The 71,761-nt window shown below is 44.4% G+C and overlaps 4 protein-coding genes and 1 non-coding gene across 5 annotated transcripts; 3 read left to right on the top strand and 2 right to left on the bottom strand.

The window, feature by feature from the left end:
- Positions 1 to 30,817: 30,817 nt before the first annotated feature.
- Positions 30,818 to 34,204, top strand: LOC106358498. Its single transcript, XM_022696788.2, has 2 exons — positions 30,818 to 31,621; positions 31,919 to 34,204. Exons 1-2 carry the CDS (start codon positions 30,818 to 30,820, stop codon positions 34,202 to 34,204), a joined length of 3,090 nt encoding a protein of 1,029 aa, XP_022552509.2.
- Positions 34,205 to 40,670: 6,466 nt separating this feature from the next.
- LOC106384712 lies at positions 40,671 to 44,807 on the bottom strand. The gene is made up of 3 exons (XM_048767832.1): positions 43,733 to 44,807; positions 43,348 to 43,670; positions 40,671 to 43,281 (listed from the first exon to the last, which is right to left on the bottom strand). Exons 1-3 carry the CDS (start codon positions 44,805 to 44,807, stop codon positions 40,675 to 40,677), a joined length of 4,005 nt encoding a protein of 1,334 aa, XP_048623789.1. The 3' UTR covers positions 40,671 to 40,674.
- On the top strand, positions 44,170 to 44,276 carry LOC125593654. The gene has a single exon (XR_007329554.1). It is a non-coding gene; the product is annotated as a small nucleolar RNA R71 (small nucleolar RNA).
- A 9,720-nt stretch (positions 44,808 to 54,527) lies between the features above and the next one.
- Positions 54,528 to 55,241, top strand: BNAC09G24290D. Its single transcript, XM_013881443.3, has one exon. It carries the CDS (start codon positions 54,572 to 54,574, stop codon positions 54,998 to 55,000), a length of 429 nt encoding a protein of 142 aa, XP_013736897.1. The 5' UTR covers positions 54,528 to 54,571; the 3' UTR covers positions 55,001 to 55,241.
- On the bottom strand, positions 55,159 to 57,267 carry LOC106439889 (plant UBX domain-containing protein 10). The gene is made up of 4 exons (XM_013881431.3): positions 56,423 to 57,267; positions 55,948 to 56,118; positions 55,661 to 55,864; positions 55,159 to 55,537 (listed from the first exon to the last, which is right to left on the bottom strand). Exons 1-4 carry the CDS (start codon positions 57,209 to 57,211, stop codon positions 55,310 to 55,312), a joined length of 1,392 nt encoding a protein of 463 aa, XP_013736885.1. The 5' UTR covers positions 57,212 to 57,267; the 3' UTR covers positions 55,159 to 55,309.
- Between the last annotated feature and the right edge of the window lie 14,494 nt (positions 57,268 to 71,761).

Genomic DNA, 71,761 nt, shown 5'->3' with positions numbered 1-71,761 from the left:
ACTCATCAAGGAAGCACCTCCATATGCAACATCCTATCCAAAACCGAATAAAAACAGATTTGGACAATTTCTATTACTCTATGATGATTGTTCGTGTGCTAACCTGTTATATGGTGATGTGTATGAACCAGAAATGAGGAATTCATCAGGAGAAAGGATAACCAAACGGAACAGCAACCATGCCTATCAACTGGATATCCGAGGTAAGTATAATGCAAGTTCAAGCTTCAATATTACTGATCTAGTTCCTTATCATGCAGATGAAACAGATTTGAGGTCAAATCCTTTTAAAGTGGGAGAGGATGATGTGATCTTGGCAAGCAAAGGAACTGATGTGATCTTGGCAAGCAAAGGAACTGATGCAACTAAAGAGATAGAGCAGCTTGTACCAGAACTTAAGGAATTTAAAGAATGTGACTCGGTGGGTGCTACATAATGGATGCAATCTAGTGGATACGATTCTGTGGATGCAACCCCATGGATGTCATTCTGACGATTTAAACATACCACTTGGTCTGATGACTAGGTCTAAGCAAGCAAGGTTCCAGCAATCTCTTCACCAACTCCTACACACTATCCAGGGCAGTCTAGAGTGTGCTGATCCAACCACATTGGTTGTGATTCAAGCCACCTAGCTCATTCATCAAGAGAGGTGTTGTGACTTGCACTCTTTTTCTTGGTTTGGTTTTGTCCCACTGGGTTTTCCAAACAAGGTTTTTAATGAGGCTTGGACACAACACTACACATGAGCCTCTTGATGAAACCATGCCCATTTCTTGTCTCATTTCGTCCATGAAGAAGGATCCATAAGTCTATCTTTTAAATTTGAACTTTAGGCTATATTTTCATTAATTATGTTGTGTTTCCAAGAAGCTGTGCATGTACAGTCTTCTTTTCTATATATTATGGACGAAATTCCTCAGTAAAATCATCAAACTCTTTTCTAATAAAAATTCTCTCTGAATCTAGTTTGATCAAAGCTTGTCTAGTGTATCTTGGATTCATCCTTACATTGCAAGCAAAATCCGATAGTCTGAGAGCCAATTCCGCAACTCTTAGAAGTATCATCTCAATCCGCTGCTTATTTCATCATCACAATCGTTGGAGAACATTCAGGGACGTGATCAATCTATCCAGGATCACTTCACATAACTCATCAATCCTCTATCTAGACTCACCTTTGTATCCATGAGATTGGCTAAGGAAGACTAGAATTGAGCTCAACTAAACATGCAGCACTTGCTGATTACTCCCAAAACAGAATGAGGACAAGGCATGATTTGGCTGGTCTGATTACCCTCTTCGACCATATGAACTCAAACCTGATCGGATGGAACACAAAGTTTAATTAGTCTAGTCTAAGGTGTGGTTTTCCTGAATGGTTAAAACATAATTGATCCTGACCATTATGCTAGATAGAACTGATCAAGGCAGGACGTAATGACCAAGGTTCATCTACAAATTTTTTACTGATCTCATGAATCTCCTGGACCATCTAAAAGTTTTGGATTGATCTCATGAATCTCCTGGACCATCGACAATTTTTTTACACACCACAACCACTGATTCAAGGCACAAGAAAGATAGAAAGGGCCGTCCATGATTCAATATCAATCTCTGATTTTTCCTGAATTTTCATGATTTTTCACAGATTTTTCTCTAATTTTTTTTTCTCTCGTTTTCTCTGAATTTTTCTTTGGTTTTGCTTACTGGTTCAGGACGTCCAAATAAGAGGTTAAGGAGTAATTTCAGAAGAAGGTTTCACTCAGAACAAAGCAAGGAAAGGAGTGGACAGATGGAGACCAGCTTCATCGCTCTCAACAGCCCAGCTGCTCTCATTTCCCTCATATGAAGAAAGCTGCAAGCAGCTGGAGCAAATAGCTTGTGACTTTCACATGATTGACTTATCCAACAAGCACACATGCAGCTTATGACATTCACGTGATAATTTAAATGAAGCAAGCATGCAGGTAGCACAAGACATGCACATGACTAGCAAGCATCTGAAAGTATTCCGGACCAGTTCTCGATCAAATGTTTTCCGTCTATCGGTTCTCATCCTTCTTTTTTATAAACTCGTTCAACTTAAATAAATTCGACCAAAAATAACTAACACTGTTGGGGTCGAAAACGGTTGCGACGAAGTTAACGTCCAAATCTCCGAAAAGAAAACGTAGAAACCTTCTTCGACAAATACTTTTTCGAAATAGATTCTTATCTACGAAAAGCTTTACGGAGGAAACGCGAGTCATCCGACAAGAGCTCGAAAAGGATCGTTACGCAGCGACCGAACACGTGCTCCGCTCGGTCGCTACGTAGCGACCGAGTTCGAACAAAGGCTCGGTCGCTACGTAGCGACCGAACGTCCATTCCGCTCGGTCGCTACGTAGCGACCGAGCTCGAGTCGAAACTCGGTCGCTACGCTCGGTCGCTACGTAGCCGGAGCTCGGTCGCTACGTAGCGACCGAGCTCGAACCAAATTTCGGTCGCTCTTCTGAAACGTCGATACGACATTAGTCCATGCGTTCTCGTCTACCCTTCGATGCTATCTCCCGAAGACCGTAGCGAACCCATTTCACGATTCCCCGCCATTCTAAGTTATCGATCAAACTTTACCGTAAAAACCGTGGAAAGTTCGTTCTTTATCGAAAGAAGCCGTAATAAACGCTTCGAGTCGGAAGACGGCCCAAAGGGACCTAAGACATGACTCGAGGCCCAACTTACGATTTCTTAACCAACAGCCCGTAAGCCGCATGACGGTTTACGCTTGGTTCGTAAGGAAAGATAAATGTCAAGTTTCCGCGGATAAATACGAAATTTTGAAGATAATTACGAAGATCGGAAAAAATGGAATATCTCCATTTTTATGCTATGGCGGCTTAAGAGCAGAAAGGGAAAAACGTAAACCGGCCTTGGAGCCAGTATATAAAGAGTCCTAGGCGAGAGGCATGGAGGAGAACTTTTACACAGCAAACTTAGCAATTAGAGCGATTTTAGGCAATTTTCCGTTTTTGTTATTCGAGCTGCGACTCAATTAGGTTTTTGCCGTCTTAGGGTTTTAGAACTAGGAATCTCGCCGACAGCTCTCGTAGCCCAGGCACTTACCTTGTTGTAAACGCTCAAACGCAGATTCAGAATAAGAACTATCTTGCTCTCTTTTTCGATTTCTTATTTTATTAATGTTCTCGTTTCGTGTTCTGATTGCTTGGCGTGTGGTATTAGCAGATATCCGGGACCTCTGGGAAATTAGGGTTCTCCTACTTTCCAAATTTAAACGGAAATCGACAGTGCGAATTTCGGTTCCCACAGTTTGGCGCTAGAAGGAGGGGGGGGGGTACAGATCAATCTAACTCTCAACCACATCACGCTCAGCCAGACATGTCAACTGACGACACGGATAACGTGCAGACTCCTCTAAACGGAGGCAGCGACACTGATCTCCACACTCCCGCAGCGGACGTATCCGCGGCCAACGCACCATCCAACGCCACGGTGCTCGAGGAGTTTAAAAAGATGTTCGCCACCTACGAAAAAAGGTCGGAAGAACAGGATAAGCTTGTGACCACCTTGACCAAACAAGTTGAAACTTTAACGGCAAGAACTCGAGCAATCTGCCCCCACGGAACCACTAAAGTCCGCGGGAAAAGACTCGACTTTGCAACCCCACTCAACAGGCCTGGAGCCGCGCAGGAACGACCTTCGGGTTAAAACCCTAGCGAGAAATCTCCCATCGAAAAGGGAAACTCTGAAAGCCCTCCGCCTCCCGCGAAGGCTTCAGAGGACAACGGAGTCGAGCAAGTCGACCTGGATCCTAGCGATGTCTCCAACAATACTGATGAGGACGTCGATAGGCATCTAAGGAGGACCAGAAGCCTATTCACTCGGGAAAGCTCTCCGTTCGACAAACCAATGACAGAAGAGGAGGAAATCCTCTATTGGAACGAACAAGAAGAGCTGGCTGAAAAACAGACCGAGCTCACTAGCAGTGAACGCCGACAAGCGCGGAAAAATCTGCTGACGAGACGTCGGATATACGCGATCTTCGTGACTATATCACCAAGACTGCGGCAGAAGTAAGAGCTGTAAAATCCCAAATCCATCACGCTACCAGCGCAGCCCCCGAGATCGACAGACTGCTGGAATGGGCTCGGAAGACCCCTTTCACCGCTCGCATCTCAGATACGAGGGTATCCGATCCAGGAAAAATCAAAGTACCGAAGTATGATGGTACGACCGATCCGAGAGCGCACCTTCAGGCTTTCAACATCATAATGGGAAGAGCGAGGCTGAAGGACGGCAAAAGAGACGCCGGCAACTGCCGCCTGTTCGTCGAGAATCTTGAAGGAGCAGCCCTCGAATGGTTCGCGCGCCTTAAGCGAAACCCTATCGGAAGTTTCCGACAGCTCGCATCGGAATTTCTCAAGCAATACTCTATGTTCATAAATAGAGAAACTTCCGATGTCGATCTCTGGAGTCTGTCCCAGAGGGAAGACGAACCCCTCCGCGAGTTCATCAGCCGATTCAAGTTGGTAATGTCTAGGGTCAGCAGGATAAGCGACAAGGTGGCCATCGATGTGCTCAGTAAGGCGCTCTAGTACAAGTCGAAATTCAGAAAATGGATATCCCTCGAAAAACCACAAACAATCCAAGACGCCCTCCACAAGGCGACAGACTACATCAGGATCGAGGAAGAAACGAAAATCTTATCGCAAAAACATAAGTCGGCGAGATCATCCTCGAAAGATGTAGACCCAAAAACAAGGAAGAAGGACCCTCATAACGACAAGTATGTCCATCACGAGGGGGAAGAACTCCAAGGAGCACACAATTACGCGATCGGCTCAGACCAGGGCTGAACCACGGGTAATACGTGGACTCGCAATCAAGGATATGATAAAAACACCTTCTGCGAGTTCCACCAGTCCCGAGGACACTCCACGACTAACTGCAAGGTCTTGGGAGCAAGGCTGGCCGCGAAGCTACTAGCCGGAGAACTCTCGGAAGTAACCAGCGTGAAAGATCTCATCCTCGAGATCGATCGCCCCCCGAAGCCGGACAGAAATCTTTCCGCGGAGAGATCTCCTCAAAGAAACCAATCTGGGGATAAACGCGGCAGGAGGCCAGACGACAAAGGGAACGATAACAATCGTCGTAGAGTCAACATGATTATCGGAGGATCACAATTCTGCAACGATACGGTTTTGGCCATCAAGGCTTACCAGCGGAAGGCGGAGTCAAGCGAAAACTGGCCTACATGGTCTCTTACCCGAGATGATCAGAACTGCTCAATCACCTTCACAAAGGAGGAAGCCGGCGGGATCGATCAACCTCACTGCGATCCGCTCGTCATAGACCTCGTCATACGAGATCTGGAAGTCGAAAGAGTACTCATTGACATGGAAAGCACGGTCAATGTAATCTTCCGTGAAACTTTCAATCGGATGAGCATCGAACTCGGACAAGTAACTCTAACTCCGAAACCGCTCACAGGGTTTTCAGGTGAAGTATCGATGACCCTCGGATCGATTCAGCTACCAGTCATGGCCAAGGAGATCACAAAAATAGTCGAGTTCGCGGTAGTCGATCATCCTGCCATCTACAACGTGATCATGGGAACCCCATGGCTCAACACTATGCAAGCCATTCCATCGACGTACCACCTGGGCGTCAAATTCCCGACCCCAAATGGAGTCGCAGCTATCTGGGGATGTCAGAAACAGTCGCAACTGTGCTTCTTTGCGGAATACAAGTTAAGACAGATGACGACCTCTGCAACGGCAAATCGTAAACGCACGAAGATTGATAAATCTTCGACCGACAAGGTTTCAAAAAAAGACGATTTAACATCGTCTGCTGACGCAGGCGCTTCGGGTGTCGAAACTCAACATGAGTCCGAAGCCGACACTACAACTAAACCGGAACATCCAGAAGAGAACACTGACCCAGCCACGATAATCACGATCAAGGCGGTTAGCGCGGCAACAACCGCCGACTGAAAATGCTCGCGGCATAAAACAGAACTACGAGATGGCTTGATCCTCGAAAGGGGTACGTAGGCAGCTCGTCGAAAGAAGAGTTCAGCTATCCCCGCTCTCTAAAAAGGGGGGGGGGAGTGGGTGCGTATACTCGTATACTCCCACATAAGAAAATATGCGTTATTGTAATCGAATTCTATAGAGATTTCAAAAATTGTTACGATCAATATGCGTCGCTCCTTTTTAAGACACTTGCAAAAGTCTCAGAACACGCCTAGAAATTATACGAACGTTAATACTCTTGCCAGCAGCCTCGTGCGGCCCAAAATCGTAAAACAATCTCACTTCAGCACCGAAAATATACGTATAGTCTTCAAAATAACTGCGAGACGTCGCCAAGTTAAAAATAGAGATGATATGAACAAATTGTCCGAACGCGATCACTACAATTCTTACACTCCGTTTATCGATTGGCCCCGACGAACACATCAGCCGTCTTAAACAAACGCAACTTGATCACTCTTTTGATCTTCAAACGTCCAACACAAGGACGAAAGCGCGCTACAAAAAAATCCAAAATTTTGGTCTAGCACTTCCAGTTGGCTTAAAAATTGTCTCTGGAAAGATGCTCGATTCATACCATACAAGTCGTATAAGCCGAGAACCTATCGCGGACTTTAAATTGGTACGAATCAGGTAGAAATCGCAACAGGAAAACCGATAGCCGGCTAGTCACCGTACAAACCTTAAAACCGAGAGTAAACCTAGGTCTTGCCCTAAACCCATCGCATTGGTCTCAGACATCTCAAAGACATGATATCTAAACGATACGAGATCCTAAAACATGTCTCTTCGTTCGTATCTCAACGTTCCCGAAAGATCGTAAATAATTTTTACGAAAACTCACGTCTCGAATAAACTAACAGATTGAACGCCTCAACGAAGTTAAATATGAGACGACAACTCATGCTTACTTCAAACCCACTCTAAACAAAGTAACTAAAACAAACATCCATTATATAAATCGCATAGCGGTAGGGGTTCAAAGCCACCAATGGTCAGTTCCGACAAAAACGGCCAAAATAGGCCCATACAAAGTTCGAAGGCCACACTCAGCCAGACATATATGAACAAAGGCCACACTCGACCGCTAAATACTAGATAAAGGGAAAAACTCCTTCCCGTCAAAACGCTCACAGATCAAAGTTAAAATTCTCGGACAAGGAAGCTCTGAATGCATCCGCGGGAAAGTTCACTTCCTCATCGTCACCAGCAAAATCAGTCGCGGTTTCTACGGTATCAGGAGAAACCGGGATGGGATCCCAGAATCCTTGAATCTTCCCATCGATCGGAGGAATGATCGCCTCAGCGTGAGCATGATCCTTCATGCCACCCTTCATTAACTCCATCTCCCTCTCGAAAACGTAGTCATCCGCCTACGTCTTCCAATGGCTCCCGACGGAGCCGCGACACTCACGGAAGTCGGCCAGCGAGTTGAAAGCGCCCTTAAGATTCCCGTACTCTGAAATTGAGAAGCGCGAGTCTTCATCACCTCGACAATTTCCCTCTTGCCCTTCCGTTCCGCCCTACGAACAGCCCTGGCATGATCACAAACGAGTTGAGCGTCTCGTGCCAACATCTCTTCTCGCATGCGAGCAAGATCCTTTTCCGCCTTCTCCGCTTTAAAGTGATAGATCATGGCCTCTCTATGGCTCGCCTCAATGGCCGATCCAAGCAAGTTCAAACCCTATAAAACCGATTGACACGTTATAAGCAAAAAATAATAATAACGTTCGTCAAAATTCTTATACCCCGTTAATGATACGAGATTCTTCCGCGACGACTTTCGGCCTCCCCGACTCGCTCGTGGCCGGAGGAGAATCAAAGCCCGACGGAAGACCAGCGAAGAAATTATCAAAGTCCAGAATAGGGACCTCGCTCGTACCGGTTCCATCGCCGAAAGCAAGGTTCGGATCCCATCCTGGAAGCATGCAATCATCCACCAAAAACTCCAGGTCACCGAGATCAATATCTTTCCCCTTCGAAGAGTTCAGCCCCGTCACAATCGTGGGAGCGGCGTTGGGACCTTGGTCTTTCAGGTTCGGAATCACTCCTTGTTTCTCCGCCCAAAGCAGGACTAGGATGCACAAACCTCAGCGCCTTTCGAACTCTCTTCGGCGTAAAGGAAGTCCAGAAAAAAGGACCATTCCTGAGCAGATCCCTCATCGCAATAATGTCTTCAGGAAACGAATCAAGAGGGTTGATAAAGGGACGATCGTTCGGCAACCTCCGAAACAGTGGGATACAACTCTCCTCAACGGACGCTGCGTCTACACGAACGAAGAAGAAAAAATTCTTCCACGAGTTGAAGTTAGAAGAAAACCCTTTACCATTGACATGAAGTTCCGAGGAACCAGCCTGTACGTGTCCGTATCCCTGATGATCTATAATCGAAAAAGCGCTTCGAAGTGATCGACGGTGAGAGAGAGACCATGCTCGTAGCTCAGGACCAGGATTCCTATGAGGTGATGGACGCCAAGAGGATTCAGTTGGCTTATCGCCACCCCGAAACGACCCAACACACGGACGATAATCTCGGGGATCGGGAACCACAAACGACAACACACTACGAATGCCTCGTAACAAGTAAAGAAGCCCTCCGGGGGACTACTAGCGCATTCTCCTTGACGAGGAACCCTGAATTCCACCGCGTCCGAAATATGGTAGAACGACCTCATGACCTCGAGAAATTCAGTAGTACTCCTACTTGGTGCACCTGCCTTCACCGGGCGATGGTTCATGACCGGGAACGATTTTTCTTTGGGAGGCGTGATCGAACCGTAACTCGCCACCCACCATGCCTCGTTCTCGGCTGGGTCTACCGAATGAGAAACGAATTCCAACTTCGGCACTCGAAGCTCTTCAGAAACGTTCGTGGGCAAAGACCCTTTCTTCAAACTCCTCTTCTTACTCGACATCTCGTGTTTTTCTTTTTGATCAAGGAGGAAATGATAGAGAGAAAGAAAAAGAATAAAGAACTTTTCAAGAAAACCTCTCTATGAGAATGAGTAAGTGTAAAGATTGTGAAGAAATTACCTCCCTTCTTATAGGCATGAGAAATTACTATTTACTTGCGGATTTTTGGACACGAACTTTGCCCAAATACACCAATCTCGTCCGAACTCGCCATACCGCGCATTGGGATCTCACTAGAAATCCACGCTCCCAACGAGCTGGGGGGCTAACTGTTGGGGTCGAAAACGGTTGCGACGATGTTAACGTCCAAATCTCCGAAAAGAAAACGTAGAAACCTTCTTCGACAAATACTTTTTCGAAATAGATTCTTCTTTACGAAAAGCTTTGCGGAGGAAACGCGAGTCATCCGACAAGAGCTCGAAAAGGATCGCTACATAGTGACTGAACGTCCATTCCGCTCGGTCGCTACGTAGCGACCGAACGTCTATTCCGCTCGGTCGCTACGTAGCGACCGAGCTCGAACCGAAGTTCGGTCGTTACGTAGCGACCGAGCTCTTTTGAAATGTCGATACGACATTAGTCCATGCGTTCTTGTCTACCCTTCGATGCTATCTCCCGAAGACCGTAGCGAACCCATTTCACGATTCCCCGCCATTCTAAGTTATCGATCAAACTAAAAACCGTGGAAAGTTCGTTCTTTATCGAAAGAAGCCGTAATAAACGCTTCGAGTCGGAAGACGGCCCAAAGGGACCTAAGATATGACTCGAGGCCCAACTTACGATTTCTTAACCAACAGCCCGTAAGCCGCATGACGGTTTACGCTTGGTTCGCAAGGAAAGATAAATGTCAAGTTTCCGCGGATAAATACGAAATTTTGAAGATAATTACGAAGACCGGAAAAAATGGAATATCTCCATTTTTATGCTATGGCGGCTTCAGGGCAGAAGGGGAAAAACGTAAACCGACCTTGGAGCCAGTATATAAGGAGTCCTAGGCGAGAGGCATTGAGGAGAACTTTTACACAGCAAACTTAGCACTTAGAGCGATTTTAGGCAATTTTCCGTTTTTGTTATTCGAGCTGCGACTCAATTAGGTTTTTGCCGTCTTAGGGTTTTAGAACTAGGAATCTCGCCGACAGCTCTCGTAGCCCAGGCACTTACCTTGTTGTAAACGCTCAAACGTAGATTCGGAATAAGAACTATCTTGCTCTCTTTTTCGATTTCTTATTTTATTATTGTTCTCGTTTCGTGTTCTGATTGCTTGGCGTTTGGTATTAGCAGATATCCGGAACTTCTGGGAAATTAGGGTTCTCATACTTTCCTAATTTAAACGGAAATCGACAGTGCAAAATTCGGTTCCCACAAACACTTGATCAGAACTATCAAGAGAAAGTCTTTCAAACACAAGACAGTCCCGTCGAGATATTAATTTACTCATTCATTTTAATTTTTGATTCTGGTCGAACCAACTCCAATCTGATCGAGCGGGATTTTTCTCGACCAAATCCTATCCACTTGTGAGGGTCTTTACAACGAATGCAGGCGGTGGTGGCATGTAGGTCGTTTTTTTGAGGTCTTGTCCACTTCATAAGATATATAAAATGTCAGGTGTAAAATCATCTATATAATAACACAATTAATCAGAGTTAAAAATATATATGTTTAGATTTCAACTGTTTCGTTATTTATAGCATTTCCTTATATAAACCAAATTCTTATTTCTTGATTTTTACCCAAAATATGTATATTATGAATTATATATATTTTATAAATTTTATTCTATTTTTGGATGGGAAAATAAACATTTGGTAAAAGTGCGCGAGTCTAGTGCATTACATATCAAATAAGTAAAACAAAAATCCAGTGCGCGAGTCTAGTGCATTACATATTCCTTTAGTTTCGGTTAAGATGTGGTTTCGCATAATTCCAGATTTTTTTCAAAAAAAAAGTAAAACAAAAATCTGGAATTATGCGAAACGACATCTTAACCGAAACTAAAGGAGGTAAATAGCTTTAAATCGATATTTTATCGCATGGGATACACTCCACTTCTTAAATATACATATACATATACATATACTTTCTTGTTTCCTTTTATTCTTGAAACAAAAATCAGCTTTATGATAAAAGAATCACAGTCAATTAATTTATATCGTTTAGGATGAAAAAAACATTTATATTAACCAGCGGGGTTAGCCTAGTGGTATTTGAGGGAGCTTCGGTCCCGATACGGTCCCGGGTTCGATTCCCACTGGCCACACGGATATGAGCTATGCTTTCGGCTCATTTGAATGCCCAGGAGAGGGTCTATCCGTGGGCTGTACCTCCACCCGGGGGTTAGGTCTGTGTCTTTAATAGACCCGGGTTTAACCCTTTTTTTTATCAAAAAAAAAAAAAAAAAAAAAACATTTATATTTTCGTTTAATGTTCCGAGTATTGTCGTCATTCTTGTACTAGGTTTGTGTTTATGATTTTGTAATATATTACATTTGTTCCTAACATAAACAAATTGGAATTAAGTTACAAAAAAAAAAAAAAAAATTGGAATTTTTATTTCTGTTTTTCTTCTTCACTGCAGCATGTTACTTTAGTAATTAATAAACTCAGTTGTTATAGATATTTTGTTATAGTTCATTTTCACTGAAATTGCATAATATCGGATTGATTTCATATATAAAATGTCCATACTAGACCTATAAATTTGAACTACCGTAGTTTTGTAGTAGATCTATGGAACCGATTTCCAAAAGGCCTTTTATGTTATTTCTTCACCTTTTTTTCTTATTTATCAGTACATATACGGTCATGTATTATGAATTCTTAATTGATTCAACAAACTCTTTTTCATCAATAATTCAGTTTGTCCCGAGTAAATTAATATGTAAAGCTATAAAATTTTTGTGTAAGAAATAACAATGATCCATCATTTTACATGTAAATTAACATGATATGTTTAGATTATCTTTATATCAGATTATTTACAATTTTTGTATGTCTAAAAGTTAATCAGTGAGTTTTAGAAATATATAATTATTACTTTGAATATTTTAATAATATGTAAAAAATTATCGAAAACATTTACTTTCACATCCAAAGAATACTGTTATTTTTATTACATAATCCGAGATTTATATATTTTATACATAACAGTAGCCGGGACAATGGGGAATATAAGGCAGGAGAGTCAAAAAGAAATGCATTTGTGTATGGTAATTCTAAATAACCAAAAACCTGGAAAATGTGTGAAGGCAGATTGTTTATCTACGTGTAAGAAGCAGACGCAAGGGAAACATCCAATGATGACTAGTTGCATGGCAACCAAGTGCTTGTGCTTTGTCCGTTGTCCATCGTCTTAATGTTTTGTATATTGACAACAAAATTCTGATTATATATATACTCCTTACATTTTAAAAAGAATGTTATTTTAAGATTTTTATTTTTTCTTACAAAGATTGTCGTTTTACATTGTAATGCAGAATTTTATTTTACCTCTACTGTTTTAATGTATTATTTAGTGAAAAAACCACTTAGTGTATGAATAATTTTTTTTTTTTTTTTTTTGGAACAGAAGTGTATGAATAATTTTAGATAAAGATAACTAAGTTTGTATTTATTTTAGAAATAAATCTAAACTCTTAGAGATATATGTTGTTAGATACAATAAAGTTGGAGGTAACTTACATCTTGTATAAATACTTGACGTCGTTTGAATAAGAGCATGGCCAACGGTAGAGTTCAAGATAGAGTTCTAAGCCAATAAACCAATTAAGAAAACTAAAATAGGAGAGAAACATAAAAAAAAAAGGTGTCAGGAGTTTTATGCACACACTCTTTAAGACCAAAACCACCATTGGGTTCTTAATATATGCATTATGTATATATATATATGTATGTATTTATTATATATGTGTAAATAATTGTGGGGTCCATAATTATTGTTGAATCCCATAAATAAGAGTTTTTAAGGATTTTTAACCTAATTCTTTCCCTAAAGTAGCGTTCTTCCGAAGCAAATTTTCAAAACTTGAAGCAGATCTAAAGCACACCTCCGAGAAGAAGTACTCAAATTTATCAACGCTTTTGCAAGTGCATCACCCTCCTGTTTCTCTAAAACACCATCTGGTTCAAAGCTCAAATCTCCATCTCTCACTACGAATACTAAAACCTCACTGGAATATAGAACATTGTGCACTCAGAGTCGACATACCAACTCTTCTAGTGACTACTTCTATCAGCCAGTTAAACATGGCACACCGCTTCTCTGAAAGGGAGAAAGGCAAACAGCATGTCTATGAAACTACAAACCCGTCGGTGAAGAGAATCAAAGCACCCAGCCTCGACACCTCACTTCTCATTAAAGAAAACGAACTCATCCTCATTGGGAGACTAACAAACCCATGTGAACAAAAGATCCCCTCTCTGCCTCAAAAGTGGAATCTGAAAAGAAGAGCAGTAGGCTCAGACTTGGGTAACAACTACTTCCAATATCGCTTTGAAAGAGAGGATGACCTGCAATGGATTCTAGATAACAGACCATACCACTTCAGCTATTGGATGGTGATTCTTCAGAGGTGGAAGCCGGTTATCTCCTCCTCTTTCCCTTCACAGATCCCATTTTGGATAAGGATAAAAGGCCTCCCCCTCCATTACTGGAAAGACACAATGATCTGCAACATTGGGCAGGAACTTGGAACCTACGTGAAGCACAAACTAACCAAACAAAAGCAAGAGTCAAGGTTCTGATAGATGGTCTCAAACCATTGATAAAACAATCGGTAGTGGAATTCGACTCCGGAGAAGAGAGAGTGATTACATAGTATGAGAGATTGGAAAATCACTGCTCCTCCTGCTCGCTCCTCACTCACCAAAGTAGCGTATGTCCCAAAAAAACGCAGAGATCTACAACGAAGGAGATCCAAGGCCCAAATCAAGAAGAGGAAATTGAGAATACAAAACCCCACCAACACGGTTCTGAATCTCATCGCATCTCAACTAGAAGGAGCCTAACCCAGACTAAGGACCTCAGCTCAGGCCCGGAGTTTTAGCAAAGGGTCGACAGACATGGCAATCTGTTCGGGGACCGTATAAGCAAAAGGAAAACTAGAAACCCCCCTCCTGCAGGAGAGAACTTACGTCATGAACAACCTAGAGAAGCGTGGAGAAACAGAGGAAACTCATGGTACACTTCCTCACCAGCTTATGTAAGCAACAGAAGAGATGGCTACAGAAGTGGCATACCTGATGTACATCCCTCCCAAAAACGGCTGCAATGGAGAGAACGACTAACAGAGACAAGACCTCCTAGATTAGCCACACCTACATCGCGTAATGTAGCTGGAATATAACCTGAAGAAGAGACCACTCCCCACCAGGAACCCCATGAACCTCGCAACCAGCACATCCTAACAACTGAGGAAGTCTTGGAGGATTTACACCGAGCTAAAAATCAATACCTCACCTGTGCGAACCCAACAGAAGTGGCTGCTAGGAGACAAAGGGTCTTAGATGGAGATGTTAGAGGAGATACAGAAGCAACGGCAGCAAGAATCATTGCTGCGGCTTATCAATCACAAACACAAGCTCTACTCCCGGTACCACAACAAGACGTTAGGCATGAGAGCTCTGAACGTACTGAGGAAACCCCCTTCCACTCCTTTGTTAACATATCTCCTATCATACCACAAAGATACCAGAATGATAGAGAATCGACACCAAAAATGGAGGAGGAACCACCTGAGAGGGTAACAGAACAAACGACTGAAAGAACCCGCAAGCTAAAATCTAGAGTAATAAGCCCACACGGCTAAGGGCCGCAAACTCAAGAAAGAGAAACATTATACTAACTCGTCAGTTGCCCTCTGGATCTCGGAACTCTTTAAAGCAGAGTTAAAAAGCCACTGACAAAAAAGCCTCATCCAAAGCAGGACCGTCAATAAGTACTCCAAGACAACTAAATGGAAATTCTTCTCAGGCAAACCCTACAAGACAGCCAAAATCAGTGATAATTCCAGCTATGGTCAAATCATAGAATGATTTTCACGCACCTCTACCCCCGGTTCATTAGCTGTAGTAAGCTGGAACTGTTGTGGGTTGGGGAATCCCATAACAGTCCAACGAATGCGGGAGATCCACATAGTAAACTCTCCCGATATAGTATTCCTCATGGAGACCAAAAATGCTGAAGCAATGGTCATACAAGAGTTGGAATTTCTACAAAGTGCTGCATTGTGCCACCACACAGTCCAGGAGGAGGAGGGCTGTATCTAGGATGGAAGGAGGATGTGAAGACAACCATCATCTCAAAATGTGATAACTACATCGATACAACAATCGAGTACAAGGGCAGAACCTTCCATGCTACATTTGTTTACGGCGAACCTGACCAAAAAAATGACAAGATGTTTGGATAAAAATCACGAACTTAAACACTGCATCTGAAGAACCATGGTTTCTCACTGGTGACTTTAATGAGATCACAGATAAGAGAGAAAATTCAGGAGGACCTGAAAGGGCTGATGGAACCTTCTGCGCGTTCCGGACCTTCTTGTCAAGCAACGATCTGTTTGATATCAAGCATTCTGGAGAATTCTTGTCATGGAGAGGCAAAAGACATACACTACTGCAGGCTAGACAGAGCAATATGCAATAGTGAATGGTCAGACCTGTACCCAGCATGTAGATCCCAATACCTCAATTTTGAAGGATCCAACCATAGACCTCTTGTCTCCTTCCTAGATCCTACAAGGCGAAAAGGAAACAAAATATTTAGATATGATATAAGGTTAAGGGATAATGCAGAGGTGTCCACTACGAGAAATATCGGCATTAGTAGCATCGAGAATGTGCTACTATATCGTTTTCGTAGAGTTTCGAAGAACGTCGTGACAGCCGCATCTATAATAGACCCCCTCCCTATCATAGCGTTTTTTCGTGTGCTATCTTAAATAGAGATGTTATAGCGTTAATCATGAGTTATACGATAGTCATTTATAGCATTTGATTTGTGATATTATGTAGTTTTCTATGGCTTTTTCTTAGTGTTGTAAAATATTTTATAATGACATAAATATAATGCTATAATTTAAAATAAAATACTTAAATTTGATTACTTTTAAAAAATAATTTAAAATTAAATGCAAAAGTAATTCTTAATTAAAAATAAAATTTTATTTATTAATTAAAATTAAATTACAAAAAAATGTAACACTAAACCAGAATTAAAAAAATAAATACACCAGAACACATTAAACCAAAACTAATTAAACACAGTAAACCAAACCTAATTAACCAAAATCTAACTAACAAAACCTAAACCTAAGCCCCGCATATCAGCTGCGCCTTCGTCTCCGTCGCCACAGCGCTTCAACGTCACCATCTTTCAGTCACATACCACTTCTTCTACACCGACGCCTCAACCGGCTCTAGATTCTATGGCTGAAGAAAGGATTCAATATTGTGGGATCCAAAATTTGCACTGTCGATTTACGTTTAAATTAGGAAACTAGGAAAACCTTAATTTCCCAGAGGTCCCGGATCTCTGCGAGAGCCAACGGCAAGTGACCAAATATATGCGGAAATCATGAAAAGATAACAAACGAATTTAGAGAAAACAGTAGATCTTATTTCGAGTCCGCGTGAAAGCGTTGCGATCATTACAAGAGATCATACAAGCTTTGGCCGCAAAGTCTGTCAGCGAGTTACCTAGTTCTAGCGGCCTAAAAGCTCAAACCTAGTTGACTCGCAGCTCGATAACAAAAGACGAAGAAAATACAGAAAAGGTTTTTGATTGATTTTGGACTGAACCTTATGAAAGGCTGCCTCGTACCCCTTTCGAGGATCAAGCCGAACGTAGTTCAAGAGTGAACCAAGAGATCGAACTTCTTGTGCACGTTCGTCTGGTAATCGGGTGCCAGTCATGGAAACAGAGCATGTCGAGAATAATGCCTCAGAGTTTCTAAGTGCCGAGAGTTCTGAGTCTCCAAAATTCTCCTTCGTACCTCTCGCCTAGGACTCCTTATATTCTCGCTCCTATGTCGGTTTATGCTTTTTCCTCTTCTGCCCTTAAGCCGTCATAACTTAAAAATGGAGATATTCCGTTTTCCCCATCTTTCTAATTATCTTCGAATACTTCATATTTATCCGCGGAAACTTGACATTTATCTTTCCTTGCGAACCAAGCATAAACCGTCCTACGGTTTATGGGCTTTTGGTTAAGAAATCGTAAGTGGGTTCCGAGTCACGTCCTAGGTTTCTTTGGGCCGTTGTTTGACTCGAAACATTTATTACGGCTTCTCTCGATAAAAACGAACTTTTCGCGGTTTTTATCGTAAAGTTCGATTGATGACTTCAAATGACGAGAAACATGAAATGGGTTGGATATAGTCTTCGGGAGATAGCATTAAAGAGTAGACGAGAATGCATGGATTCGTGTCGTATCGATTTTGAAGAAAGCACGGTCGCTACGTAGCGACCGAACTTCGGGGAGATCTCGGTCACTACGTAGCGACCGAGCTTCGGTGAGGGCTCGGTCGCTACGTAGCGACCGAGCTGTGTACGTGCTCGGTCGCTACGTAGCGACCGAGTTTCGGGGAGAGCTCGGTCGCTACGTAGCGACGGAGCCGTGTACGTGCTGAGTCGCTACGTAGTGACCGAGCTTCGGTGAGAGCTCGGTCGCTACGTAGCGACGGAGCCGTGTACGTGCTCCGTCGCTACGTAGCGACCGAGCTTCGGGGAGAGCTCGGTCTAGGTAGCGGCCGAGCACGCTACGTAGCGGCCGAGCACGCTACGTAGCGGCCGAGCACGCTACGTAGCGGCCGAGCACGCTACGTAGCGGCCGAGCACGCTACAGCCACTACGTAGCGGCCGAGCACGCTACGTAGCGGCCGAGCACGCTACGTAGCAGCCGAGCACGCTACGTAGCGGCCGAGCACGCTACGTAGCGGCCGAGCACGCTACGTAGCGGCCGAGCACGCTACGTAGCGGCCGAGCACGCTACTTAGCGACCGAGCTTTGGTGAGAGCTCGGTCACTACGTAGCGACCAGCTTTTGCGCTGGTTGCTACGCGGCAACCTTGTTCGCATCTTTCTTCGATTTTTTCGTGAATGTGTTTTCTCCGCAAGATTCTTCGTAAAATAGATCTTTTTCTAAGATTTATTTTTTGTAAAAACGTTCATGCCGATTTTTACGGACTTTCAGAAATTGATTCCGTCGTGACCAATTTTGACCTCAACAGTTAGCCCCCCAGCTCGGTAGAACCATGAGCTTCTAGCGTGAGGGTTTAGCGAGTGGCTTGGCAAGTTAGGTGAGTTCGGCGGAATTAATAGTCGAAAAGGTCCGCGGTAAGTGATCTTTCCGCTCTTCTAAAAGTAGAACGCGATAAGATTGGGGCTGCGCCTTATGACGGCTTCCTACGTACCCTTGTTGAAGGGATCAAGCCTTTCGTAGTTCGTCCTGGAGTTAAGGTTTGTATGACTAGTTTTCCAGCGAGACCTTTACGGTCTGGTTTTTATGTAGAGGTTATCAGGCGTGTTGCTGCCGATGGCATTTTATATGGGTGTAGAAGGAAGACAACGAGTTGTCATCTCGTAATCTAACTCTGTGTGAACTACTATATTCGTGATCTCTTCCGAGAGTTTTCCGCAGTGTGTAAATTTGCGGGATTTCTGAAGACGCTCGAATATTGGCAAAGAGACAAATTTTGGGATCTCGTATCAAGGTTTTTGATACTATGCCTAGAGATGTTAGAGATCAGTGCGCTGGGTTTAGGGCAAGACCTAGGTTTACTCCTGGTTTTATAGGGTGCGATGACTAATTCGACTTAAGTATCCCGTTTCAGTTTCATCCTGATTCCATACCGATTTAAAGTCCGCGATAGGTTCTCGGCTTATACGACTTGTATGGTTGGAACCGAGCATCTCTCCAAGGACAATTTTTAAGCCTCCTGGAAGTGCTGACCAAAAATTTTGGGTTTCTTTTATAGCGCTATTATCCTTGTGTCGGATGTACGAGAGTCATCTCGACGAGATGGCTAAGTCTGTTTAGGACGTTAAGAGTTTGTTGTGATCAGCAACAAACTTAATGGTTAAAATTACCGTTTAGAGTCTTCGCGAAGGATATGTTTTGAGAAGATTTTAGTGCGTATGACTGTCTGGTCTTCCAAGAAAGTGTTTTTATCGAGGAAGGAAATTTCGTCGAAGAACGAATTTTCAGGCGTCTGTGACGTCTCGCGATGCTGAAGATTTGTTATTCATTCGTATGCCGCGTTTCGTGCTTGAAATGTTCGCGGGCTTGAAGATGTTTCGCGATGTTGCAAGGGATTAGTCTTAGCCCTGCGTTTGGGAAACATTCTGGTTTGACTACGGATGTTCGCAGCTAGAATTGTTGTTCCTGTTTGGATTTGATTTGCGATCGAGGAGTTAGGACCAAGGGGTCGCGTAAATTTGTCCCCGAAAAGAGGCATCCTCCTATATCGTGCTTTGTGTGGTGTTGGCCTTCCGAGATTTCTTTTGTGTGTATTTGAGGATGTTCCGTATAGCTATAGGAGCTCTGTTACGAGTTTTCCTTACATGCCGCATTTTACGAGTAAAACACAGCGGGCTTAAAGTGAATCGTAGTATATGGAACTTGGTCAATTTTTGACAAGTGGAACCTTTCCGTCAGCTGTTTGGTTGTTAGGACTGAGTTTCGTTATGACGAATGTACCATATGATTCCCGTTTTTGGGTGGTACGATAATTGTTTGTGTAATCGTTACTTGGCGTTTCAAGACAAATTCCGGATTACCGTTTAGCCGTCAAGTTATTGGAGTGGTGGTTGCTCAATTGTTTTGGCTTTACATGAAGGTTGTGCTCAGCTTTATAGCCAAGGACGTTGTTGCCAAAGGATTAGACCATGACACTTTCGTGCTGTCAATAAGGTCAAGTCGGTTAGAATCGTCCTTGAAGGGGATGCTGTAACCTAGTTCGGCTTCGAAGGAAAGGCGTAATTAGGTGAGTGACGAATGGCGTTTATCGAGATTTATAAGCCGAGTATGCCCATGCTGGTAGAAATTTTTTTTCCACTTTAGGGTTAATTTATACAATGAAAGTTTCGTATAATGTTTCCTTTATTTGTATGGAAGTTGTTTCCTTTGTTTTCCGAGGGAGATAAAGCCTAAGAAGCTCGATACAGAGCCCGTGCGGAGTCAGTTGCGGGGTGATTTCCTGCTCGGACGTGACCAAGCGGAATGAGAGCGGATGCCAGTGAGTCGCGGGGCTAAAGAATGAGACCTTTCAGATCGTGGTGCGAGGAAGTAAAGTTTATATTGGTCGTCCAATGTCGGATCATACAGCTTGGTTTTTTGCTATAAGGAAAGTACTTTTTCGTAAAACCTGTTACGTTTACTTTCGAAAGTTACTTCGTATGACATGATCTGATTATACGAAGGATTTTTTGCGTAAGTAACGGGCGACCGGTTTTTATGAATTTATTAAATTGACGCGACATATGGAGATGTCAAAATAACAATGTTTCCGCAGATTTTTTAGAAACGTTTTCGCTTTTGTTTTTATTCATTGGTGAAAGTTTCTCTGAGTCACTCATGGAGTTTTACCAAAGGTTATTTCACCGAGATCTAGTCGCGAAACGTTTTTGCAGGTTTCTTGAATGAATCAGTTAAACAGCGATAGACTTAGTCGAAGAGCGGGGAGGACATGTTCTCTTTGTCGTATTTTCTGTTACTTTGTTCTGATTTTACTTTGTCGCAAATGTTTTTGATGTTTTTCCGTGAGTCGGTTGGTTCAACGGAAAATGAGAGTGATGCTTTGATGCCTGAAGATTTCTCGTATAATGATTCTTATACGAATCTCGTTTTATCAAATCGGAAAAGATCTTTATGACTTCAGTAAATCATCGACTTTCATTCTGAAGTTTGGCAGAGGTTTTCTAAACGAATGATTGCGATGATAGATGCTGTATAGTCTTTGAGAATTTTTCCAACATGGTTTGGATCAGTTCCTAGCATTTAGACGAATCTCAGATTGTCGTTTGCTTTTAGGATGATCTTGACGAGACATCGCATTGTATGAATATTTTTCCGCATATTTCTACGAGAGTTTGCTTTGTCGAAAGCGTTTCCTTGTCGAAAGCGTATTCTTGATCTTGATGAGACATCGCATTGTTTGAATATGTTTTTGAAGTATGGGAGTATACGAGTATAGTATACGCACCTACTCCGTCCCTTTTTTCTCGAGGAATAGAATGATCGACAGTCCAAGTCGGTTTGAAGACGACGCTTGGACTGTGATTTGGTTGTTTCCAGGTTGAAGACTTGGAATATGTCGGTTCCGAGAGAATTGCCAGAAACGAATCGGTTTTAAGACGACGTTCATGTCTCTAGTTTTTTCTCTCCTTAGGAAGCGAGCTTGATATGCGTGGCGATCGTTTCTCGATTTTCGGAGAGTTTAGATCGATTTGCAAGATCTGGACGAACAGTTATGAGACGATATATCGAGACAGGAAAAATCACCTAAGACTTAGTTCGCTGGACTATCCCCCTAGGTTTTACGTTCCCTAAAGTTCTATGACAGTCTCAAAGGCATTTTTATTTCTTAGTAATTTGCTACGAAAAATCCAAGTCTGATTTCAAAAATTTCAAGCCGCAAATACCTTAGTTCTCTCGAAGATGCAGTTTTGTTTCTTCTCAGTTTTGCTTGCTCGTTTCCACTTCCTCTTCTTGTGTATGTTCGCCTTTTTCGATATTGGTGTTTATCCTTTGAGAGTTGACATTTATCTTCCGAACTTGACCGATACGAAGTCAATAAAAAGGTTCAACGTAATCGTATAGTTTAGGCGGCTAAGGTGTTAAGTTAACCGTTGCCGTATTATACGATTAATCTGAATCTACGCGAGAAAACTAGTCTTCGCGGGTTTTTTTTTTATCGTAAAGTTTCAATGGTAACTCCAATCGAGACGAAAAAAGAGACGTTTCGATCGAGATTTGAAGGAGAACACAAAGATGGAGGTAAGGGCGAGTCGGAGCAAGCGAAGGAGTTTAGACGAGTCTTACTTGTTTTCGCCGTAAAATCTCAACGGAAACTCCGATTGAGACGAAACGAAAAGCGTTTCGATCGGGATTTAAAAGAGAACACAAAGGAGGAGCTTTTTTAGGCCTGACAGGTCGCTATGTAGCGAGATAGAGGCCTGACAGGTCGCTACGTAGCGAGTGGAAGCAAGCCAAGAAGAGTCCTACTTGTTTTCGTCGTAAAATCTCAACGGAAACTCCGATTGAGACGAAACGAAAAGCGTTACGATGAGGATTCAAAAGAGAACGCAAAGGAGGACCCTTTTTAGGCTTGACAGGTTGCTACGTAGCGAGTGGAGAGTTGGCTTGAGCTCAGTCGCTACGTAGCAACCGAGCCGTGTGCTTGCTCGGTCGCTACGTAGCGACCGAGCTGTGTAATCGATTTGTTGCGCTTCCTTTTTCCACGATTAACCTAGGTGTTTTCTGCGGTTTTTGAGAGAACAAGTTTTACCCTTCCGAAATGTTTTCGGAAAACGTGTTTTGGTAAAATCCTTACGCATTGAGATTTCTTTTGTTCGGTAATGAGCCAAACTTACGGGGTTTGATAAGATTTATCGTTTCCCTTTATATTTAAAAAGAGAAATCACGAGATCGTTTCATTGCACGTCCTGTGGCAAAAAGTCGCAGCAAGGTTTTCGATTTTCTCAAGAACTGTGGCATTTGCATAGGCGTTGGCCAGTGGCTGCTGGAGTTTTCTTACCAGCGTTGTTGCGAACTACGATTTTCTCTTTCGTATTTCCAGATATTGTTTTGATCAAGCGTTTTGCGGCTATGAGTTAGAGTAATCCGTACCCCCCTCCTTCTAGCGCCAAACTGTGGGAACCAAAATTCGCACTGTCGATTTACGTTTAAATTAGGAAACTAGGAAAACCCTAATTTCCCAGAGGTCTCGGATCTCTGCGAGAGCTAACGGCAAGTGACCAAATATATGTGGAAATCATGAAAAGATAACAAACAAATTTAGAGAAAACAGCAGATCTTATTTCGAGTCCGCGTGAGAGCGTTGCGATCATTACAAGAGATCATAAAAGCTCTGGCCGCAAAGGCTGTCAGCGAGTTACCTAGTTCTAGCGGCCTAAAAGCTCAAACCTAGTTGACTCGCAGCTCGATAACAAAAGACGAAGAAAATACAGAAAAGGTTTTTGATTGATTTCGGACTGAACCTTATGAAAGGCTGCCTATGTACCCCTTTCGAGGATCAAGCCGAACGTAGTTCAAGAGTGAACCAAGAGATCGAACTGCTTGTGCACGTTTTTCTGGTAATCGGGTGCCAGTCATGGAAACAGAGCATGTCGAGAATAATGCCTCAGAGTTTCTAAGTGCCGAGAGTTCTGAGTCTCCAAAATTCTCCTTCGTGCCTCTCGCCTAGGACTCCTTATATACTCGCTCCTAGGTCGGTTTACGCTTTTTCCTCTTCTGCCCTTAAGCCGTCATAACTTAAAAATGGAGATATTCCGTTTTTCTCCATCTTTCTAATTATCTTCGAATACTTCATATTTATCCGGAAACTTGACATTTATCTTTCCTTGCGAACCAAGCATAAACCGTCCTACGGTTTATGGGCTTTTGGTTAAGAAATCGTAAGTGGGTTTCGAGTCACGTCCTAGGTCTCTTTGGGCCGTTGTTTGACTCGAAACGTTTATTACGGCTTCTCTCGATAAAAACGAACTTTCCGTGGTTTTTATCGTAAAGTTCGATTGATGAATTCAAATGACGAGAAACATGAAATGGGTTGGCTACAATCTTCGGGAGATAGCATTAAAGAGTAGACGAGAATTCATGGATTCGTGTCGTATCGATTTTTAAGAAAGCATGGTCGCTACGTAGCGACCGAGTTGTGTGCGTGCTCGGTCGCTACGTAGCGACTGAGCTCTAGTGACCGAGCTTCGGGGAGAGCTCAGTCGCTACGTAGCGACCGAGCCGTGTACGTGCTCAGTCGCCGAAGCTCAGTCGCTACGTAGCGACCGGGCACGCTACGTAGCGACCGGACACGCTACGTAGCGACCGGGCACGCTACGTAGCGACCGGGCACGCTATGTAGCGACCGGGCACGCTACGTAGCGACCGGGCACGCTACGTAGCGACCGGGCACGCTACGTAGCGACCGGGCACGCTACGTAGCGACCGGGCACGCTACGTAGCGACCGATCACGCTACGTAGCGATCGAGCACGCTACGTAGCGACCGAGCAAGCTACGTAGCGACCGAGCTTTGGTGAGAGCTCGGTCGCTACGTAGCGACCAGCTTTTGCGCTGGTTGCTACGCGGCAACCTTGTTCGCGTCTTTCTCCGACTTTTCGTGAATGTGTTTTCTCCGCAAGATTCTTCGTAAAAATAGATCTTTTCTAAGATTTATTTTACGTAAAAACGTTCATGCCAATTTTTACGGACTTTCAGACATTGATTCCGTCGTGACCGATTTTGACCCCAACAAATATGGTGTTGGAGCCACCGTTCGATCTGCTTGTCGCGCCTCCTTTTCCTCTGCCAAATCTTCTGTCTCCTCCATAAAATCTCATGTCCTCCACATTCTAAAAAAACAAAACAGTATGTAAACACATACAAAATGAATTTCATCAACATATATATCTAAGGATAGAATCAACAAATGGAGGTGGTGGCGCCTTCTTCTCCTCTGACAAATCTTCTGTGTCCACCGTATGTCTCTTCCACATTCCAAAACAGCAAATCAGTACGTAGACAAATAGAAAATGAATCTTATCAACAAATCTAAGGAGAGTCCAAACAGAAAAAACTTACACGAATTCAGAAATAAAGGAGAGATTTCGTTTGAGCTGCCAACGTGGTGAGAAGTGGAGTCCTTCGTAAACGATGGAGAATTTTTCTGGGTTTTCTTAGGGTTTATTCCAGAGAAAAAGAAAAGATGGAGCTTTCATTTTTTTTCAGGTTTACGACGGTAGAAGAGGAGAGGAGCAGAGATTGTTGATAAAAAAAAAAGAGCAGAGATCGAGAAAGAGAGAAAATCATTAAAAAAAAGCAAATATTTATGTCCCTTAGATTAAATTCACCAACGATTAAGGTTAAAAAGGAAGTTATCTCCACTTTCTTGTATTAGCCAATAGAAAAGAATCACTAGGATTGTTATTAAAAAAAGAAGAATAACGTAAAAAATAGATTTACGACTTTGTATGTAAGATTTAAGTTTGCGGTTTAGGGTATTATATTTAGGGTATAGATTTAAGATTTAATGTTTGAGGTTTAGAATTTAAATTTGGGTTTCTATTTTTAAAATGATTAAATTTTAAATTTAAATTTAAGATTGGAATTATATTATGAAAATATTGAAATTTTAATGTTTATGTTTAGGGTAAGGGTTTAAACCCCAAATTAATCATACCCAAAGCTAACTAAAAATCTTAAAACTCTATTGTTCGTTATTTAATTTCAAATATTAAATTTAATCTAAAAGTTTAATTATCATTTATACATTGCAATTTAATCATATACCCCAAATTAGATATTTTTTCTTTTTTTTTTGTCACCATTTGTGATACATTGCAATTGAGTTTTTATAAATCAAAATTCGCTTACAAAACTATAACCGTTTTTATCAAACTAATATATATAGCAACAGTTTAATGTAAAGTACCAGAGACATCAAAGGTACCACCACCAAGATCAAAGACAAGAATTATTTAATTGCTTTTCCTTTCAAAAGCATAAACCACAGAAGTAGCAGTAGGCTCATTGATAGATAATACGAATAACATCAAGCCTAGCAATGCGATCAGCATCTTTAGTAGCTGTCATCCGTGAGTCAATGTGAAATCTCCTAGCTGCAAACTGTTGTTTACTAATGGCGGGACACTCAAGTTTGACGTTTCCGTTCTCATCTTCTCGTGTGATGACCTGCAAAAATGGTAAACGATATTTGTAACAAGGCGTCTTTGAATAAGACTGTTTCACTAAACAATAGTTCTCAGAACCTCACAGAGAGACAGAGCAATGTCTAATTCATCATAATCTGCGACAAACTAGAATATGTACACGAGTTATGTAATAGCATTTTTACAGCTAACCCTCAACTCTCAGCTGATAATGTCACATAAACTAGAATATGTACACGAGTTATGAGTTTGGAGACTACTTAGAGGGATCAATAAGCAACCAAGACTCAAACTTTAAACTTATATATTCATAACAAACAAACTTCTACCTACTTTCAAACCTTGAAGGAAGAACAATGCATAGATCCCGCCAAGAGGACAGAATAGCCTGACTCGTTTTGCTGCAAATTTCTGTAGTTGTTGTGATCAGTTCCGGTACTTGAAGGAGAAACTGAGCCGAGCCGACCCTTATGACACAACTTACGGTGTAGGGGTCCATCCCTGAACTGGTACAACTCCTTGAGGCATCATTAAAATAGTAAAACTTTTCACAGAAAACTCATATAAGAACTCAGTTCCTAGTTGCATAAATCAATAAAAGAGAAACAATCAGAATCACACACCAAAAAGACAAACCTTTTTCTGCTAATCCAACATAAACAATCCAGTTCTGGTCATACCGTAAAAAAATACAAAAGTAAGTGAACAAAATCAAGGTGGAATTTTGTCAAGAGGAAACAGCAGAAAGGAGAGATTTTTAATAGAAGTGAACATAAACAGTAATGCCGAAATCGATTGAACAAAAGCAAGGGGGTTTTGCCAGCGAAATCGAACAAAAGAAACTCGTAAAAACTGAACAAGTGTGACTAAACAACAAAAAAGAGAGATTTTTATAGACCCAATTGAAACTGGAGCTTTGGAGTAGAAGAAAACCTGGAATCTAGTGGCTATCTAGGTCATAAACGTCTTCACGCTGAGCCATACCTTGTCCAAGGATATAGGTCGATGACCTCTAGAGTTTTGACTTCTGTGCAATTGAGAATGATAAAAACAAAGGGAATATGAAGAAGAAGCGGCAAATGTGATGGTGGTGAAAAGCAGCGGAGGAAGGTGAAGGAGCCAATTCGCCATGTATGGAGGAGTTTGGGTATGACGAAGAAGAAGAGTCCAGCGGCTTGACAGATTAGGGTTCCTGAGTTCGACTTTGAACAAGACCAATCCATATGTGTTTCTTCGATCGGAATGGATAGATTGATTCAAATAAACAATGAAGACGATGATAGAGAAAATGAATTTGTTTTTTTTTTCTTTGCAAAATGAAAATGACTTGGGCAAAAAAATAGCAATTTCTACGAAAACATAAATTTTTGGTGGGAATGTGAAATTTCGTTAAGTGTTTTGCCCTCCAAAATAACATTTCAGCTACAAAACTGATTTTTTTTGTTTTAACTTAATAAGAATTTTCATGCGCGAATTTAAGGCTACGATTGAGTTGTGATCCGATTTTGGTATTTTTGGTAGCAGTTCGTGAATTCGTGCTACCACGAACTGTTACCAATACACATATCTCTTGTAGTGGTCGCAACTTATCTCTGATGTCTGGAATCAGTACAGCCATGAGAACGTGGAGATGATACTAGCCAGATGCAAGAAGGCAATAGCAAAATGGTGCTGAGAGTTCCAAATGAACAGCAAGAAAACCATTGAAGAAATCAAGGCATCACTGGAAGCTGCTATGACCTCGGCCTCTGGGAAGATAGCGTCATTCATGATTTAAATGGAAGACTCCTCAAGGCATATAAAGCAGAAGAAGAATTTTGGAAGCAAAGGAGTAGACAAATGTGGCTGACACTAAGTGACTCGAACACAACCTATTTTCATCCGGTCACCAAAGGTGGAAGAGCAAAAAATAAATTATTAGTTATTGAAGATGAGAATAGAACAGTAGTATATGAAGAGGAACAAGTTGCGGATGTAATATGCAAATTTTACAAGAAGCTATTTACCTCTGTTCCAGCTGATGGAAGCCCCGTGGTGGAGAAAGCCTTGGCCCCTTGTGTAACGCAGCAAATGAATGATTTTCTCACCCAACAATCGTCGCCGCTGGAGATAAAGGAAGCTCTCTTTGCCATCCACGCTGACAAAGCCCTAGGCGTCGATGGATTCTCCGCAAGCTTCTTTCAAACCAATTGGTCTGTTGTTGGACCATCCATCATCTGCGAGATACAAGCTTTCTTCTCATCTTGAATCCTGCCAAGTTCCATGAATGTAACATATGTCAGATTGATCCCAAAGATGATTGGAGTAAAAAGCGTAGCAGATTATCGACCTATAGTGTTATGTAACGTCTACTTCAAGATAATCTTAAAGCTACTATCCTTAAGGCTAAAATCAGTGCTGAACTCTATAATCTCAGAAAACCAATCCGTATTTATCTCGGGAAGAGCAATTTTTGACAATATCCTTATTACTCATGAGGTACTACACTATCTTAAGACTTCCCAAGCAAAAAAGTGATGCTCAATGGCGGTTAAGACCGACATGAGCAAGGCCTATGATCGGGTCGAGTGGGAATTCATCGGCTTAGTGTTCAAAAGACTAGGCTTCCATGAGACTTGGACTACATGGGTCATGCAATGTATAACGACAGCATCCTACTCCTATCTAGTGAATGATGCAGTGTACGGGAATGTCAAACCTGATCGAGGAATCAGACAGGGAGATCCCCTATCCCCCTATATCTTCTTCTTGTGCGGAGAGGTATTGTCTGGACTGTGTAAACTGGCTGAACGCACTGGATCCTTCAATGGTGTAAGAGTGGCAAGAGGCATCCCTAAAGTGAACCATTTACTCTTTGCAGATGACACAATGTTCTTCTGCCACTCAGACTCTCAAAGCTGCTCAACTCTCAAGAAGATCTTACGTGAGTATGAGATCGGATCTGGACAAAAAAATAAACACCAATAAGTCCTCTATTACCTTCTCAAGCAAGACACCCCATGAGGTAAAGATCCAAGCAAAGCAGATACTAGGAATTCAAAAAGAGAGAGGGGTAGGCAAGTACCTAGTGTTGGGGAAAAAATACTCAGGTATTGAATTCCTCCAGACCCCAGGTAAGACACCGGCCTCTGGTTCCCCGCTGGAAGGACCCCCGGTTCCCAGGATCCCCGCTAGAAGGAATCCTGGTTCCCTGCTATGGAGTTTTCCGGGCCCGGTCCCAGGATCGCCCCTTTCCTCTAGGAAATGGAAAACTTCTGATAAGGGGAACCTTCCATATTTTCGAATATGGAAGAGTTTAGGGAGACTATATAAAGGGAACCTAAACCCAAAAGCAAGGGATCGACACTTCGAGACTAAGAGATTAGAGCTAGGCGGCTAGAACTAGGGTTTTTACCCAAAACTGTTGTAGTTCCAGCTCTTTGATCTAATAAAACGTCTCTTTCTACTTTTTTACTTGCAAATCAATACAAATACTAGCCTTGTCCACCGTTCCGTGGTACTCACAAAGATCCTACACAAAAATCCCCTAACAGTTTGGCGCTAGGAGGAGGGGAGTAATCTAAACTACGTGATAATGGCGGTGGACGAGCATGACGAGCTACCTGAAGCTACCCAGAGAGAAGCCTAACTCCAGATGCAAATCAACGATTTGCAAGGTCAAGTAACCGGGTTGCATCGAACTCGGGAAGAGACCAATCCCGAGCTTTCCTCAGAGTTCCAGATCCTGAAGGAAAAGCTCAATGAACACTCCAAGCAACTGGAGCAGAGTGCCGAGAAGCTAAGCCAGCTCGAATCGGAGAATCTTACCCTCCGAGACGAGAACCAAGCCCTTAACGCGGCAAGCAACAAGAAGCGTCGATTCCAGACTCAGGTTCGCCCTATGCCGACTCTGGAAACACCCAACTCCGGGACAGGCGCGAACCTCCCAACTACGGCGCCGGGAGGAGACGCATCTACGCGAGAAAAGGCCAAGGATGCTCAGACCTACGACGTGGAGGACAGTGACTCAGAACCTGAGTCTGATAAGGAAGCATCAGACGGAGCAGCGAGAACGGAGTCTCCTATGATCGCTCACCTTCACCAGATGTTCTCCAATAGGCTCGACGCCATGCAGTCCATGGTAGAGAGACTCCCGGGGGTAGCTCCCCCCATCCGGAAGAGCAACCCCGACTCCTACGCCGATACTCCTTTCACGGATGAGATCACCTTGATCGAGATGCCTAGGAAGTTTTCTTTCCCCAGCATAAAGGCATACGACGGCACCACTGATCCAGACGACCACGTCGCCCAATACATACAAAGGATGCTCGCCGTAGCACTCCCAAAGGGGTCACGCGAAGCTACCATGTGCAAAGGTTTCGGCTCCATCCTGACCGGACCCGCTCTGCAGTGGTATATTATCTTACCCTCCCGGTCCATAGCCTCCTTCGCGGTTCTCAGCGACAAATTCGTGGAGTAATTCGCCAGCAGTAGGGACCTGTAGAAAACCTCTGACAATCTCTAAGAAATCTTCCAGCACCGAGTAGAACCCCTACGAGGCTACATAGCCCGCTTCAATCATGAGAAGGTGGCTATTCCTGAATGCAGTATCCCCAATGCTATCTCTGCTTTCAAGAGAGGCCTGCTCCCCGATGGAGACCTCTACAAGGAGCTGACCAAATATCAGTGCAAAACCATGGAAGACGTCCCATCTCGAGCCTGGGCGCAGGTCAAATGGGAGGAAGACGTCGCCAGCCGGGCCAAAGCGCAGCAAAAGTCAGATCCCAAGACGATCAGACCAGACCAAACCGAGCGAGATGAGAAACCCTCTCAAAGATCAGCTAGGGACTCCGGAAATCAAAACCGGGGCAGGTGCCAGAACCGACCGATTGAGAAGGCAGAAGGGATGGCAGTGTCCACGTGACCAGACATCTCTCACCTCTCTGTCTCAAGGCCGGAGCTGGTCAATGTTCTGAGGCAGATGGGCCAGCAGGTCAAGTGGCCTCAGAAGATGAAAGCTCCCGACTCTTTCCGGAACCCTGGCTTCTGGTGCGACTTCCATCAAGACCACGGTCACAAAACGGAGGACTGCGTTGCACTAAAGATCGAGGTCAACGAGCTGCTTAGGAAATGGCACCTCAGGGAGTTCCTTTCTGATAAGGCCAAGAGCCATCTAAGCAAGGAGACAACGGGTAAGCCCACTGAAGCTCCTCCTGTCTCGCCACCGCGACATGACCGAGTGATACATGTCATTTCGGGCGGTTCGGAAATTAGCGGCATAAGCCATGCAGCTGGAAAGAAAAGCACTTGGAACGCCAAGCACGGCCTAGAGGCACCCAAGCCAAAACGCCTGCTCCTAGGAACAGACGAGATAAGCTTCAGGGCCAAGGAGCAGGAGAAAGTCATCACTCCACATCACGACGCCCTGGTTATCTCGCTCACTGTAGCGAACTGCCTGGTAAAAAGGATACTGGAGGAAGGCACTCTAACTCGGAGGGTAACCCCCCTTATAGGGTTCAGCGGGGAAGTCAAACAAACCGCCAGGGAGATTACCCTCCCCGTATACGCCGAAGGAATCAACATGTCAACCAAGTTCCTCGTGGTTAACTGGGACTCGTCTTACAACATGATTATAGGACGGACCTGGATTCAAGGAATGGGGGCCGTCCCCTCGACTCTTCACCAAATGGTGAAATTTCCTACACCCTGGGGCATAAAGGCGATCAGAGGAGATCAGGAATATTTGCGCTCCTGCTATCAGACCACTCTGAAGGGAAAGACCAAGGTCTTATAGAAATTACAGAACAAACCTCCGGCTTATCACACCGAGGAACCGAAGGTAGAGGAAATAGACGAGGTGCCATTAACCGAAGGAGATCAGACCCTACATCTCAAGATCGGTTCCAAGCTAACCGAAGGATTGAGAAGAAGACTGGTAGACTTCCTCAGGTCTTACTCCGACTGCTTCGCTTGGTCCCAGGCACATATGCCTGGGATCGATCCGGAGATCATCATGCACAAGCTGTAAGTGGATCCCCTACATCAACCCGTCAGATAAAAGAGATGGAAATTTGCCCCCGAGAGAGACGCGATCATCAACGATGAAGTCAAGAGCCTGCTCGGCGCAGGGTTCATTTGTGAGGTGCAATACCCAGAATGGATAGCTAACGTCGTCGTGGTCAAGAAAAAGAACGGGAAGTGGAGAGTCTGCATCAATTTCATGGACCTCAACAAGTCCTGTCCAAAGGACCCCTTCCTGCTACCTCATATCGACAAGCTGGTGGACGCCACCACGGGGCACCAGTTGATGAGCTTCATGGACGCGTTCTCCGGCTACAATCATATACTTATGCATCCGGAAGACCAGGAGAAAACATCCTTCATGACGTCCCGAGGGATCTATTGCTACAAGGTCATGCCCTTCGGCCTAAAGAACGCAGGATCGACCTATCAACGGCTGGTCAACATGATGTTCGCGGACCAAATCGGGATAACCATGGAGGTCTACATCGATCACATGCTGGTCAAATCCCTGGAAGTGGAAGACCACATATCTCACCTGCAGCAAGCCTTCTCCACCCTTAGGAAATATAACATGAAGCTCAACCCTGCTAAATGCTCATTTGGGGTCAGTTCTGGCAAGTTCCTTGGGTACATCGTAACCCACCGGGGCATCAAGGCAAACCCGGAGCAAATCAAGGCCATTCACTCAATCCCTTCCCCGAAGAACGTCAAGGCGGTTCAAAAGCTAACGGGAAGGATGGCAGCCTTGAGCAGGTTCATCTTCAGACTCTCCGACAAACCTCACGCCTTTTTCGGAAGTCTCAAGAATCCGAAAGATTTCCAGTGGACGGGAGAATGCGAATCCACTCTCCAAGAGCTAAAATCGTATCCCACCACTCCTCCTCTCCAGTCCAAGCCATTACTCGGTGAAGTCTTGATGCTATATCTAGCGTTCTCCGAACTCGCCGTGAGCGCCGTCATAGTTCACGAGGAGGAAAACAAGCAGCTACCAATTTATTACGAAAGCAAGGCTCTCCTGGACGCGGAGACCCACTATAGCCACCTAGAAAAGCTGGCCTTAGCCCTGATAGTCGCCGCTCGCAAGCTCCAACCCTACTTCCAGGCTCATCCAATCGTGGTTGTTACCTCCTTCCCTGTAAAGTTGGTCCTCCATAAACCAGAAGTCTCCGGACGCCTAGCCAAATGGGCCGTGGAACTAGCGGAATACGATGTAATATTTCGACCCGCCACGGCTATAAAGTCACAGGTCCTAGCAGACTTCGTGGCTGAATTCTCCCATGCCTTGCTCCCAGCTCTGGAGCAGGAGGTACGCCTCCGAGGCGAAAGTAAGGAAAAGGGAGAATGGATCCTACACGTTGATGGAACCAGCAACATCAGAGGAGCTGGAGTAGTGATAATGCTTACCTCGCCAACAGGGAAGACAGCCTCAAGGGCAGTGAGATGCAACTTCAAAGCAACCAACAACGAAAGCGAGTCTGAGGCCCTAATCGCAGGCCTAACCCTCGCCCATCAAATGGGGGCAGAGAACATCCAGGTCTTCGGCGACTCCCAGCTGGTAATCAACCAGGTACAAGGGGAGTACCAAGCAAAAGACGACATCATGATCCAGTATCTGGCGGTCGCTCAGCAACTAATCAAGAAGTTCAAGAGCTGCAAGCTCACTCAAATCCCCCGGGAACAGAATTCACAAGCCGATGCCCTGGCTAATCTAGGGTCTGCCATTGAAACGAATAGACAGATAAGTATCCCCTTGCTCGTGCTTCAATGGCCAGCTACCATGGAGGAACCCCCGTCAGAGGAGGTCTCCGCCGTTAAAGAAGGCGAAACCTGGATGACCCCTCTAATCCGGTACCTGGAGGCCGACATTCTCCCGGAAGACCATAACGAGGCCAGAAAGATCAAAAAGCAAGCCGCGAGGTACTGTATCTCCCAGGAGAAGCGGTATCGGAGATCTTTCTCTGGTCCGTATCTGAGGTGTGTCACACCCCAAGAGGCCGCTAGAATCCTTGTAGAACTACATAAAGGAGATTATGGATCCCACTCTAGCGGTCGAAGCCTGGTACTCAGAGCCAGAAGGGTTGGTTACTATTGGCCTACGATGGCCGCCGGCGCCGACAGACAAGCCAAGCACAACGACAAATGCCAAAGGCACGCTCCAGAAGCGCTCAGTCGCATAACAGATCTCCAGATCCACAAGTTCCTGTGGACCTACGTAATCAATCGCTTCAGGGTCCCCCACGAGATCGTCACCGAAAATGGACCCCAGTTCATGACCCGCAACTTCAAAGAGTTCTGCAAGGACTTGGGCATAAAACTAACTTTCGCCACACCCCGACACCCCTAGTCTAACGGACAAGACGAGTCCACGAACAAAACAGTGGTCAAAATGCTTAAAAAGCGACTGGAGGGCTCTCACGGGAAGTGGGCGGAAGAACTACACGGAGTCCTCTGGGCCTACCGGACCACTCCTAAAACAGCAACAGGGGAAATTCCCTACTCGCTAGTCTACGGCTCTGAGGCCATTGTACCTACAGAGATGCACGTAAGAACAACGGTCTCTGGATCTACCTCTCAGGAGGAGAATAACGAGCTGATGGCGCTAAGCCTCGACCTGCTCGACGGAAAAAGAGTGGCCGCTCGACTGAGAAACTTGTCCTACCAGCAAGACGTCGCCAGAACGTACAACAAGAAAGTCAGAACCAGAACCTTCCAGCGAGGGGACTGGGTTCTACGACGAGCAGAAAAAACAACAGGGAAACTCACCCCAGGGTGGGAAGGATCCTATAAGGTCATCGAGGTGCGGAGAGCAGGCGCCTACAGGCTGCAAGATAGCAAAGGTAAGATACAACCCAACTGCTGGAACGCCCTGCACCTCAAAGCCTATCATTTTTAATACGGCCTCCGGATCATGATTTCTATACTACTGATACACTAAAAATGAATTCTTGCTACTGTCAAGTTAACAGTGGTAATTGTAATATTTGAGATTTAATCCAGAGGACCAGTTTACTCTGTACTCTTATGAGTTCAATATTTAGCTGGGAAACAAGTGGAGTTTTAAAATTAATGGTGACGCAAGTAACTAAAATACCTAGAGATTCAGATTCGATATTTAGCTGGGAAACAAGTGGGGTTCATCGGGTGTCAATGCGGAACCAAACAACTATTCAAGTGCAATGAGGTGCAGTCTAGAACTCGGATCACTCGGCTAGAACAATCCACTATCGTGGACTTGTTCCCTTTGCTGATCGGTCTTGAGTCCTAAGCTCTCACTTGGAACAAGACGCGATAGCAAGCCTTAGAGATCAGGTCTGATTAGTTCACTTAATACCCTAATATATACTCTCGCTGATTAGGGATATGAAGCTCATTCAATATATGTCAATTTATCTCCTAAGCGGTTAGCTAGGTGATTAAACTAGAGATCGAACATTAAGTGATCAATTCAATGCAAACAGTAAGAACAATATGAATGAAGAACAGTTAAAATCACTTATTTGCGTTTAGCTCATGCGATTGACACCCTAAAACCCTAAGCAAGCTTAGCCGACTACTCAATCATAAAGCAAGATGATACAGACATGATTTCTGAATAATACTGCATATAAAATAAAGTAGAAAAACAAGGGTTCAGGATGATCTTCTCGTGAAATTGAGAGATGTAGCCTTCTCCCTTACAAGTTGCTAAATCCAAAATAGTTCTCCGTCTCTTCTAAAACTAGCGTACTCTTAGAAATGATAGCATAGGCTTTTTATATGGAGGCGCCAGTGGTAAAGAGAAAGGAGAGAAAATCTAGGGCAAACCCCTGAAATCTTGGAGGTTTCCTTAATAGTCGGGAACAGTCAGTCGCTTGTTCTCTTTGGGAACAACCTTCGGATTGATCCGACTGGCTGTTCTGCGTTAGATATTCCAAAATGGCTTCTTCCTTCATGGCACTCTCTTCTTTACTCTTTCACCTTCTCCAAACCTGGAATGATATAAAATAAGCACGAATTAGGAATGAGAATTAACTCAAAGAACACATGTAATGGTATTAAAAATACTATATATCAATTCCCCCAGACTTAGATCCTTGTTTGTCCTCGAACAAGGCCAAGCCTCAAGAACAGGGAGAAAGGTTTGAAAGAGTGGAAACTCGCTTGACCTCAATAACCATACTCTTACCACACATCTCTGAACCATACAAGCTGTAGACTCAGACCACAAACCCTTACCAGAACACCCACGATCGATGTTCCATACTCTGTATCTCATACCTGAAAAAGGGTACACTATCGAGACGTAACTCCTTAAATTCAATTAAGAACAGCGTGAGCTTCTCATCACAGGCACTATTCATCGTAGACAGACTAGGTAAGGAACATGTTATTTCATGGTGGAGCTAAGAGTGTTTAGGGGCTACCAAATTTAAGTGGATGCAGGTTATCTTGCAAATTAGTATGAGAGGACGGATCTATTGATGTCCACAGCCCTTACTCGTTTCTGCTTCACGGGTGCAGTTGTTCTCTCCTTCGGATCAACCGTGGGACTGTTCTTCAGTTCTTGACTTCCCTCGCCTACTCCTCAAAAATAGGTACAAACTCCTTGCTCAACCTTCCCAGTGGCGTGTGTTTATATATATATATTTTGTTTACAAGGTGATGGGGTTGCGAGGGAGAGGCAACATAATGAATGTTTCGCAGGCACTGGTGGTCTATTCTTTTGTTTCTCACTGGTCACCATTGTTCCTCTGGTTAGAACATGCACTCATAGACTGTTCTATTGTTAGAGCATGGTCTCATCGACTGTTCTCTTCATGCCTCTGGTTAGAACATGCACTCATAGACTGTTCTCTTGTTAGAGCATGATCTCATCGACTGTTCTCTTCATGCTTGATCTCTCTTCTCTGAGTGTATGGCATTAATGAGTAAGAGGCTGCATCGATCCTTTCCTCTCCGACCCTTTTGCACATATGACCCTGAAAAACATAGTGCATGAGGGTAAAAATAAAGGCTTAGGCTCAAGGTGGGAACTAGCTAAAGATGAGCTAGCCACTCAGGATCAGCAAGATTGGTAAAAGGAGTAAGAAGTCCTCGTTTCCCTGATCTAGTGCCCATAACAAGAAGAATTTCAGTCATGATTAGGTTCAGGTTAGGTGGATTTGAGTCTACCCAGTGTAACCTGATCGGTTGAGAGCTTCTGGAGAATCAAATGAGATAAGTCAGGGGTGTTCCAGGTCCAAGTGTGGATCTTTCATCACTTCTAAGGTTACTTGATAAGAAAGTTAGAGCACGAGGTGGTTAAAAGATTATCACAACAGAAGTTCCTAATTCCCACAAGAGTTTTAGCTGACTCGATCCTAAACTGACTCAATAGAACATCCAAATGACATAGGGACTGACTCAGAAATAAAGACATAGAGTATCAGCACACAACAAGTGCTTCCCCCAGACTTAATTTACACCATCCCTGGTGTGAAACCAAATTGAGGTCAGCCAAATAACAACACAAAGCATAAAAATAAAGAGTTCAGATGGATAGAACAATGGATAGAGAATAGTCCTTGCGGGCTCAGTCGGACTCGCCGCTCTCGGCCGGATCAAACGAACGTTTGTTGCGCGAGCGATGAACCTCCTCAGTTGAAGTGCCTGTTCCCATAGGCGCCTTTCCTGGTCGGTGCGATCGTGGAGTCTGCTCTGCTGGTGACTGTCACTGGTTACTTCCGCCAATGCAGCCGCCGGTAACGAGATGGAGGATCCGCCGCATGAGACTGTTGTTCTTCCGCTGCTAGTCAACCATCCAGCGTCGGTAAGCCTGATCATCTGTCACATCCGCCAGCTCTCCGAGGTCGTATGATGGGTCAGCTTCTGGGGTAATGTCCTCGACATCCTCCATATCCGCGTCAGGTGCAACAGCACGAGGATCAGTGCATAAGAGCTCGGGTGGTGGGAGGAAATGTTGTCGAACACGCTGAGCCTGGTGATCTCGGGGTGAGACAACTTGGTGAAAAGCTGGGTACCCTCCTTGTCGAAGAAGATGTAGGTATCCTCATCGCGCATGATGTGGCACGCCATGATGTGGCAGTGGCGAGCACTTGGCGGACAAGGTCAGGGTAGAGCTCGTATGTAGCGTAACAAAGGGGAGAGATCCACATCGCTTGCAGCGTCTCGAACACATCCTCGTCGATACCAAGTTCAACGAAAGTCTCGGCGTGGCAAAAACGGGTAGGTAAACGAGTAGGTAGTATCTCGGCCTTGAGGAGAGTGTTGTACCGACTAGCTGTCTCCTTGTCCCACCCTTCGCAATTGAAATCTAAAAGCATAGGGTCATCGAGATTGATTGGCTCGTCCTCTTGTTCTCGCGGCCATGGGTAAGAGGCGGAGGTTGGTTCTTGTGCTTGCTGTGGGGGCGTGTTGTTCGTCTTCCTTGTTTTATTGGCCGATTGCTTGGTGCGTGGAGGCATCTGCAAGGCAAACAAAAGTTTTTCATTAGTTCCATCCTTGGTTGCATAGAAGAAAAGGAATCAAACTAATCCTCTTTTAGGAACTATTCCTTTTTTTTTTAAGCAAACCGCCTTCAACAAACCTAACATCAACTCGCCAAATAAGACCATTTCAACTTTTCACAATCACAATTAATATGAGCATTGTATATCAAGATGCAACATTTTGTCTAAATCTAAACTTGCTCAAACAAAGGGGAAATGAAACCGCGATTCTCTAGAGCTAAGAGACAAAAGTTCAACTTCTAAATTCAACAGTAACAGCAAAAGGGAATTTCAGATCAAGCTATTTTTAACAAGAATCGAACTATCAAAGCGGTTTAGAAGGGTGAGCTTTTCAAACCGAAATCACGGTTATGTTTTGATTCCCGAGCCTCTTACTGTGATAATCGGAGAAAATGGACTGCAAAAACAGAGAGAACTCGAAAATCCAATTGGATTAGAAGCAAGAATCACTTAAAAAGAGTGAGAATTTAAGTTTTGGTGATGGCTTCAAAATCGCAAGAGAGGGAGGAGGGTACGGTTGAGTTAAAAGGGAAAGTGGAAGGGTGGAGCCTTAAATTGGTGAAACCCTAACCGCTCTCCATTATCTCTCTCTCTTTTTTTTTTTTTGGGTCCGGAACACTTACATGGAACAGGTGATGGGTTGTTCCACCAGAAGAACAGTCCTTCGGTTGTTCTGACTGAAGTGTTCGGTTATTTTTTTCTTGTTTTTGACCTGCAAACTAAATCTGAAAAGAGATAAAATAGACTATAGAAAACAATATATACACTCACCAGTGGGTTGTCTCCCACCAAGCGCTTAGTTAAATTCATTAGCTTGACTTGGCTCAGCCGATCAGGCTGATGGGGGATCGCTTAGAGGAATTTCTTCACCCTCTGCGATAGTGGAGTCAGCAAGGTAATGCTTGATGCGCTGACCATTGACGACGAACTCGTCTCCCTTTCTGTCCAGCAACACAACAGCTCCGTAAGGGCGGACTTCCTTAACGGTGAAGGGTCCGGACCATCTAGATTTAAGCTTGTCTACGAACAACCTAAGTCTGGAGTTGAAGAGCAAGACCTTATCGTTTGGTTTGAAACGTCTGGCAATGATTCGCTTGTCATGGTAGGCTTTGGTCTTCTCCTTATAAATTTTGGAACTCTCATAGGCGAGGTGCCTTATCTCTTCCAGCTCATGGACTTGGATCATGCGCCTCTCAGTTACTGGCTTGATGTCGAAATTCAGTAACTTGACCGCCCATGCAGCCTTGTATTCGAGCTCGACAGGAAGATGACAAGCCTTACCGTAGACCAGGTGATAGGGGGTGGTTCCTAGCGGTGTTTTGTAGGCTGTTCTGTAGGCCCAGAGAGCATCGTCCAGCTTAAGCGACCAGTCCTTGCGCGAGGTATTGACAGTTTTCTGTATAATGTTCTTGACTTCCCTGTTGGAAACTTCAACCTGTCCACACGTCTAGGGGTGATAAGCGGTAGCCACCTTGTGTTTCACCCCATTCTTCTTCAACAGGCCCTGAAATGCCTTGTTGATGAAGTGTGTTCCGCCATCGCTAATAACCACTCCAGGCACCCCAAATCTTGGAAAGATGATGGAGCTGAACATCTTAGTCACCACTTTTGCATCATTAGTGGGACTCGCCACTGCTTCTACCCACTTGGGGACATAGTCAACGGCGACCAGGATGTACTCGTTCTTGAAGGACGGAGGGAATGGTCCCATGAAGTTGACTCTCCAACAGTCGAACACCTCAACTTCTAAAATGTAATTCTGAGGTATTTCATTCCTTTTGCTGATGTTCCCATGTCGCTGGCATGCATCGCATCGAGCTATGTAGGCGTGAGCATCTCTGAACATAGTTGGCCACCAGAAACCTGCTTGGAGGATTTTAGAAACCGTTTTGAATGTGGCGAAGTGCCCTGCATAAGAGGAACCATGGCAATGATGTAGAATCCTTGGAATTTCTGCCTCTGGAACACACCTTCTGAATATGCCATCCTTGCAATGTTTGTATAAGTACGGTTCATCCCAAACATACTGCCTCGCCTCTTTTAAGAACTTCCTCTTCTCATTTCCAGTGAACCTAATTGGTTCATTTTCAGCAGTTAGGAAGTTCGCAATCTCAGCAAACCAGGGGAGGTGAGAGTACTGCTTTTGGATCGCGGCTACTGGTTGTTCCAGTACGCGAGAATAATCGGATGTTATGCTTAGGGGTTGTTCCGCGAAGCGCAGACCAATCGCGTTGACGTGTTGCACTGTGTGTTCTTCCTCAAGAGCTGTGTCGTCCTCAATCTTCATTCTGGACAAGTGGTCTGCAACCCCATTCTCGGCTCCCTTTTAGTCTTTTATCTCAAGATCAAATTCTTGGAGAAGAAGAATCCACCTCAACAACCTCGGTTTTGCATCCTTCTTTGTGAGAAAGTACTTAAGAGCATCATGGTCTGTGTGCACAATCACCTTTGATCCCACCAGGTAGGATCTGAACTTCTCGAATGCAAAAACAATAGCCAGGAGTTCCTTCTCATTCGTAGCGTATCTGCATTGAGCTTCATCCATGGTTTTGTTTGCGTAATAGATCACATGAAGTTTCTTGTCCTTGCGCTGCCCAAGGACTGCTCCAACTGCAAAATCACTAGCATCAGTCATGATCTCAAAAGGGAGATCCCAGTCTGGCGGTTGTACAACAGGTGTGCTGACTAGAGCTCCTTTGATCGTATGGAACGCAGCTAAGCACTCGCAGTCGAAATCAAACTTGATCTCCTTGCAAAGCAGTCTGGTGAGTGGTCTCGCTATTTTTGAGAAGTCCTGGATGAACCTCTTGTAAAACCCTGCGTGACCTAAGAAACTTCTGATAGCTTTCACAGTTGTTGGTGGCTGCAAACTCATCATCACCTCGACCTTTGCCTTATCTACCTCAATGCCTTTCTCGGAGATCTTATGCCCTAGAACAATCCCATCTCTGACCATGAAGTAGCACTTCTCCCAATTTAGCACCAGATGTTTCTCCTCACACCTTTTGAGTACCCTGCACAAGTTTGACAAACAGACACTAAAGGAGCTTCCATAGACACTGAAATCGTCCACAAAAACCTCCATAATGTCTTCAATCAGGTTAGTAAAGATCGACATCATGCAGCGCTGAAATGTTGCTGGCGCATTGCACAGGCCGAATGGCATTCTCCTGTATGCGTATGTTCCGTATGGGCATGTGAACGTCGTCTTCTCCTGATCGTCCGGATGGATAAGGATCTGAAAGAAACCCGAATAACCATCTAAAAAGCAGTAATATGGGTGGTTAGCCAATCTCTCAAGCATTTGATCAATGAAGGGAAGTGGAAAGTGATCCTTTTTAGTGACTGCATTTAATTTTCTGAAATCAATGCACATGCGATGTCCTGACACTGTTCTAGTAGGGATCAATTCATTCTTTTCATTTGTGATAACAGTGATCCCACCTTTTTTAGGTACTAGATGAACAGGGCTAACCCACTTACTATCAGATATGGCATAGATCACACCCGCTTCAAGAAGTTTCATTATCTCTTTCTTAACAACATCTTTTAGATTCGGGTTTAACCTCCTCTGATGTTCAACAGAAGTCATTGATTCATCTTCTAGGTGTATTCTGTGCATGCAAAAATCAGGTGAGATGCCAGGTATGTCAGCTAGTGAATATCCTAATGCCTTACGATACTTCCTAAGCTCACACAAAAGCAGTGCAGTTTCCACATTTTTGAGTTCAACGTTCACAATGACAGGATAAGTGGAATTTGGACCTAAGAAAGCGTACCTGAGCCCCTTGGGAAGGGGTTTTAGCTCAACCTTGGGAGCCTTCAACTCGCTCCAGGGATCATCAGGTAGGTTCGGCGAGTTCGGTAAAGGGGTCGCTCCAGTTGGAGTGTTCTCGTCCTTGTTGCTTTCTTCCCCCAGACTTAGACTCGCCACCGTTCTTCCCATACTCCTTGCGGAGTCAAGCATCTTAGCATACCCATCTGCGTCAATGTTCTCAACACTCTGTTCGGCCTCAGCTCTTACTAGTGCAAGCTCAAGTGGATCTTCTGTAAGAATCTCCTCGATCATCCCATCGCGAGGTTGCAGCAGATCAATCCCTTCATCCACCTCGAAGGTCTGTCCATCCAGCATCGGCTTCTTCAGCAGCTCATCCATCTCGAACTGCATGACTATGTCTCCCAGATTGAGATCAATCTTCCCTTGCCGCACATCAATGATGGCTCCAACAGTACATAGGAATGGTCTTCCTAAAATGAGCGGACCTTTGGATTCCTCTTCCAGCTCTAGAACTACGAAGTCTGCTGGAACAGAGGTGTTCCCAACTTTTACTTGGAGATCCTCTAGAATACCAACCAGGGACTTAACTGATCTATCCGCAAACACCAAGGACATCCTAGTTGGTTTGAAATGCGTGTATCCCAGACGTCGTGCTACCGAGTAGGGCATGAGGTTTACGCTGGATCCCAGATCAACTAGGGAGCATGAGAAAACTGTCTTCCCAATCTGGATAGAGAGGACGAACTTGCCAGGGTCTCCTTGCTTCTTTATCTGCCTGTTCTGAAGCACTGCACTGCACTCATTAGAGACAGTCATGAATTCGCTCTCCTCTGATATTTTTCCTGAGATTAATCCCTTCATAAAGCTGCGCCTGGAGGGCATCATTTGGATCGCATCCATCAAGGGGAGTTGGACGGTTAGGTCCTCCAGCATCTTTTTGCACTTCATCTCCTCTCGGTCCTTACGAGTAGCCTTTGATGGAACAGGGTAAGGGACTTTAGGAGTGTATTCGCAAGCAGGAACATGCTCTGGGATCGGGCGGATAGCCTTAGCTGGTTGTTCTTGTCCTGGCGAATTGGTTCCTACTGTTGGTTCCCTCTCCTTCTCAGCTGCCGGGGTATTGGCTGGTGGTAGTTCCGACTCTTTCTGCTTCCCCTACTCAGCCGCAGTGAACCTCTTCTTTACCGGTTCCGACAGTTGCTTTCCACTTCTCAACTCAACCGCATTGCACTCCTTAGGGTTTTTGTCGGTTTTTCCAGGGAGAGTACCTTGTTGCCTCTTGATGCTCTCAGCAGTCTGAGCAATCTGAATGTCCATCTGTCTCATATGGCTCGCGACATTGTCGTACTTGGTGCTCAAATTGCTTAACATATGGTTCATTCTAGTATTGATCTCGGTAGTAACCTGGTTTAGAGCCTTCCCTTGGAGCTGTTGTCCTTGGAGCAGCAGCTGCAACATAGCTTTTGTCTCATCTTGTGGAACAGCGACAGGAGCGGAGGTACTGGCTGAGTGTTCTGGTGTTTCTGCATCCGAGGTGGATTGTTCTGCGGTTGGCTTAGAACATAAGTCCGGGGTTAGTAGTTCTTTTGATACCCGGCATACTGACCTTGGTTACTCTGTGCAGGATCAGGTAGTTTGTCTTGCTTAGGCCAGAAAAGCTGTGGGTTGTTCCTCACGTTGAGCTGCCATTCTTGCCCATTCACGTAGCTCACCTCTTGCTGATGGTCTCCTGATATTTCAGTATCAAACGCCAGATCACCAGCACTCTTTTCAGGAGTTGCTTCTTCCATTATGAACACTTGGCTTTGGTTTCCCTTAAGCAGTTGGTCCACCTTTGCAGCGAGATCATCTATGCTGTTCACACTCTTCGAGCGGTCATGCTCCTTGTTCTTGTTTAGTGAACTTGAAGCCATGGTCTCAATCAGCTCGAACGCACCAGGTGTGGTTTGAGTCATGAAATCTCCATTACTCGAAGAATCAAGGGTATTTCGAAACTCATAGCTCACTCCATCATAGAACACTTCCAATATATAGTCATCGTCAAACCCATGGTGCGGGCACTCTCTCTGGTACTCCTTGTACCTCTCCCAAGCTTCATGAAAAGGTTCATCAGACTTCTGCTTGAAATTGGAGATCTTGTGCCGTAGAGCCGCAGTTTTAGACTTCGTGTGGAAGTGGCTCAGGAACGCTGATCGGACCTGGTCCCATGAGGTAAGAGAGCCGGTTGGCAGAGATTGGAGCCAGTGAGAAGCTTTCCCTTCAAGAGAGAATGGGAACAGCGTGCACTTGACATAGTCTGGTGGCACTCCGTTAGAGCGAGAGAAATTGCAGATTCTCTCAAAGGCTTCGATGTGGTCCATCGGGATGTCAGTAGTGAGACCGCTGAACGTGCTCTTCTGTACCAGACTTATCAGTGCAGGTTTGATCTCATAGTCTTGCCGAGTGCAAGGAGGAGGGTTGATGGGGGAGCGGTTAGTAGCGAAGTTCCGCGGAAGGTTCCGCCCCCCAATAGGAGCACCACGCTCTTCTCGCGCGGCGTTCTCAACTGCTTCTTGAGCAGCTTGTTGCTGATCTTGGATGGTCTGCTGCATCTGCAACATCTGTTGTTGCTGAGTCTGCATTTGTTGTTGAATGATTGCCAATGCAGCAGTGAGGTCATCCTGATTGCCGTGATCACCCATGTTGGTGTCGGTTGTTCTTGGCTGTTGACGGTTCTGTCTTTCTAATCTTACGAGTTCGTCGTTGGTCAGTTGATGTAGTGATCCTTGTGCGTTGCTCTGAGTATGTCTACTGGTCATGCACTTGGATCATCTGTTCCAACAAAGAATTAAAAGCAAGTTAGATATCACAGACTAAATATTAAACCGAAAAATAAAAGTAAAAGCCTAGTCCCCGTCGCAACGGCGCCAAAACTTGATACACTAAAAATGAATCCTTGCTACTGTCAAGTTAACAATGGTAATTGTAATATTTGAGATTCAATCCAGAGGACCAGTTTACTCTTTACTCTTATGAGTTCAATATTTAACTGGGAAACAAGTCGGGTTTTAAAATCAATGGTGACGCAGGTAACTAAAATACCTAGAGATTCAAATTCGATTTAAATGAAAGCCGGCATAGGATTGTTCATCGGGTGTCAATGTGTAACCAAACAACTATTCAAGTGAAATGAGGTGCAGTCTAGAACTCGGATCACTCGGCTAGAACAATCCACTATCGTGGACTTGTTCCCTTTGCTGATCGGTCTTGAGTCCGAAGCTCTCACTTGGAACAAGACGCGATAGCAAGCCTTAAAGATCAGGTCCGATTATTTCACTTAGTACCCTAATATCTTCTCTCGCTGATTAGGGATATGAAGCTCGTTCAATATATGTCAATTTATCTCCTAAGCGGTTAGCTAGGGGATTAAACTAGAGATCGAACATTAAGTGATCAATTCAATGCAAGCAGTAAGAATAATATGAATGAGAAACAGTTAAAATCACTTATTTGCGTTTAGCTCATGCGATTGACACCCTAAAACCCTAAGCAAGCTTAGCCGACTACTCAACCATAAAGCAAGATGACACAGACATGATTTTTGAATAATACTGCATATAAAATAAAGTAGAAAAACAAGGGTTCAGGATGATCTTCTCGTGAAATTGAGAGATGTAGCCTTCTCCCTTACAAGTTGCTAAATCCAAAATAGTTCTCCGTCTCTTCTAAAACTAGCGTACTCTTAGAAATGATAGCATAGGCTTTTTATATGGAGGCGCCAGTGGTAAAGAGAAAGGATAGAAAATCTAGGGCAAACCCCTGAAATCTTGGAGGTTTCCTTAATAGTTGGGAACAGTCAGTCGCTTGTTCTCTTTGGGAACAACCTTCAGATTGATCCGACTGGCTGCTCTGCGTTAGATATTCCAAAATGACTTCTTCCTTCATGGCACTCTCTTCTTTACTCTTTCACCTGCTCCAAACCTGGAATGATATCAAATAAGCACGAATTAGGACTTAGAATTAACTCAAAGAACACATGTAATGGTCACCCTGCGGAATCGCCGAGGAATTCCCATTATAAGCTTCGCCACTGCTTCTCCAGCGAAGGAAACCGGGGGAGACACATCTAACAAAAGCAAGAGCTAAAACGTCAGGATCAAGCTCCCGAAAGGACGGCAAAATTCAAAACTCAGAAGAAAAACTTACCCACGGTACGCCAAGACGTAGGGTAACCCACAGGCTCCTGAATCTTCACGAACACGTACCTGCTGTTCCAACCATCCCCACAGGGGTGATTACCTCTAACATCCCTTGAAGGTTCCTCGACCAAAGGAGCGCCGTCACGGGATCGAAGATGGTTGAACCCATCTTTGTTCGCCAAAGGAGCAAAGTAATAAGAGTATAAAATCTCATGCACCCGATGGAAATTCCCTGGAGTTCTCCAAGTACTTGGATAGCCATTAAAGTCCTCCATGTTAGGGGAGTAAGTTGAGAAGGACAGAAACTGAAGAAAGATGACACTTCGTCTATAAGAGAAGGAATAACACCCCGGAAGCCTGCTTCCACATACGCTTCATAGATAGTCACCTCACCCGCTCCGCCATCCGGAGCGCGTTCGAACTCCTCATCCCCACTGAAGGATGAATCAAGTACTTCCTCCTTATGTTAGCCAGTCCCCTCTCGGATCTCAGAACGGGGACCGTCATCAAAGAAACAAGAACAGAGCCTTCTCAGGGGAGCCATCGGAACCACTTCACTATCAGCCTCCGGAACATTCCCCCAAGATGGAACGGGGGACGAGAAAGGATCGGCAAAAGGACGACGCGGCCTTGCACGACCACGCACAAGAGAGGACAGGAACGAGAGCGGCTCGGGATTCATCTTTATCAGCTGAGAATCAGCGCTAGAGTTAGGTTGAGGCCAGCTAGGAACTATCGTGAATCTCTATTTATATCCGGGTCGTTCCATTTTCCGCGGGATCCGAAAAGGAAATAAGGATGTTTCCAAATATCCTGAAGAATCCCTGATTTAAAGAATGAGCGGCGAAGAGGAAACCGGATCTCTGCAGAAAAAAGGGAAAATACTTCCTATAAAAAGGAAAGTGCACGCTTTTGGAAGAATAAAAAGAGCATCTAGTATCATCAACCGTACGGGCCCCAGCCCCGGTCTATCCTCTGCATATCAGTGCATGTAGATTCTCCTCAGGGAACATCAGAGCTCCAGGCTCCATCGTCTCCAAGACATCATCAAAAGCCCAGAGCTTCCCCTCTTCGACAAGAATCAGCGGTTCAAGTAGCGCCAGACCCCGGTCTGATATAGGGGAAACTGATTATCCCCCGGGTTCAGAGTACGGTTCTGATCTGAGTGGAACCCGGGATCGCAGGATTACTGGAGCTATGTCCTTCCTAAGGGAAGCCTGCTGAGAATGAGCAACTCCGGTTGACTTGAGTGCACAGGTTATTCCCCGAGTTCGATGACGAAATCGAGCAATAAGGGGCAAACTGTTGGGGAAAAATACTCAGGTATTGAATTTCTCCAGACCCCAGGCAGGACACCGGCCTCTGGATCCCCTCTGGAAAGAACCCCGGTTCCCAGGATCCCCGCTAGAAGGAACCCCGGTTCCCTACTATGGAGTTTTCCAGGCCCGGTCACAGGATCGCCCCCTTCCTCCGGGAAATGGAAAACTTCCGATAAGGAGAACCTTCCATATTTCTGAATATGGAAGAGTTTAACCTACTCCAACCGACTAAGGCCCACCTTAGGGAGACTATATAAAGGGAACCTAAACCCTAAAGCAAGGGATCGACACTTCGAGACTTAGAGATTAGAGGTAGGCGGCTAGAGCTAGGGTTCTTACTCAAAACTGTTGTAGTTCCAGCTTTTTGATCTAATAAAACGTCTCTTTCTACTTTCTTACTTGTAAATAAATACAAATACTAGCCTTGTCCACCGTTCCGTGGTACTCACAAAAATCCTACACAAAAATCCCCTAACACCTAGGCTTATTCACATCAATAGTCGACAAAATGCATCAAGTGGCAGCAAGCTGGTCCACACGCTTTCTCTCTAAAGCAGGAAAGCGGACAATGCTGAAGTCAGTCCTTACATCTATCCCCACGTACCCAATGTCTTGCTTCCTCCTACCTGTTATCCTGTGCAAAAGGATCCAATAAGTCTTAACAAGGTTCTGGTGGGATGGACATGGGGAAAAAGGAAAATGTGCTGGGTAGTGTGGTCCAAGCTGACAAAACAAAAGAATGAAGGAAGACTAGGACTGTGAGAAATCCAAACCTTTAATCAAGCTTTACTCGCAAAGATATCTTGGAGAATCCTCACCAATCCAGGGTGTCTAATGGCCAGAGTGTTGACAGGAAAATACTGTCGCAATAAGAGCTTCTTGAAAATATCAACATCGGCTTCATGTTCCCATGGATGGAAAGGCATACTGAGTGGCCGAGACCTACTCAAAACCAACCTGGGAAAAGCAATTGGGAACGGATTAACTACAAGAGTGTGGCAAGACTCCTGGATCTCAGTATCGCAAAATATAAAACCATTTGGACCTATATCAGAAGAGGCAAGAGACCTCACAGTCTCAGACCTTCTTACATCGGATCTACAAATGGAATAGGAAGAGGATCCAAGAAGTGTTACTTGCTTTTGAGCCACATATTATGAAGATCCAACCAAACTATCTCGGTGCTGTAGACAAGTTTGTGTGGCAACCATCAAAGTCAGGGATCTACTCGGCCAAATCAGGGTATCATTCGCTTCAGAGCAAAGAACCTCCAGTAGCTTATACAATAAAGCCAACGACGGCGGGAACAAGTGTCGCAATCGACTGGATTACTGACGTGTGGGATGGGAAATTCTCCCCAAAGCTTAAGGTCTTCCTCTGGTCAGTGATCCAAAAAACCATACCATCTGGAGAGAACCTACGAACGAGAGAAATCATTAACAACACCCATTGTCTGAGATGCGGAAAGGAGGAAACCACCACTCACATCTTCCTAGAATGCCCTTTCGCACAACAGGTCTGGCTGGAGACACCCACAAACCAAGCAGCTCACCTAGCTGATCAAACGGAATTTATAGCAGCACTAACAATGACGAGGAACGACATATGTCTGCCACCATCGGGGATCACAGGCAATATCTTTCCATAGATCTGATGGGCCCTCTGGAACGCTAGGAACCAACTCCTATTCAAGAATCAGAAGCAATCTAGCTGGGAAACAACCACAAAAGGAATACAATCAGCACGAGAATGGACTATGCACAATGGAATTTGGAGAAACAAGGGCAAATCATACCTGGAAACAGAAGGATTGAACCTGATCGACTGAGATCAGAGGAAGAAAACTCCACGATCTGCCACACCGACGCTGCCTGGGACAAAACCACATCACATGCTAGCTTAGCTTGGGTCTTCACGAACCCGTCACCATTCTCTGATCATCAAGGATCTCGCGTCCAAAGCCATGTAAGCTCACCCATTATGGCAGAGGCGTTAGCTGTTCGATCAGCCCTCCAACAAGCAGTACTTCTTGATCTAACCAACACCAAGATCTACTCCGATAATCAAACTCTAATAAGAGTCATCAACAACGAACTCTTCGACAAAGAGATCTACGGGGTGGTTCACGACATCACTAATCTCTCTGTTCTATTTGTTCATCTATCGTTCTTCTCAATTTCTAGGGCTGAGAATGGGAAAGCCGATTTTTGGCAAAATCCACTCTCAGAACTCAATTGAAGTAATGAATTTCATGGGCTAAGGCCCAAAACTCTCTCTTTAATCAATTTGCAAGTCGTTCAAAAAAAAAAGATTCTTAAAACCCTCTTTTAAGAACCCTTACCTACGGGGTTCCACAAAAATTGTGGATCCCACAATTACTTATACATATATAATATATAGAGTTATTCTTGGGTTCACCTCCTAGGGTGAACCTTTAGGTTCACCAACCAATAGAAAATTGTCATTTTAAATTTAGTATCTTTTAATTAAGGAAACCAAATAACTTGGCAAATTATATTATTTTTTCAAAATAAAATTTAAAAATAAATAAAAATAATATATAAAAAACGAATTCAAAAAAAAAATGTTGTCAACAAAACACTAAACCCTAAACTCTAATACTAAACCCTAAACTCAAATCCTAAACCCTAAATCCTTGGGTAAACCCTAAATCCTTGGGTAAACCCTAAATCCTTGGGTAAACCCCTAAACCCTTGGAAAAACACTAAACATGTTGTCAACAAAACACTAAACCCTAAACTCTAATCCTAAACCCTAAACCCTTGGGAAAACCTTAAACCCTTGGGAAAACCTTAAACCCTTGGGTAAACCCTAAACCCTTGGGTAAACCCTAAACCCTTAGGTAAACCCTAAACCCTTGGAAAAACACTAAACATTTGGATAAATTCTAAATTATAAATTTTAAACACTAAACTCTAATTCTTAAAAATAAATATTTTTTTTAAATAATCTTTTTTTAGAACTATTGTTATTTTTATTTATTTAATTTTAAATTTTTTATTTTAAAAGCATAATATAATTTGACAAGTTATTTTGTTTCCTTAATTAAAAGATACTAGATCTAAAATGACAATTTTCTATTGGTTGGTGAACCTAAAGGTTCACCCTAGAGGGTGAACCCAAGAAAAAGTCTAACATATATATACATAACACATATATTAAAAACTCCAATGGAAAGAACCCCCATTGGAGGTGCTCTAAGAACCGATTTGTAACTTTCCTTGGCACATGGTCACATGTTACTGGTCTTTTTTTCAACAATTATTAAAATTTTATTATATAATCAAAATATATTTAAATAATCATATTCTTACATTTAGATGTGCATTTTGAGTTCGTGCTCTAAGAAGTTAACACGTTCTTAGAATATTCACATGGTATGAAAGCTTCTAGATTAAAACTAAAAATTTAAAGTTCTAATTTGTATTGGTTTCGAGTGCAATGAGTGATACATAAACAAGTTAAAGCAATACATCCAAGCAGTTGGTTTCAAAAACATGTGATACAATGGTGGTGTCACCTTACTCGTTGTTTTCATTAGATAATCTTGGTGTGATGGTTACCTCCATTCAGTTAAAAGGGAGACTTATAATGAATGGTCTCTGGAGATGTTGAATACACTACGCGCAAAGAAGAAGATTGGTTTTATTGATGGGACGTTGCATAAACACGGAGAGGTGACATGAATTTAAAATCATGGTTAAGTGTGAATTCTATGATTGTAGGATGGATTTGCACGTCCACTGAGCCCCGAGTTCAATCTACGGTGACATTTATCACTGATGCTCACAAGCTGTGGGAAAACCTTAAACAACGGTTTGAAGTGGGTAACAAAGTAAGAGTGCATCAGCTTATGGAACAACTTGTATCGTGTCGTGAAAATGGACAGTCAGTCATTAACTATTATGGAAAGTTAGGCAAAATAGTGAGAAGAGATGAAAACATACAAACCTTCACCACCTTGTACTTATGCAGCAGCTCCAATCTATGAGAAAGGCGAGAAGATGAACGTGTACACCAGTTTATTATGGAACAATACTTAGGTTCACCCCTGTGGTGAATAGTTAAATTCACCACACTCTTCATAACCAATTAAAGTGTCATGTAGAAATAGTTAAAAAAGGCAATAAAAATAAAAAAATAGCTAAAAAAAAAACAACACCGACATTAATTAACGCCGTCTAAGAACCTAAACTCTAAAACCATAAATCACAATCCGAAACACTAAACCCTAAATCCAAATGCTAAAACTCAAACTCTAAATCTTAAACCTTAAACCCAAACTCTCAACAATAAACCTTAAATCCTAAAATCTAAACCCTAAACCCAAACCTCTAAACCATAAACCCTAAAATCTAAACCCTAAATCCTAAATCCTAAACCCTAAACTCTAAACCCAAAACTTCAAATCCTAAACCCTAAACTCTAAATCCTAAACCCTAAACCCAAACCTCTAAACCGTAAACCCATCTGCTAGTTTATAAGATTAAGGTTTACGGTTTAGAGGTTTGGGTTTAAGATTTAAAGTTTTGGGTTTAGAGTTTATGATTTAGGGTTTGGGTTTAAGATTTAAAGTTTTGGATTTGGGGTTTAGGGTTTAGAGTTTTGGGTTTGGGCTTTAGGGTTTAGATTTTAGGATTTAGGGTTTATTGTGTAGAGTTTGGGTTTAGGGTTTAAGATTTAGGGTTTAGATTTTACGATTGGGGTTTATGGTTTAGTGTTTTGGATTTAGGGTTTATGGTTTTAGAGTTTAGGTTTTTAGAATTTAAAATTTTGCAGATGGCGCTAATTAATGTCGGTGTTGTTTTTTTTCAACTATTTAAGTTTTTATTTTTATTATTTTTTTAAACTATTCCTACGTGGCATTTTGGTTGGTTATGAAGAATGTGGTGAATTTAACCATTCACCATAGGGTGAACCTAAGTATTGTTCTTTATTATGGGACTTGATGAATCCAGATTTGGAAGTGGTGAGCTCCATAGAGTTACCTGATATCGGTAAGGTTTACGCTAAGGTGATTTGAGAAGAAGCAAGACTGAAATCAGCTTAAAACAGAGAAAAAACACAAGATATTGTTGGGCTTGTGACACAACGGGAAACATAAGATCACACCACAAATATTCTACGTCGTGTTGCATCAAGACAAGGAAGCATAACTGACTTTTCAACTGGAAACAAAGCAATATATTTTCGGTGTTCTCATTGTGGGAAGACTGGTCATGATAAAAATACAGGTTGGCAGCTTGTCGGATATCCCGAATGGACTGCTGAGATAGGAGGAAGTCATGGTGGGCGTGGCTTCAGTAGAGGAGGTGGTCATGGAAGCTTCAGAAGAGGCAGAGGAAATACAACGAATGTAGCACATGCTATAGCTCCTCATGTTTTGACTGCCGATGATCTAAGTCATGAGCAGTTATAGGCTATCACTCATATAATTCAAGAAAAACAAGGTGGATCATCTGAGAAGCTGTATGGTAAGATACTTGGTGATGTAATTATTGACACAAAGGCATCTCACCATATGACTGGCAATCTTTCGTTGCTGGTGAATATAAAATAAACTTGGTGTAGGATTTGCAGATGGAAGTATTACGATGTCTTCTAGTATGGGAGTAATGGTGTTGTCTGAACGATTATCACTAAAAGATGTGCTTTATGTTTCAGATTTAAATTTTTCCTTAATCTCGGTTTCATAGCTTCTAAAGAACATAAATTGTTTTTCATTGTTTACTGATGCTATTTGTGTGTTACATGACCGTTACACGAAGCCTATGACTAGAGCCAGCGAGGAACGTGATGGGGTGTATTATTTTAAGGATGTTAAAGTCGCACGGGTCAAAAAAACTGATGGGAATATCGATCAAGCTTTGTGCCATCTTAGGCAAGGACATCCGGCCTTTTCTGTGCTTTCTTCTTCGCCTATGTATTTTGGTGTTTTAGGTAAAGCTAGCTATAGTAAATGTGATGTGTGTTTTAGAGCTATTTCAGACAATTTGAATATAGCAGAAGTTTTTGGTTGAATACAAGTTGATGTTTCATGTTTGGGTGCATATAGAGTATCTGCATCAAGTGGTGCAGTGTATTTTCTTACTATAGTGGACAATTTCTCTCTAGAACTATGGACCTATTTGCTTCTTGAAAAATACGAGGTTCAGAAAATGATGAAAATTTTCTGTGATTATGCTGAAAACAGTTTAACAAATCAGTTAAAATTTTCTATATTAGGTCGAAATAGAGAAATCCAAAAATCTTAATTTTCTCTCTCTAGGGTCAGGAATGGCTGTTATCAGAGGAAATGGCTCTGTATGGCATTATGTGAACTTTCGCAAAACTGTCTCCCTACCAGACGGAAAATTCACTAGTAAGATGTGCATTATGTTGGAATATTGACTTTGGATCACTTCCAGATGAAAGTTAACTCATTTTTATATCTCTTGATCAAATTTCAGGCCAAACTTTTTTGTGGGATTTCTTTCTTCCAGTGCCAAACGCATGATGCCACAATCATCTATACTATTAAATAGAAGTTATGACTTCTTTTATTCGTATTTTTTTCTTTTTCCCAGCTACTCTCATAGGAGGTCAAAACGCAAGTTTCAAACATGTGATAAGTTTTAGAATACCAAAAAGGTGAAATAGATTGAAGTTTTTGTAACAGTGCGAACTACAGAGAAAATGGAGGAGAACTCACTTGTGTGACATGAGAACCCTTACCAAGTTTATCTCCAAGAGAATTTGTGCTTTCTCTTGTGTCATACAATTTTTTGTCAATTGCCAAAAGATATTCTTGAACTCAATGGAAAGTTATTCCAATTCTTAGATTGCAACACAAGGCAATGCCCTAATCTTTTATTCCCATAAAATATAAACTATATATGTATCTTGCTTCCATTCCCTTCTTCTGGTATTAGTTACCTAATAAAAACAATGAAGCTAAGCGAGGGAAGAGGCAAAGAAGAGAAGCACGGGAGACAACATTTCAAGCACGACCTAAAAAACATGATCTCGTCTTTAACCCACATGGGAGCAGAGAAGGGAGGACCGAGCCAATATGAAGAAAGGGAGGAGGATGAAGGCGTCAGAGTTATCACGCTCTCTGGATCCAACATAGGAGCCACCATGAAGACAGAGCTCGACAACAATCATGGAGAAGACAAACATGAGCTTGATTTCCTTACTACCTTCGTTAACAGCAACTTTCAAGCTGTGAACAACTCGCTAATGATGGGGGCCAAGTACGAGACTCATGATCCCGGCGTTCATCTTGACATCTCGGGCGATGTGGAGAAGCCTTTGATGAAGGCATCTGCGAGGGAGACAAAGGATAAGAAGGGGAAGACTCCTGCTCGAAGTTGAACGTTGAGAAACTGAAAAAATACAGAATGGTATCTTCATGTATACAACTTCTGCTTCTTCAGTATTAATTCTCTTTTATCACTTGTCCATTTAAATAATCAGAGAGAAGTTGTGCATGCTAAACCACTTTAATTTCTCTTCGAGGTTGTTGCGTAGTATTTAAGAAAATAAATATATCAATATGTAACATAACTTCTGAATGTATGTGTGTGTTATATATGTGAACTTGTCCATCGGATCATTGAAGCAAACAAACTAATTATTTAAAAAGAGAGGCCAAAGAAGAAAGAGACAGAAGAATCTGAAAGTTCAGTTGATCTCAATGAAGAGACTAGCCTGAGGATGCAAACCAGCATCTTTCAGTGACATTGAACCTTTGTCTCTTCCGTACACTGTTCTTGGGAAGTTTGTAATCAAGCTATACTCTTCTGTTTCCAGCACTCCAAGTGAATCAACGTAGTCGTACAATGTCTGTATCTTGGTGTTGCTTTCAAACCTCCTCCCTTTTCTTTCTCCATTCGGAAACCGTACCAAAACCTAGATGAACCATAGAACCTAATCTTTCAAGAGGCACATCCCTCGCAAACTTTTTAAGCGACGTAGATTGATGTCTTTGGCGTAGACTAAGTAATGAATGGAAAAGAAAGAAGGAGAAGTTACTTGTGTGACATCAGGACCTTTCTCAGGTTCGTCTCCAAGAGCAAGAGCTTTCTCTCGTCTCATTCTCACTCTAGCAGCTTCTCTCTCTGCAGCTTCACGCTCTGCTCTCTCCCGAGCTTCTTCCTCTTCTTTGCGTTTCCTCTCTGCTTCAGCAGCTTCCCTTTCTATACGCTCTTGATCTTCCTGTCTCTGTCGCTCCCTTGCCTAATAAAACACAAAGGAAAGAAACAACAAATTTTGACAAAAGACTAATGATAATCTATCTTGGGGGAGGGGGAAAAACATACTTGATCGGCTTCAAGAGCAGCCCTGTAAGCAGCATCTTGTTCCTCTCTCAGGCGCAAATTGGTTCTTCTTTCCTCTGCCTCAACCCTTGCGGTTACAAGAACAGTTGAACTATCTTCTACAACTCTTTGCAGTATAGCAATCATTTCTTCTGGAGTTGTTGGTCCTTCCACCTGCCACAAGCAAACGGAACAAAGAAGACACTAAAACCAAGAACTACATCTCTTGCCACCACCTTATATATTTAATAATACCAAACTCATACAAGCTTAATAACATAATGACTGCAATACCGGATCACAAATGATGAAATAACTATCTCTATCCCTTGTACTACTAAGTAATCACATCAGAGAACTAATAATTTGGTTACCAGATTTATAGCCAATTAAAAATAATTTGCATCTTCTATATAACATTCTTCTTTAAGGTATAGACTAATCAACGAAGACAGAAGAAAGTATTTATTTTCATTACCTGCTGGAGAAGAGCGATTCTGTGATTAGCAGCAGGCATAACCACAGCGCAAAAAGGAAACCTGGAAGCCTTCAAGCTATTACTCATCTTAAACCCTTCACTAGATCGTATACTACCTCCCCAAGTCACAAAGTTCTCATTCAAAAACGCAACAACCCCTTCGTTGCAAAGCGTCCTCTCGCAAAACGCAGGCGTATCAGGATGGTCGGGAGAGTGCAAGTAAACAAACAAGAGCTTAAACTCGCTCCTAGATCGCTGAAGCGCGTCCATGAAACCTTCTGATACAAAACCAGGCTTTAGAGGGTTTCTCCCATAGTCTCTATCGAACAAAGCAATGAACTCCATCGCTTCACCTGCCGCCGATGATGACGACGACTCAGTCTCAGACCCACCACGACCTGATCCAAACCCTAACATGCCAAGTGAATAACTCAAAGCTCCACCGGCAACCCAGAATCCGAACCCGATCGCACTAGAAGCTAACCCTAAGCTACCGGAGACGATCGAGACCGGTAAGGTGATGATCTTCCAGGCGATTCCCGGAGGTCTGAACGCTCTCCCGTCGTCAAATTCGATTGCGCGAGAAGGGGCATCTTCGAATTCAGTGAAGGGTTCGCGATTGTGATCGCCATCGACGCGGGAAGACGAAGGGTCAGATGATGATGTGAAGGAGGAGATAGCGAGTTCGAGGTCCCAGCCATGAGCTTGGAGGATCTCGGTGCATAAATCGGGATCTTCGAGACCTGTAATCGCCTGGAAGTAACCCAATTTGTCGGCGACGTCAACCATTACCGCAAAGGAGATATCTCTTTTTCACTTCCTCTCTCGAATCTACAAAACTGTGCCGAATAATAGACGATGTCCTTGGTCAGTCAATTACCTAAACTACCCCTCTACTCCCACACGAACGGATGGATGTTCAATCTTGATTTTAGTTTTAGATCTTTTTTTTTTTTTTGTTAGATTTGATTTGTTTTCTTTCTTTAGTTTTAGAATATACAGCAAAAACTATATAAATTAATAATTTTAGATTTATTTTAAAATTTCATCCAACCGTCAGATATGATGATATCAAAACTTACCTCCATCAAAAACAATATATCAAAACTTGCTACCATCAAAAACTTTTTTTTTGATAATCCGAATACTCATACACCTTACATAGCCCGACTAGCGCCTAAGTACACTTCGCAGAAAGCATCTCGCCAATTTCACCCCATGTCAATTGAAGGTGACCACACGCATGACTAATAATTCTCTCAAATAGATTATATTGAGTTTTGTCCCAAAAAGATTTACTAATAAAGAAAATGACCAAAAATGTTTCATTAAAGATGCAAAAGACTCTTATGCTTTAAATATACAAATACAAATAAATAAAGAAAAATTTCAAATTATTATTTTTTAAATATTTTAGATCTTATTTTAGAATTTTTAAAATTTTATTTTCGTTTTTAAATTTGACATTTTAATTTTAGATCTTATTTTTGAATTTTTAGAATTTTTAATATTTTATTTTATTTTTAAGTTTGAAATTTTAATATTTATGTTTTTTGAATTTTGAATTTTTTTAATTTTGTTTTGAATTTTTTATAATGTTTTCCAATTTCATTCGAATTTTTCTGTATTTTTATTTTATTTTTTATTTTAAAGAAAAAAGAAACCGACACATCATTATTTTAACCTGTAAAATGAACAGTACCGGTCGTCTATAAACTGGAAAACGTCGTTGGAGGTTTATTATGATAAAAATGTCAATTTAAAGGTTTAAAGTGCTTGTCAAAAAACTTCAATGTTTAAAGTGCTAGAAAGTGACACTCTTGGTGTTTAAAATGCGATTTTTCCCTATTAATTGCAGGACTATAGAATTTTTTTTCTAGCTTTCATTTACTTGTTTTGTCTCGCATTTTTTTGATTAACAAGAAATTCTAAATAATAAATAATTATTCTCTACAAAGCGTGGGATGGCGATTTTTTCGGCGATTCTCAAGATCCATCGTGGTGACGGTTTTCTTTCTCAATTGAGCGGTTGTCCGACCGTTTTCTCTGTGACTAGGGCTTTCTGTGCCAGTTTTCTTCCACTGGGCCGGCACCAGAGTACTTTTAGCCGATCAGCTAAGCCGACTAAATACGCTCGGCTTATAAAGAACAGTACCAAGGCCCGCGTACTCGGCCTTTAACGACAGGGCCCAAAGGACGACACGATTAGGGCATCACGGACGAGGGCGCTATAAGAGGGGATGAGGAGACAACGAAAAGAGGGACTTTTGGACAACACACAGAAGCGGCTAGATCTAGGGTTTCCTAATCATCTCTTTGATCCTGTTGCTTGAACCTTTGATCTTGTCTCCTTATTTCCCGTCAATCTTGTAACCTCTTGTTTGATTCTAATAAAAGCGTCTTTAGTCACCCCATTCTTACGTTCATCATTCTAATCAACCGAATCCTGCACAAACAATTGGCGCCCACCGTGGGGTCGACTAAAGTAACGTTCTAGATCTACATGGTTCAAAACGACGCCACCCTCGGCGCTCCAGGCGGCGAACCAACCCCAACGTCTGAAGCCGCGCCGCCCATCACCACAGATTTCATGAGCTCTATCATGGCTCGACTTGCTCATCAAGACGAAGTCCAAAAGACGACCAACGACCAGTTAGCTGTTCTGGTCGCGGCTCTCACAGCTCCCGACGGCCAAACAAGCCGTCCCCAGCAGATACGCCGTCGCCTCTTTAACACCAACCCGACGGCGACCGGAGGCGAACATCTCTCAAACGACTCCGAGCCTAACGAAACCCTTCTCGCCGACCACCACCCGGTAGGTTCTGAACTGGCAACCATATGCGAGCTCGCCGAGCTCAAACTCAGTTTCCAACAAATGTACGAGAAGATCCATCAAGTAACCAGCGCGGCCCCGCAAATCGAGAGTGTCCTCGCCACAACCTCACGCACTCCGTTTACTAGTGCTCTGACCAGCGTCCAACTCAGAAAAATAGAAAACCTGCGCCTACCCGAGTACAAACCCGGCGGAGACCCGGTGGAACACATGACAGCTTTCAACATTGCGATGGCACGGGCTCGACTCCCAGAAGAAGAAAGGGACGCAGGCTACTGCCAACTGTTCGTCGAAACTCTCCACGAGCAAGCCCTAACCTGGTTTTCCCAGTTAGAAGAAAACTTCATCGGAAGTTTCCGCGACTTGTCGGCAACCTTTCTCAAGACTTACATTATGTTCACCAAGCGCAGCGCTACTGCCTCTAGCTTGTGGAACCTCAACCAAACCAAAGACCAGAGTCTTCGCGACTACATGGAGAAGTTCAAAACCGTAGTCTCAAGGATTGACATTCCAGACGGTATCGCCATTGACGCCTTGCGGAACACGTTGTGGGTTCGTTCTAAATTCCGAGAGGATTTATACCAAAACCCAACTACGTCGCTTCAGGACGCTATCGCGCGATCTGACAACTTCATCAAAATGGAAGAAGATACTAACGCCATTCTCAGCAAGATGAACGCACCCAAAGCGCCAGCGGCTAAAAATGCCAACACGCGACAAGAACCGCGCCAGCATGCTCCAACCGACAAAAACGGCCGCAAAGACGGATACATGTATGTCGTCAACGAGAACAACGTGCCGGTTTCAACTCTCGTAGTCCGCGGTGAGGGATGGAACAAGTGGGTTAGGGATCTCGATTCGCCCGACAAACCATTCGATACTGTTTGCACTACCCAACCTACAGCCGGAACCGGGTCAGCAGTGGGGTCTTCCAGGACCGTCGATCTCACCAAGCATTGCAAATATCACGACGTCAAGGGACATGATACCACAGAATGCAAATCACTCTACGCTCATTATCTCTCGTCACTTGCGAGCGGTGAATTTAAGTTTGAACCCTTGAAAGCTAAACCAAAGAATGGCAAGAGCTGGAGCAAGAACAAGGAAAGAAGAGCCCAACGCAAAGCCACCGGCAAAGGTCGGCAAAACGACGCTCAACGACAAGACGACGAGGAGGAAACCCCGAAGGATAACGGTGGGGGAGACTCCTCCGCCGACGAAGAGCATCCTGCTAATCGCAGACGCATCGAGGTTATACCCTCTCAGCAATCTTTGTCGTCCGACGACGATAACGACGATGCGCCTGTACTCGGAGATCTGAGAGACGTCCTGAAGAGGAAGTTCGAGTCCGAAAATGATAGCAGTCCCAAGCACAAAGATCTACGGACGATGCTGGACACACGGAAGTCTCGTCGTATCTCGACAAGCGACGCTAACAACAACAAAGGGCCAATTACAGACCGCCGAGATAAACTCAACGCCGGCGCCTGCGACCTTCACATACAGCTCAACCGTTCAAAACCAACAGACTTACGACGACAGTTGGAGCAAGCTAAAGGTCATTTTCAACCCCCAGCGCATGACACCAACATATCCACAGACCTCCGCACCTTGCTAGACTCTAAGCGAGTACAAACGGGACAGTCGCTGAATGTCATCATGGGAGGCTCCCCTCCTAGCGGAGACACTGTCCGTTCTGTAAAAGATTATCGTCGACAGGTCGCGATTTCCCAGAAGTGGCCGACTAAACCGACAAGTCATCTTCCGATAACCTTCTCACCGGACGACGCTGAAGGAGTTCACGCTCCCCATAATGATCCTCTTCTCGTCGTCCTTGGAATTGGAGAGTATGATGTCACCAAGATACTCATTGACACCGGAAGTTCCGTCGACCTCATCTTCCGAGGAACTCTACAGAAGATGGGAGTTGATCTTGACGAAATAAAAGCGTCTTCCAGGACATTAACCGGATTCAATGGATCCTCAGAAACTATCTTGGGAACAATCCGCCTCCCGGTACGCGCGTGTGGCGTTACTCGAATGGATAAGTTTGCCGTTGTAAGCACAAAAGCTCCTTATCACGCTATACTCGGCACCCCTTGGCTACACTCGATGCAAGCCATTCCTTCCACCTACCACCAGTGCGTCAAGTTCCCTGGTACGGACGGAAAGATAAAGACGCTGCGAGGGGATCAAAAGGCCGCTAGGGATCTCCTAGTCGCCACAGTCAAACTCCAACGGTCATCTCTACCTGTTAATTCTGTTTCTCCCCCAACCTCAAAGGTCCGTTCCCAGGAAAGCGAGATTCTCGAGTTACCTATTGACGACGCTGATCAAAGTCGAACCGTAAGGGTTGGTGCATACCTTTATGAGGAAATGCAGCAGTCAATTCTGAACTTCCTCAGGAAGAACGTGTCTACATTCGCTTGGTCTATGGCAGACATGAAAGGCATTGACCCGACTATAACAACTCACGAGCTAAACATCGACCCGACATTCAAACCTATCCGCCAGAAGAGACGTAAGCTCGGCCCTGACAGGTCGAAGTCCGTAAACGAAGAAGTTGACAAGCTACTCGGCGCAGGTTCGATCGCTGAGGTCCGCTACCCCGAATGGTTGGTGGTTGGCAAATCCGATAGTCGTTAAAAAGAAAAATGGCAAGTGGCGCGTCTGCGTCGACTTCACCGATCTGAATAAAGCCTGCCCAAAGGATAGCTACCCTCTTCCCAACATTGATCGTTTAGTCGAGTCTACGGCCGGAAACGAGATGCTGACCTTCATGGACGCCTTCTCTGGATACAATCAAATAATGATGCACCCGGATGATCGCGAGAAGACAGCCTTCATCACAGATAAGGGAACCTACTGCTATAAGGTCATGCCGTTCGGTTTGAAGAATGTCGGAGCAACCTACCAACGACTTGTAAACAAGATGTTCGCAGATAAGCTGGGCATCACTATGGAAGTGTACATCGACGACATGTTGGTTAAGTCGCTCCATTCCATTGATCACCTCCGTCATCTTCAAGAATGCTTCGAAACTCTCAACAAATACGGCATGAAGCTGAACCCAGCAAAGTGCACATTCGGAGTCTCTTCAGGCGAGTTCCTCGGCTACATAGTCACGCAGCGAGGAATCGAGGCAAACCCGAAGCAAATATCCGCGGTCCTGAACCTCCCAAGTCCGAGGAACAGTAGAGAAGTACAACGGCTCACAGGCCGGATAGCTGCTCTAAATCGTTTCATCTCCAGATCCACCAACAAGTGCCTCCCCTTTTACGATCTCTTGTGAGGAAATAAGAAGTTCATTTGGGATGAGAAGTGCGAGGATGCATTTACTCAACTCAAGCAATACCTGACAACACCTCCAGTACTCGCTAAGCCGGACGTCGGTGATGTTCTATCTCTCTATGTCGCGGTGTCACAAGCTGCTGTCAGCAGCGTTCTGATAAAGGAAGACCGCGGCGAACAAAAGCCCATTTTCTACACAAGCAGACGCATGACCGGACCAGAGACGCGATACCCGACTCTGGAAAAGATGGCTTTAGCAGTTGTCGAGGCAGCAAGAAAGCTTCGACCGTATTTCCAGTCACATTCAGTGGAGGTACTGACTGATCAACCTCTCCGAACGATACTCCAAAACACCAACAGATCTGGTAGACTCACAAAGTGGGCCATCGAACTCGGCGAGCTCGATATTACCTACAAGAACCGCACAGCGGCGAAGTCCCAAGTCCTTGCGGACTTCCTGGTCGAGTTGGCCCCAGAATTGGAACAAGATCTTATACTCCCAAGCTCAAACTGGACGCTGCACGTCGATGGATCATCGACCAACAAGGGAGCAGGTGCCGGAGTCCAACTACAGTCCCCGACCGGAGAGCTAATCAGGCAGTCTTTTAGCTTTGGCTTTCCCGCGTCAAACAACGAAGCAGAATACGAATCTCTGATCGCCGTACTCCGCTTAGCAAAAGCCGTAAAAGCTAAACGACTAAGCGCCTATTGCGACTCTCAATTAGTCGCCAGTCAGTTCAGCGGCGACTACGATGCCCGCAACGACCGAATGGATGCCTATCTCAAACTAGTGCAAAGCTTGACAGCAGAGTTTGAGTTCTTCGAACTCATCAAAGTTCCCAGAGGCGAAAACGTCTGCGCCGACGCCCTCGCGGCCCTTTGCAGCAAGCTTCGTGATAAAGTTAAACGAACCATCCCGATACATCGTATCGAGAAACCAAGCATCGATATTCCTGCCGACCAAACCCTCGTTGTCCAGGTCATCGAACCCGCTACTCCAGACGACGACGGATTTGGTCCTGATTGGAGAACTGAGTTTATCGACTACCTCTCGAAGGGAGAACTCCCAAACGACAAATGGGAAGCTCGCCGACTAAAAATACGCAGTGCCCATTACGTCGTTCTTGACGATGAACTACACCGCTGGACCGCGAGTAAAGTACTCCTGAAATGCATTCACGGCGACGAGACAGCAAGGGTTATGGCAGAGACGCACGAAGGCGCTGGCGGAAATCATTCGGGCGGACGTGCATTAGCAATCAAAGTAAGGAGCTTAGGCTTCTTCTGGCCAACAATGAACGCAGATTGCGAGTCTTACGCGAGAAGCTGCGACAAGTGCCAACGGCACGCACCTAGTATCCATTGTCCAACTGAAATGTTGCGAACAACCACCGCTCCATACCCGTTCATGCGATGGGCAATGGACATCATTGGACCACTTCCCTGTTCCCGCCAAAGACGCTTCATCCTCGTCCTCACCGACTACTTTACCAAATGGATCGAAGCTGAAGCATACGCTCAAGTCACGGACAAAGAAGTCCGCGGTTTCGTCTGGAAAAATGTTATTTGCCGCCACGGTCTACCTTATGAGATCGTTACCGATAACGGATCGCAGTTCATGTCAGGCAACTTCAAGGAGTTCTGTGGCAAATGGAACATTCGATTAAGCCCCTCCACTCCTCGTTACCCGCAAGGTAACGGCCAGGCAGAATCCTCCAATAAACTCATCATCGATGGCATTAAAAAGCGTCTGGATCTGAAAAAGGGTCACTGGGCCGACGAGCTCGATGGTGTCCTATGGAGCCATCACACAACGCCGCGAGGATCGACTAAATCGACACCTTTCTCCCTCGCCTACGGTGTAGAAGCCATGGCTCCCGCTGAAGTCAACGTTTCAAGCCTCCGACGCTCCAAGATGCCTCAATACGTCGAACTCAACAAGGAAATGCTACTCGACGCCCTTGATGAGATAGAAGAACGACGAGATCAAGCTTTGCTGCGCATCCAGAACTATCAACACCAGATCGAGAGTTACTACAACAAAAGGGTCCGTGCCCGACCTCTGGAACTCGGTGACCTCGTCATGCACAAGGTGTTTGAAAACACTAAGGAGCTAAACGCCGGTAAACTCGGCGCCAGGTGGGAGGGACCTTATAAAATCATCAAAGTCGTCAAACCCGGGGTATACCGACTCCAAACTTCACGTGGCGAAGAAGTTCCCCGATCATGGAACTCGATGCACCTCAGACGTTTCTGCTCGTAGGTGTATCCCAAAAAAAAAAAAAAAAAAAAAAAAAAAAACCGAGTAGATGCACCCCGTGGTCACTTCTACTCGATCGAGTAAATGCGCCACTCACGGCCACTTTTACTCGGGAAAAACGAACTACGAATGGCTTGATCCTCAACCGAGGTACGTAGGCAGCCTTAAACAGGTCCAACTGTAACAAAATCAAAGTCAAAAATCTTGTTCTTTGTCTCAACTTCTACTGAGTGGAGGCCTGTTATCAAACCCAACGGCTCCCGTGTCTCCAGCAGAAGATACACGGACACTATCGTTCCATTTCCTGGCTATGTCCTGATCAGACACTTAGACTGAGGACCCAACAGTCGCTAGTCACCTATGCCTAAGGAGCATTGACCGACTAAACGGAGTGAATCTTTAACCTTTCCTCGACAAAACGCGTAATGGACTACCTACCCAATTACTCAATTGTCATTGAGGAAACGGACGAAAGAACCTTCCACTCTTAGATCCAGTCCCTTGTTTTCGATACAGAACGATGCGCCTAGACGTCGTCTCGATCGAAACGCGACAAGAGCTGAATAAATCCCCTAGCGGTTCGTTTCCTTATCTATTTGCAAAAGCCAAAGGTCAGGAATCTATTGTTTCTAAGCGAACACATCGTGAGACACTAAAGATACTGACATTTACTTTAACAAAGTTTGCAAATACGGATGAGAAACACAACCCACAAATTTAAATTCCGCTTAAAACAGCGACTTGCCAATAAAATAAAAGCATGTCTAATCGTACAACAACAGAGTCTATCAAGACCACAACAGATAAGAACATAAGTGAAACGTCAATCTTGACCGTCAGGACTCTTGGTAGCGGCAGCAGTCGGGTCCTCCGCCCGAGTAGGAATAGAGGCAAGAGAGTCTACAACGGGAAGTGGAGGAATATCTGTATCCCCAGCTTCGTAGATCGTCTCCTCCTCAGCAGGACGTGGCAGCGACGCCTCCTCGATTCCATCGTTATCCTCCTCCCCATCCTCTCGTCCTTCGGAGGAAGAATCCGAGACAAGCACAGGATCCTCGACGCCCACGTTCTTGGTCTCTCCACCTCGAACCAGAGTGTCGCCTATCTCGAGGCCGTCCTTTCCAGGAAACCCCTTCAGATTCTCATTCTCTGGGCGCTCGTCAAACCCGCTTCCCACCGGGAACTTGACAGGCTCGGTAGGGATAGACGTGACATCAACCAGTGGCTCCTCTGATGGCTCCTCAACAACTTCAAGCGAGGTAACGAGCCGAGAAGCCGTCTCTGGCCCGATCAAATTTACGTTCGACCCATAGGGATCGAATGACGTTCTGAACCGCTCCTCGGCGAAACGAGAAGGAAGGACCAGCGGAGAAAGTGTAAGGTCACTATCGGACAGCGGTTCTACTCGGAGTTTCATAACCTCCGCCTCGTAAAGTTTCTCCTGCTCAGAGAAGACATCGATCATTTCTTGGGGGATCTCCGTCCCACTCGCCTTTATAACCTCAAGGCACTTCTTCGTTCCCGAAGCTTGACCGTACAGGTTCTTCGCCTTCTCAAAAGCCCCCAGACGAGTAAAATGGTCGCGCACGCGATCAAAACGGCGACTTGCCTTCTCAACCATAGCAGCCTCGACTCTTTCCCTCTCACGAGTAACCTCCAAACCCCGGGAGTCCCTCAAGCGTTGCCTCTCTCTGATTAGTTTGTCTACCGCGGCATCTCTCTCTTCGACTAGCTCGGTCTTCTCCTTCTCCAGGTTCGCAGCCTTTTGCTCCAAATGACTTTTCTCTCGGACGAGCTCCTTCCCCGCCGCGCTGGAAGACTTAAGCTTGCCCTCCAGTTCTTCGAACTTTACTCGAAGAATCTCTTTCTCCTCTGCGGCCTTCTCGTTGGCCTTCTTATGCTCCGCCCTTACTCTCTCGATGACCTTCAACCTCGTCTGGGCAAGCTTTTCCGAAGATCCCAATTGGATCATCGTCTGTTTCAAAGCACTATCGTATTTCTCAACGAGAAAGTTCATACTCCCGTCACTCTGCAAAAATGACAAACACAGACCACGTGAGACGAATAAACCCGACGAATCGAATAATGAGATAAAGTATGAAGGGTAGCGCAGTTACCCGAGCTCTCGAGGAAGCAGCGTCTATGTATTCGTTCTTAAAGTAAAGGTCGTCCAACTGTGGCATCTCCTTCGTCCCACCACGAATTTGGCGCGTCAGCTCAGCGCACCTAAGAGGATTAAGGATTAATGGGGTCGTCTCGTTGTAGGAAAACTCGACGCGATCGGGGAACTTGATCCTCTTCCTCCTCGTAGTAGAACCCTCTGAACGAGCTCCTTTTCTCGCAGACGGATCAGGAATAGATCTCTCACCCGTAACAGGATCACTGCCCCGCGATGAAACCTCTCTCTCTTCAGGAGGGGTTTCAAGAGAAACGTCGCCTCCCGCGATAAATTTGACGAGGCCCGTCTCCGCATCAGAAGGACGCGGCTCTGCCTCGACGGACTTCTTCTTCTTCTTCTTTCTGGGACGATCTTCAGGCGCCGCTCCGGAACGGTCAGACTCGACGGAACCTCTTGTAGCGCCTTCTCGTCCTACTGCCGACGCCTCGCCGCGATCAACGGAGGAAACAGCCCCTTCGTAAGGTCTCTTCATTCCTCTCTCTCCCTTCCTTGCTTCCAAACCCTCGGAGGTTTCGTCGAGAGAAGCGATCTCTTCAAGAGGAAGCTCTTCGGTTGCTTTCCTCTTGGGTTTTTTGCTCTTCTTCTTCTTTTTAGGACTCGAGGCAGGAGGCTCTGCCCCAACGTCTTTGTCGACTAAAAAAGGAGCTCCTTCCTTGGAAGCTCGGCCTGCGTCAGAGCTAGTCGACCCTTGCGCGTCGGCAGGAATTGACTTCTTCGAAAGCAATTGCAGCTTCCCCTTCAACAGTGCACTCAAATCCGGCACTCCGTCCATCTTCCTAGCTTCGTCCAAAAGTTTTTGCTGTTTCCGAGTAAAAAGGGACATACGCGACTTACGGGGCCCGAGTACAATAGGAAGCCTCGACTCCCAATCAGCTGTAAAAAAAAAAGGGAAGAGAGACTAAGTTTTTGATAGAACTTCTTGGAGAAAGACCGGTGAACTCACCTCTAGCAATCCGAGCTTCTTGACGTCTTATCCACTCTCGACTAAGATCAGGCCAACGAAGATGACTGTGAGCCACGATCGCCTGATTACTCTCGAAGAACTTCTCCGGGTATGCGATCGTATTCGGGTGACGAACTGCAACGACAAGAAACACGCCATTAGGATACTCGAATAAGGCATGATGACAACAAACACTATCTACCAAGCGTTTTGTTCCATAGAACGCGGTAGTCGTCCCCAGGTGGCTCCGAGAAGGCATGCTCGTCAGATTTGACGTAAAAATATGAGCGCTGCCAGTCCTTCGTCTTGTTCGGGTGCCCTAACAAGACGTTGTAGCTCGAGCGCATCTCCACTGAAAATATTCCATGTGGCTCCGCCTTCGTAAAAGTTAACTCTTCGAATACTCTCACACTCATCGAAACATCTATCTCCGCTGCCATCACCATTAGCATAACCGCGATGCGCAGCGACTCGTTAAGCAACTGACAGATGGCGATGTCCCGACGGAATGCGTACGACGTGATCAGTCGGGGAATTGGAAACCAGAGCTTCGTATGGTCTCCAAAATAAGACTCATAGACACACTGATAGCCGATCGGAGGCGACCAAGGACGCTGTCCCTTGGAAGGAATGATGTATGTAACGCCGGCACCTCCACTTTGCCTCAATAAATCCCTCACCATCTTGTGGGACGAGCAAGAATCGAAGACATTCCCCCATGACTGGGCCCACGGGTCACGAAGCAATTCGGACGGGAGTGGGTCGAGTTCTTCGAAGATCCCACCAGGATGGTAGATCGTGGGTCGGCAGTCTATCTGGTCGAAAGGAATCTCCCGACTAGCTCGTCTCAAAGATCTTGAGGCTTGGCTAGACGCTTCAGAGCCACTACCGCTCACGTCACTGCTCCCGACTTCAACGCGATCCGCGCGTTCGTCACGGATCATCTTATGAGCATCAACGACCAAAAGGCGTTGAGATAGGGTCATATTGTCTAAGTCCCGCAGAGCGTCGCGATGAATCAAGTCGAAATCATCCAGCGGGCTGTCAGCTACCCGTTCATCTCTGGTCGGACTCGGAGAATCTGCGACGCCCTTTCCTTTTTCTTCTCGCGACAAACGACCTCTCAGAGGCGTGATCCTGGATTTAGGGGACGAGTACAACCGCCAGACGATACCGACAAGCCTATGTGAGGAGAAACGTACCTTGAGAGAGAAAGTAAAAGTAGAGAGAAGGGAGAGAAAGCGGAATACCTGAACTTGCAGAGAAGAATGACGAAAGCGAAAGGGAGGAGCCTATTTATAGCAAAAACAAGGGCACATCCCCCGAAGCGCAATCATTAGGTCTACAGAAACCTAAATGGGCCTCAAAGGCCGCCTAAATACCCAAAGGCTTACTCGCGACGGTTCGGCTTCTCGTTCGAACCGATCTCTAATCGAGATACCAGACCAAAATTAATCCCCGATTTCGGTCTAAACCGGTTTTCTAACGTAAACCGATGAGATAAGCTTGAGCTCTTATATCGGGGTAATTCGCCTACCGAGTAAAACGTGCCCCCGTGACCAAAACCTCGGCGAGCAAAGCAGATCATGAGGAAGTACTACTCTAAGCGATTAGAAACATCAATAAAACGGCGTGCGACTAAACACGCTAGGACCTGATATACGAACGAACCTGACCCACAAATTCACTGAGACCGCTACGCCGCTCACAAGTGAACTGGGGGGGGGGGGCTTATTGTAGGAGATGGATTACATCCCTCCACAAGGCCCATCGAATAACAGGCCCTAGCCCGTCAAGATTGACCAGTTTAGTCGGCTTAAGCGGCTAAAAATGGCGGCTCGACCCCATAGTACTTTTAGCCGATCAGCTAAGCCGACTAAATACGCTCGGCTTATAAAGAACAGTACCAAGGCCCGCGTACTCGGCCTTTAACGATAGGGCCCAAAGGACGACACGATTAGGGCATCACGGACGAGGGCACTATAAGAGGGGATGAGGAGACAACGAAAAGAGGGACTTTTGGACAACACACAGAAGCGGCTAGATCTAGGGTTTCCTAATCATCTCTTTGATCCTGTTGCTTGAACCTTTGATCTTGTCTCCTTATTTCCCGTCAATCTTGTAACCTCTTGTTTGATTCTAATAAAAGCGTCTTTAGTCACCCCATTCTTACGTTCATCATTCTAATCAACCGAATCCTGCACAAACAATGCTCTCTTAAACGGTTTTCTTTTCAAAAAACCGCCTTGGTCAGAATCCTTTTTAAGAAATCATTTTCTCTCTTTCATACTTGCAAGATATCATACCAACATTCTAATGGGTGATAATCTACGACTCAAAATGCAAAATATCAATTTGGGAGCGGAGGATGAACCTGTTGCTCTCCCACCGGAGTTATGTGTCCAAGCGGCGGCGGTTAATCGCTTTTCTTTGGTGGTGGTTCCCCTGAACCCTAGGAAGCAAAATCTCAGGGCGATGATCTCTCAGTTGCCTCGTCTTTCGGGTGTTGATCATGCGGTGGGTCGCATCATTGCGGTGAATTGTATTCAGTTTGTCTTTCAATCGGAGGAATCTACGATGATGGTGCTCCGTCGTGCCCCTTGGTCTTTTGCTGAATGGATGCTTACAGTTAACCGTTGGTACCCCCAACATCGATGAGGAGGAACTCAAAACCATTCCTTTTTGGGTCCAAATCCGTGGCATTCCTCTACAACTTCTTACTCGTCCCATGATTGAGTATGTTGGGGTGATCCTTCCTCCGGTCTTTGATGTTGACTTCGATGAAAATTCTACCCGAGTCGACTTCGTTCGGGTTCAACGGTTGTGGAATGTGGAACTTCCATTACACTTCCAGCGTAATTATCAATTTTCCCCAGGTGTCAATACTCTCTTGTCTTTAAAGTATGAACGGATGCATAACTTCTGTCTGAGGTGTGGTAGTCTATCCCATGAGCAGCAAGAGTGTCCTCTAGACTCTGACGATGAGCAACTTCCATCTGAACCTGATGAAGATAACGATGAGGATGGAGATGATGATGACAATGGTCCTGGTCCTGAGGAGATTGTTTATGAGATGGTCGGTAAGGAAGATGATAGTGATCAAGGTCTGAATAAGAGAAAGCGGGTTGAAGAGGGTCAGGGTAGCGTTTATGAGTGTGACGATAGGGTTTCTGATCCAGAGGTTGACGATGAGATGTTCTGGAAGTATGCTCCACTGGCTATGGCGAGGGCTGAGTATGACCGTCGAATGGGATGCGCTAGAACTCTGCGTAAACATAGATTTGTCTCTGATCTGGTTAACAACTTGAAAGAGGTTCAGAAAGAAGTTACGGGGGTGGACTCAGAAGAAGAGGACGCAGATGATAGTGATCATATTATCCTTGAGATGGAGGAGCGTCGTGGTGCAGGCTCAGTTTATGATTACTTTGCTACATCTTCTAGACTGGATCCTTCAGTGTTTGGTCAGAACATGGAGATTAACATTTCTGCAGAAGGATCTCGCTCCTTGAAGAGGTCCCGCCCTGAAGATATAATGGTTGATAAACATCAGGTTCAGGTGGGTAAGCTTTGCAGAAGATTCAGGAGGACTACGCTCAAGATGAGGTTCCGATGGATGAAACCAACCCAATAGACAGAGGCGCGGTGGGCCCGGTTCCACCACCAGTCCCATGAGAGTTGAGGTGTGGAACTGTCGAGGCTTGGGACAACGCCTTACAGTTCGACGTCTAAAGGAGATGCAAAGGTTGTATCATCCTGACTTGTTGTTCCTCATTGAGACTAAGCAGCAGAATGATTATGTTCGTGACATTGGTGTTTATTTGGGGTTTGATCAG

This window comes from Brassica napus, chromosome C9, assembly GCF_020379485.1.
Source record: "Brassica napus cultivar Da-Ae chromosome C9, Da-Ae, whole genome shotgun sequence".
Taxonomy (NCBI): domain Eukaryota; kingdom Viridiplantae; phylum Streptophyta; class Magnoliopsida; order Brassicales; family Brassicaceae; genus Brassica; species Brassica napus.
Note: the sequence above shows the minus strand (reverse complement) of the source record. Positions and strands in the feature narration are given on the sequence as shown.

Coding starts and splice junctions, on each gene's coding strand:
- LOC106358498 (XM_022696788.2), top strand. CDS start 30,818: ATGGGCCAGCAGGTCAAGTGGCCTCAGAAGATGAAAGCTCCCGACTCT. Junction 31,622..31,918: donor CTCTGAAGGGAAAGACCAAG/GTCTTATAGAAA, acceptor TTTGCCCCCGAG/AGAGACGCGATCATCAACGA.
- LOC106384712 (XM_048767832.1), bottom strand. CDS start 44,807: ATGGGTGATCACGGCAATCAGGATGACCTCACTGCTGCATTGGCAATC. Junction 43,671..43,732: donor TCCTGCACAGAGTAACCAAG/GTCAGTATGCCG, acceptor AGCCAACCGCAG/AACAATCCACCTCGGATGCA. Junction 43,282..43,347: donor ACCCTAAGGAGTGCAATGCG/GTTGAGTTGAGA, acceptor GCGGCTGAGTAG/GGGAAGCAGAAAGAGTCGGA.
- BNAC09G24290D (XM_013881443.3), top strand. CDS start 54,572: ATGAAGCTAAGCGAGGGAAGAGGCAAAGAAGAGAAGCACGGGAGACAA.
- LOC106439889 (XM_013881431.3), bottom strand. CDS start 57,211: ATGGTTGACGTCGCCGACAAATTGGGTTACTTCCAGGCGATTACAGGT. Junction 56,119..56,422: donor GAATCGCTCTTCTCCAGCAG/GTAATGAAAATA, acceptor TGCTTGTGGCAG/GTGGAAGGACCAACAACTCC. Junction 55,538..55,660: donor AAGGTCCTGATGTCACACAA/GTAACTTCTCCT, acceptor TGGTTCATCTAG/GTTTTGGTACGGTTTCCGAA.